Source organism: Rhynchophorus ferrugineus, unplaced genomic scaffold, assembly GCF_030347505.1.
Source record: "Rhynchophorus ferrugineus isolate W39M unplaced genomic scaffold, kcgeb_rfMv2 rfM2, whole genome shotgun sequence".
Lineage (NCBI taxonomy): Eukaryota > Metazoa > Arthropoda > Insecta > Coleoptera > Curculionidae > Rhynchophorus > Rhynchophorus ferrugineus.
Window position 1 is genome coordinate 62939030 of NW_027472581.1, and position 71183 is coordinate 63010212.

Sequence of the window (71183 nt, forward strand, 5' to 3'; positions counted from 1 at the left end):
AAGTGATCGCTATCATGCAGATCAGCGATGGTAGACCATATTGCGAACCCCACCAGTGATGGAGAGCATAATCCCAGATCCAGACATGATAAAGTGCCTGAAGAGGCCGACACAAATGTGGGTGACCCATCATTCATTATGTGTAAATTATTTTTGTCAATTTCCTCCATCAGCCATCGGCCTCTTTGATTGTAAAATAACGATCCCCACTCAGGTGAATGTGCATTGAGGTCTCCCATTATGATTTTGGGGCTTGGTAATTGAGTTATAATATCATCAAAATTCGTTATGTCGACATTCGCTGATGGAGACAGATATAGGTTGCATAGTGTTATGTTTCTTCCTACTAGATGTGTTCTGATTGCCATCGCTTCAAGCTGCGTTACTATGTTTAGTTCTTCTACATATATGTTGTTATGGATTAAGATGACAACACCTCCAGAAGGACGTGCACAATTGTTTCTGTCTCTTCTTATCATTTTATAGCCAGGCACCTGAATGGGATCAGTAGAGGATAAGTTGGTCTCTTGGAGAAAGACTATCGATGGCTTGTATAGGCCCAAGATTAGTCGAAGCTTTTCCTGCTTCATTTTTAATCCGTTAATGTTCCACTGAATAATGATGGACATTATGGACGTTGTTATTATGTTTCTATGTCCATATCGCTCCAAGATGTATGTGCTTTGTGTTTTGTGCTTAATTTTGAGTAATCTTTTTTGTTGTATGTGTTCTTCTTGCCTGGTGGAGCGCGAGGATCCAGGCATGGGGTTCTGACTGTTTTCGGAGGCAGTCTGTGTTTCTTTACCCTTGTCTGGCTGCTTAGAATGGGTGTCCTCTATCCGTAGGGATGAAAATCGGGACGAATGGGAGTGGGGGATGGTAGTAGGATGGGAAAGAGATCGATCCCCCTATCCGAGATAACCCGGGCCGGGGAAGATCTTCGGTGTGATGGAGGAGGGGCTCCTTGATGTGCCAGTGTGCTTTCACTAGGGGTTGTATCCTTAGTTGTGAGAGCCCCACGAGTAGAGGTGGATGATTTCAATGTAGGTGTTACCTTAAGTTCTTTTTTGTCCATATCACATTGGGTGGCTATGGTAACATAAGTCTTTTTGACAGCATTGGCAAAGTTCATTTGTGTTTTTCCTTGTTGCTGCTTAGCTAAATTTCTGACCATAAAATATGAAATTTTTTCCTGTACCTTAATTTTTTGTATCAAAAATTCTCTTTTATAAACAGGGCATCCCCTATATCTTGGAGAGTGCTCCTATCCACAATTTACACAATGAGGTGGTGGGGAACATTCATTTTCACCATGCGCATTTTTCCCACATGAGGGACAAGTAGGTGCGTACGTGCAGTTAATAGACACATGTCCAAATCTCTGAAACTGATAACATCCCGCTTTGATCAAAATTTCTTCATCGGTACACACAGACAAGTCCCTTCTTGGTATCACGCCTTTACAGAAATTCAGTGTGGTATGTGGGGCAACAGTTACTTCTATATTAACCAGCTTTTTAAGTTTTAAAACTTTCTTTGATTGCCTAGAATTAGCTACCATTACTAGTATAGTTCCATTTCTTAACTTTTTCACAGACTTCAATTCGCCCACTGCAGATAATAATTCTCTATGTATAATAAACGGAGATAGACCTTTCAATAGATCACTCTCTGAAATGATACAAAGTATCTATCATAGTCTTCCCACGTATATCTGTCTAAAAATTCTATCTCTCTCCTGGGTCTTTTTAGACCTATATTCTGGGTGCCAGTAGTAGTTACCTGCATTCCGGCCTGGTCACCTACCGGAACTGCTGCGCAATCGACGGCTAACAGTTGAGCGGGACCTGCGTGACCACCCACGGTCTCGACCGGTACTGGGGTTCCGAATTCCTGCACCGTAATTTTATTTTCTATTTTATGTACTTCCATAATTGATAGAAAAGAACATAGAACATGCAGGGGACGTCACAAAAACACCACACAACTGGGGCCCCGGGGTCGTCACGCCCGTACTATGGCTGCTGTACATCAACCTTGGTCAATATCCCGCAACCACAGCCCCCTGAGGAGCCACTCTAATTTGAATGTCCATATGAAGAGAATTCATCCAGGTAAATATTTGCAAAAATTTTAATTTTTGACTTTCCTGCTGGATCTTACGATAATTTTATTTTTTAGAAAAAACGTCCGCATCAGATCTGAAGAGGACATTCATTTTTAAAAGTGTTACTTGTAAAAACGAGTATAACAGCAAACAAATACTGATGCAGAATGGATCCAAAACAAATCATCCTGCTATTAATGAAGATACCGATATAACAAAAACACTGTACACATGTGAGTTATGCCAACATACTACAACGAAAGCAAATCTAATGAATCATATACAGTCATATAATATAAATGTTGGGAAGGAGTTATTAAAATTTAACACCTTTAAAGAATTTGAAATAATGGAATTTGGAAAAATGATGTGGATCAAGCCACAACAGATTCATGTATCAAGAGAAGAAGCTATATTTCTTTAAATTGTGCGACAATATTTCAGTGTAATCGATCCGGTTTTTGTCTGTAAATCAACAACAAATATCATAAAAGGCATATGGAGGTTCAAGGAAGTAACAAGGTATACATACACATTGCCCAGCTACTATTAAATTAAAATAAAGAGGTGAAGAATCTGAAGTAGAATTCACCAAAACATATTTTGGACATGAAAATACCTTAAAACCCTACATCTCTTGAAAACAAACACAGAATCTAAAATACAATTTAATGTGATATCGGATGATTGATATAAGAGGCAATGTAGATATTACTAATGTAAGTAGGATAGATTTAGTGACTCGAAGATTTACAAAACATACAAGCAGTATAATAGCAGTCAGGTAATATTATAATCTTAAATCCACAGCTATTAGAGATGAAAATTATGCCATAAGTGTTGAAGCATGGATAAATGAGATAAAAGATACAGGATGTATACTGTTATATAAGCCACGAGATGAATATTTGAAAGAAAGAAACCCCAATTTGAAAGAAGATGGTACATTTGCAGTTATTGACCAATGTTACCACAATCTTGATGATGTCCATATAACTTAGACCCTTAAGGAATAGCCCAGAGAAAATCGATAAAAAGGATGTAACCATAAAACAGAGTAAGTACAAAAACTGAATATAATCATGACTATGAAACCAACAATGTGTTGTCTGATTCATTTACAGTTATTGACCATTGTTACTCAAGTAAATGCCCATACTGGTGGATTAGACCTACAAAGGGGATACCACGTTAAGAAAATGCGCCTAGAACTCTACCTCATAGGTATTCATAATAACATAACATTCTACTATTGTCCTTTTATTGAAATAAATTATGTTTATTGTAATATTGTTGTGTTGTATTTTCCTTAATTTCATAAGTAAATAGTAGAAATTTTGAAAACGATATGTATTAGTATTAGTGTATTTAAAAATTATAATTGTTATTTTATTAAAATAATATTCAGTCATCGCAGAAATGTCAATTTCATTTATGAAGTCCAATTAATAAAAATCCCAAATGTATTTTAAGGTGGTTGTTGAAATAATACTAGATAAGGGTACGTTTTTGGCCATAATAATCAATTTATTTTATCAGTGCCATTTTAATACGAAATTGACCTTACAATATTTACATTATAAATATTTTAGATATTAAATATTTCTTATACTTTTGAAATGGATAGATAGGAAACTTAGAGGTAAAGATCATTTCATTGTAACATCAGCATTACTGATTGTATCCCACCCGAACGTATTCTTTCCGTGGCGGTGATGATCGAAGCATCAAAAGAAGGTTATAAATTAAACTTATATATAGGTGCTGATGGTGCAGACTTCCCTTAAACTGTCCCACAAACAAGAAACCATTCAGAGCGTAATCTTGAAAGGGACATGCGGCTCCGTCAGACAGACGGATCAGGTGTCGTTCCCTACATATATAGGAATAATTAATCACCGGCAGGCCTTTTGTCGGATCTGATATATTGATTGTTTTGACTAAATCGTTGTTCTGACGAAGAAACGTCTGCAGGTCTTGGGCAAAAGGTAGATTGTCAGTTGAAAATAAATGTGTATTTAAATAAACTATTAAAACAAAATTAGACAACTATCTATCAAACTATTGTCATACCGAAGAACTATTCATCAAACTGTCGATACAAAGGTGTAAACTTAACTAACTAAAATTTACTCCGCCTAGCACCCTATCCCGTACCAGAGCCTCTTGAAAAATGTTCATACTTGGCTAATATAAGCAGATCTCATATCTAGGATGAAATATGACCGCCCGCCGCGGGAAACGCAACATATCCCTACTACGAATTTAATTTTAAGTTAACAAAACACTTTTTTTGTAGAGCACCTTAAAATTGGCCACGAAATTTCGCTGCACAATATGAGTACACCAAGCAACGTTATTTTAAAGTAACTATTATGATTTTCAATTTTGGCCAAGAAATGGTTGAGTTATTTCGCACTCCAGAGACCAATAAGAGTAATGGACTTGATGGTGAAAACAATCAGGTCGTCTCCTCCTTACAATAACTAAAAACAAAAGTCAAGAAAGCTCTCGTACCCTAAATTTGTGGCTAAGTAATAACAAATGTGAAAAGTCACCACATATTTAATCATTTATTATTAATGTTTATTCTTGGTAAATCTTACTCGATCTTAATTAGAATTTGATTCGATATTATCGTTAATACATATTTACATCATATTTTAAAAATAAATAAAATAAGACATTTAAGATAGAACAGTAAAGTTTCTTTCTAATGGAATTGTGACGAAAAAGGTAGTATCGTTTTCACCACTGTCAATCCTAGTCTATTTCCAATTTTTAAAAAAATTGTTTTGTTGAAGTAATGCTGTGTTTTTATCTTTACGTAAACCAAAACAGATGACATCGGTAGAATTCTGAAGAGATCACGAGGCTATTTTCCTTTGAATTTAGTTAATTTATAAGAATCGAACAATTATTGAGAACAGATGATGGATAAAAATTGGAATGTCAGCTCTTCCGAGATTGCTTAAAGTGCCGCTAACTTGCTCATAATTGGAATTTGGAAAATATAGGAAATTTGAAACTAACGAAACTTTGGAAAACATCTCTAGATTATACACCATCAGAATTTGGGCAAAAGCATAGCAGTTCAAAAGCTCTACAGATAGTAGAGTCGGACTGACAAATGAAGCTGTGATCAATCCCCACAAAGAGAGAGTTTTTTGGTAAGTTAAATTCCATATGCAACTCAACTTTAGTTTTAGACCTTTTATATTATCTTGATTCATTTATCAAATTCTATTCTATATAAATTAAATTAGTAAAATAATATGAAATATTATTTAATTAAATCAATACAAACTGGCCATACTTTATATTTTGATAAATCATTTAGTGTATTTAACATTTTTATTCCTTAAAACAAATATTCTTAAATATAGAACCTACAATACTATTAGACATAAATCCGAAAATTGTCATCCGAACATTTAAAATTCAAGTTGGTTTCAACGATTCTTTAAATGAAGAAAATGAAGAAATAAAATCGAGGAAATTGCAATAGTCAACTTTCTATATTGAATTCTTCTTCTATATTGAATTGAATTATTTTATTATTGTAAACTAAAAAAATTTTTAATATATTTGGAATTAACACAACTTATATTACATCTTTCGTAGCATAAATCTTAATATGTTTTTACAAATCCTTTTTTGATGGTATTTTGGGTTTACATTTTAGTTTTCTTAGAGTAATGAATGTGTTTTAGATTTTGAATTCGCATCGCTTATGAACGGAGAAAGCTATGAACTATTTTCAATCAAAAACAATCCTCATCCAAATATTCCTCCATTCATTATTAAAGACGCAAAGAAATCGTCATGGAATTCTCCAATTTGGATAGTGCTGAAAATACTTGACCAACTAACAAAATGAAATCCATGGGAGATTTCGTATGCCAAGAAATGAAAATGAATTAAAATAAAATGATTTATAGGTCTTTTTGAATATTATAGATTTTATTAAAAATTCGATGAAATTGTGAAACCTCTTATAGTAAAATACTAACTTTGTATCCTAACTTTGATAAATAATTCATATTAACAACAGATGTTTCAAATTTTGTAATTTGTGTAGTTCTTTCCGACTTGAGGGATAATGATAAAATTAATTGACCGAAAGCTTCTCAAATATTAACAAACACGGAAATAAAATACTCAATAACCGAAAAAGGATCATTGTTAATTGTTTGGAACACTAAATCATTTTAGACCTTAAATAGTATAAAATTAAAATGTTAATTAGCCACCGATCACAGAACCAGAAATAATCAAAATCTTGAAATACAAGGGCATGTTAATAAACTATTTTTAAAATTATTATTTTAGTTCAATTTATTAATTTATGTTCTATTTGCGGTTGGTTGCACCAAACAGATTTTTTTAGACTTAAATATAATAAATATTCCAAATAAAACCGAAGCGCCCTAAAAATCTAAATGTTGGAATGCGGAAAAATGGAGAAAACGGGACTCAAACATTTCATACAAATCTTACTACTATGCAAAACTATATTTTATTTAATATTGGGATATTTTAGTATTTGCGAAAACTAATTAAGAAAAAAAATTATTTAGTATGATTGTGAATTAGGTTAACGGATTGCAGACCTCGGATGAATGGCAAAATCTCGATATGCAGCTGGCAGCAAATGTGTAAATCCCCCACTATATCAACGCTTATATATATTTTCCCTATATGTAAATACTGATTTAACATATCGGCAATGTTGCAGTCCGTCTGACGTCATTTTGTCCTCGAATGACAGAGGTTCAATGGTGTTTCCATCCGCTAGTTTAAATTTGTATGTTTAAATTTTAACCATTGTAAACATAAGATTAATATTATTGAAATGTTGTTTTACGGAGAGTTGTCAGAAGTAAAAGTGGTCTATAATGTTTTGAAATCGATTTCAATAAAAGAGGTATTGCTTCCTTATATTTTTTCATATAAATAAATATAATTTGCATTTCTAAGTTTGCAGTTCTAAGACCTATGGAAGAAGGTCTTAAAATTACTGTAGATGAAATGAGATGTATTGAAGTATCTGCTTATCTACCATGTAATATATTTACAAAGTATCATGTTGATACTAAGGCAGATATAATATTTAAAATAAATCTTAAAGTATTGACTGATATATTAAACATATTTGGAGATGATGGAAATTCTAGTTTAAGCCTCTCCTATAAATCTAATGGAGCACCATTATATTTAATGTAAGCTAATCATAGAAATTTGCTTAATATTTTTATAATTATTATTTGGTTATTAGCATGAATCATGGTGATGAAAATATTACTGTTGATTGTGAAATTCGTACATTAACTACTAATGAATTTGAGAATCCCAGTTTAGCAGAGGAATGCCGCTTAAACAAAATAGTAATCAATGCTAGTATATTTGCAGAACTTTTACATAGGCTAGATAATTCTGCAGAAGAAGTAAAAATTGTATTCAGCCCTGAGTCCCCTTATTTTACCTTAAAGACTACAGGGTTTTCAGTAAGTTTATTTAAACATTTTCAGCTTTATTTAATTATTTGTACTGTAATTATTTTTTTAGAGTGAGTCAGAAGTGAATATAAATAAGAATTCTGAATCAGTAACAATATATCAATGTGAAGAGAGGTCTGAATCAATATATTCATTTTCAAATATTAGACACATAATAAAGGTTTTGCATTATGCTGATAAAGTTGCAATATCTACAGGGGAATCTGGACTTTTAGGATTGCAACTAGTTATTAATTCAGAGGATAATCAAATGTATGTAGAATATTATGTTACATCTCAATATATAACAGACTAAGAAAGAATAAGGTATCTTTTAATAAGTTCATATATATTAAAGTAGTGATAAAATATTGAAATGTTACTACACAAATGAAAATATACACCAATCATCTATGATGCAATTCTATGTGAGTATGCCCACAAACATAGGTCGATATAAAATAAATCTTGTTCCTTAAAATTAAGTATTTTCATTGCAAGATTATATAATATGACAATCTTTAATGTAATTAAGTGGATATTTAATTCTCGAAACTTAATAATATTAAGTTATATTTTTAAAATGCATTTAGACAAAAAATGAATTGATTTCTCAATATAAATATGTATAACATTTTTGTTATGAGAAAATTGAAACCATTTATGTATATACAAAATATATTTTAAAATATTTGATGTATAACTGACACATTTACTTAACATTTATTCCAACTGCTTCAGAAATACTATGAAACCCATCTTTTTCTAGTAATTCCATTAATTCTTTTTTAATTTTTGTTACAATTAGAGGGCCTTCATATACCATGCTGGAATAAATTTGTATTAAACTAGCACCAGCTTTAATTTTTTCATACGCATCTTTTCCAGATGAAACTCCTCCAACTCCTGAAATATTTTTCAAATAAAAATGTTTATCACTTAATGTGCATTTTATATAACTACCAATTATTGGTATACCATCAGTAAGTTTACTCATTTCTAATATCATTTTGGTAGATATATCTTTTAGTGGTTCACCACTTAACCCTCCTGTTTCATTTTTATTGTGACTTTTCAATGATGGTCTTTCAATTGTTGTATTACAAACTATTAATCCATCAACCTATCAAAACCATTATATTAACATAGTGTTATGTTTGATCATAAGTACATACTTTGCATTCTGGTAATTTTAGAACTTCTGCAATATCCTGCCTTTCTTGATAGGTCAAATCAGGAGCCAATTTTAAAAGTAACGGTATATTAGATTTTCCACATAAATTATTCCTTACACTCACTAATGCTTTTAATAGCTTTTTAAGATTTTCTTTATTCTGCAAAGATCTTAAATTTGGTGTATTTGGACTGAAATTTTAATACTTAATGAGATATTTCTCCAGATATAACAAAAAACACACACCTACTAATATTAATAACTAGGTAATCTGAGATATTAGCAAACATTTTAATTCCCTGTACATAATCTGCAATGGGGTCATCTGTTGTTTTATTTTTTCCTAAATTTATACCCAGAATTAATGAACCAATATTTGGTTTAGCTTCATTAACTCTTTGTGCAACACGTGCATACCCTTCACTATTAAAACCATATCTGCAATGAAGTCATCAAATAATTGATAGAACTTTGGTATGTCTATAAACCTATTGATTATGGCTTTGTCATTTGATAATCTAAATACTCTTGGTTTATCATTCCCAACTTGTGCCAGCGGTGTAACTGAACCAATTTCCACAAATCCAAAGCCAATATCTTTTAATCCCATAATTGCTTTACCATCTTTATCAAACCCTGCAGCAATTCCTATTGGATTTGCAAAACTCTTATCAAACACTTGAATATGCTAAAAACTCTATAGTCATAATCTATAACACTAATTACTGAATATTACCAAAGATTTTGGATCTTTATATGAATTTTTTGGAACAATTCGATATTGACTGGCAAATATAGCACATTTATGAGCCTGCTCTGGGTCTAGCAAATGTAGCAAAGGCATAATAACATTTTTATAGAATTTTTCATCTCCTTTATATGCACACAGACCAGAGAAAATTGCAAGAGCACCAGAGCTTACATATAACATGGACTTAAATTTTTTCTAAAATAATAATATCAGGTATATTTGTTTAAATAACAAAATGTAAATAATTATTACTTGAAAAGTTAATTTCATTTTGGTATACTTTTTAAGTTCTTTGATTCAAAAACGAGCGTTGTGTTTAGGTTATACACCACAAAACACAAAATAACATTGCTTTTAGAATCTAACTTCAGTATACGTTAGTAATTGAAAGTGGAAGTGTAGAAGACTAGGGGTGTTTGCAACTGAAAAAAATTTCGATATATCTTTTTTGATATTTTTTAAAAAATATCGTTATATCGGACAAAAAAAAATCTATATTTTTTTGCAATTAATATAAAAAATATCGATATTTAAAAAAAATATATCCATATTTTTATGAAAAAATAAAAATAGTCAAATATTAAAATTAAGTACCAACATTGACCAACCCCTTAAAATACCAATTTTAAAAGTTTATTAAAAATTATATTTAATTTATTCTGAACAAATATCGAAAAAATCGCCTAAAAATATCAATATATCGGGCATAAATATTTTGTCCCAAAATATCGATATTTTTTCAGAAAATATCGATGTATAGATATTCTTTCTGCATCCCTAGTAGAGGTCATAGTATGGTAGATGCTTTATTGATTTTAAAGTTAAGAAAATTTATGTATTAATCGTTTAAAATATTTATAAGTAAACAAAAGTATGGGTCGCGGAGTAATGAAAGAATGGGAGGCTACAGCCAAAGAGTCTGCTACACAGAAGATAGTAAATATGTTTAATAGACCTGGTCAGCTTGAAAAAATAGATCAAATTAAGCAACGATTTACACGAAAGAAGGGTTCTGTAGAAGCCCTCCTAAAATCAGCTATGCAACAACAACTTGATGGAGTTCGTATTGGTATTAGCCAACTACATAATTGCTTAGGCCAATCAGTGGAAATAAACAATAATGTTAAAAAGATCTTCAACTTGTTTGAAGATGTACCTAAACTATGTAATGCTTTGAGTGAAGCTCGAGAGGAAAATATGAAACATTCTCAATATGTTACTGCTAGAGAAAACTTAAAACATATTTTTACTGTTCCAGAAAGTGTTGAAAAAACTAAACAGTGGATAAATGAGGGGAAACTTTTACATGCACATCAATGTTTAAGGGATTTGGAAAATTCCAGAGATGATTTATTATATGAAGTACATAAGTTGCCAAATCAATCAGTTCATGATAAGTCCCTTCTAAAAGCATATTTTGCAGATGTTGAAACATTGTCAAATTTATTGGAAAAGCAATTGATTTTTGTTCTATCTAGAACTTTAAATACAGTTAGAAAAGATCCTGCTGTAATTGTTACAGCATTAAGAATTATTAGAAGAGAAGAAAAAGCTGATGAATTGGCTTTAAAACAAGAGAAGCAAACTGGATTTTTGGCACCAGGTAGGCCTAAAAAATGGAAGGTTATGGCTTTTAATATTTTGGAAAGATCAGTAGAATCAAGAATAGAAGGAACTCAAGTTGAAGAGCGAGAGGATAATAAGTTATGGTTGATAAGATACTTAGAGTTGATAAGACAGCTTATTTTAGAGGACCTGAGAGTAGTAAAGACTCTATGTGTGCCCTGTTTTCCACGTGAATATAATATTGTTGATCGATACATACTAATGTATCACAAATCTTTATCAACTCATTTACAGGAAATTATTCAAAATGGACTTCAAGGAAATGAGTTTGTTACAATTTTGTCATGGATTTTAAAAACCTATCACTCAAAGGAAATGTTAGGACACAGTGATTTAGTTGAGCATACAAACAAATTGGGTCCACTTCTACCTTCAGCTGTTACTGACTATTTGGAATCAACATATCTTAAGTTCATTGAAAATAATTACACAGAGTGGATGCAAAACACTTTAAAATCTGAAAAGGAGGAATGGAGATCTAGTGCTTCTCCACAAACAGATACTAGAACTACTGCTCCTCTTATAATCTTCCAAATGATCAATCAAAACCTAGAAGTGGCCAAAACTATTGGAGACGGTATGACTCTAAAAGTTCTTATTCTTAGTGTTGAGCAAGTTAACAAATTCAGAGATTCTTTTAGAGATGCCATTATAGAATTTAAGAATAAGTATTTTGAAGACAGAAAACAAGTTCCATTTTTTACTCAGTATATGATTATTATTATTAATCAGTGTATGCAATTTGTTGATATGGGAACTCAGTTAGAGAAACAGTATTCAACAAGTTTTAGTGGACACAATATTAATGATAATTTTAACCGTTTACGAGGTACTTTTATTCAGCTGAGAAATGAATGTAGCAACTTCTTATTAGAAGAACTGTTTATTGATTTGGACCAGCATTTCGAAAAACTTTTTAATAGTCAATGGCTTTCTTCTATGGATACAATAGACACAATACATGCTACACTTGAAGACTACTTTCATGATTACAATCAATTAATTGATAGTAATTACAAATTTATAGCAGATCAAGCAAAGAACATGGTCGCTAAACGTTACTTGATTGCTATGCTATCTAAAAAAGTATCATTTAAAATATCGGAGGATTATACTGCAGCAGCAAACAAAATTGTCAAGGAAAGTAATAGGCTAAACAACCTGTTTGACATTTTAAGCAGAAGTTTAAACAAAGAAGATGAAGATCCTTTTGAAGCCATTTTAATGTTATCTGAGGTAGTTAAAAGTGATGAAGATATGCTGTCATTTGAGCTGCACAGAGTAGTTGAGAAATACCCAGATATTACTGAAGATCATTTATATAGACTTTTAAGTTTGCGTGGTGATTTAAGTAGGTCTGATATCAAAGATAAGGTAGCCCATGTGGATAGACCCAAAGTTTCACATAAAAGCAGTATCTTTAAATCTTTGGTATTTCCAAAATTAGTTAATATTAACTTAAACTTCTAGTATATTCAGTAAATATTTTAACTGTACAATTTACTTGTTATTATTTTCAATGTTAACACTAAAAAAGTATATTTTATTATTTGTTAATTAATTGTTACAATTAAATGTATTCAAATCTTTATTAAGGTAATTTAACACCATTAATTAAATAAATTGCTTCATTAGCACAACCACATATAACTCTGTTTTTGCTCAAGTCCAAACTATTGATAGATTTTCCCAATGTCGGCATCAGAGTAAATACTTCTAGTTTGTTCTTTACATTATCAGGGGCAAGCCAGACATTTACATCATTATTATCCAAACTAGTAATTGACTGAATTTTATTTTTGGTTGACCAGTGCCAAATTTCACCAGTACTAGAACAGCTGAATAGTAGATCAGGATGGTCTGGATGGAAGTGAATTTCATTAATAGATCCTTCATGTGCATTTAAAACATTAACTGGAAATGTATTTTGTCTCAAATCCCAAGTTGTAAGAGCTCCTAATTCATCACCTATCATTAAAAATATAAAATATATTGCATATCCAGATAAATATAGTATATACTACACAATAATGTTGTGTCCAACTTAAAAGTGTGAATAGTTACCTGCTATAATTAAATGTCTCTGTGTAGGGTGAAATACTAAACATGTAGGAGTTACTTGATCACCACTTAGCATAAAAGTGTTTGTTGGTTTATTAAATGGAGATCTTAAATCCCAGATTTTCATTTGTCCTCTTAAATTACTCGTTAATATCTCATTATGCTTCAAAAATAACACACAACCTATTGAACAACTATCAGCATTTTCTACAAATTAATAATTAAGTAACTGTAGTAGTAGATATTAATATTTCCTTTACCTATAGTTCTTATAACATTTTTAGATTGAGATGTTAGAATATTTATCTTTCCATCTTCACCAACTGTGACAAGATCATTTTCATATACAGCTAATGCAGTACATGGGCTGGTGTCATAATTTTGAAAATAATGCAAATTATCCCATGCAACACAGTTATTCAAAATTAAATCCCCATCTGACTTTGTATTAATACTAAATAAATGTGCTGATCCTAATGAAGACGCACAAACAAAATATTCACTGTTTAAAAACTACAATTTAAATAGCATATCTTAAAGTTTTCTAGTAAGATTTATGACTTAGTTGTTACCTGTATATCTAATATATCTCCTTTATAAGGAAAACTAAAAATTGGAAACGGATATATATCATCATCTTCTTCATGCTCACAAAAATCCCATAATTTCACGGTATTTGTGTGATTATCTATACTTCCAGTTACAAAATAATTAGAATTGTGTAGACCATTAGGGCGCCATCGTATTTTATGGATTTTCTCAGAAACAAATGTACCATGAAGATTATGTGACATAATAGAATTATCTGAATACATTTTAATTTACTATAATAATCTTAAGTAACGAAATAATAAATTTGTATTAAAATTTAAAAACATTCAATATGATATTTGAATGTCTGAAATATAGAGTAACATACTCTATGGCTTCAAACAGTCTTAAAATCTTAACCATAACCTAACTAGCGTTGGGAACTATCGACTGAAAACAGTCGATAGTCGCAAAACATTCGATAGTCAAAAAAAAATAGCGACTGAAAATAGTAATTACTATTCATTATAGTCAAATGCACGGTTCGACTGTTTTTTTTTTTATTCATGATGTCAGACGAAGATGTACGAATTCTTATCTGTATAAAATGTGAGATAGGAAAGGACGGAGATAAATGCTTGGAGAAGTTAATTTTAAATGTCTTTATATTCTCTAATGGTAGTATAAGCGAGACAGTAATGTTTATATATTCATTCACCTGATAACTGATGATTTTAAAGGAAGTAGGATTACTTATACACTGAATGTTCTGTGGACGTGAAAAAAGGAATGGAATAATAACTTCACAAATGTTTTATCGTGTTTTAATATATGAATTGCTATTTTTAAATAACATAGCATAGTAAATATAAATAGCACAATACAACTTAAATAAAACCTAAAAACTAAAGATTTTCAATAACCATAACTACTAAATAAAATGTACCTAATCATTGAAAAATCTAAACCATGATGAACCTAAAAATGATCCTATAATAACTAAGAAACCCTTTTTAAATAAGTTTTATTTATTTTTGAACGGAAATATTTTTAAATTACTGTGAATATTGTCATGTTCAACATTTCTCCCCTGAGGCTATTTCTTCGATCGTTAATTATTTGCCCAGATTTTGAAAAAACTTCCCAGGAGACAGATGTTGCGGGTATAGAGGAACATTTTACATGTAACTGATATAATTCAGGTAGTCTCATTTTATGGGTTTGGCAAAATCCAATGGGTTTTCTAACGCCCAATAAATGGAATTTCCAAATACTGCTAAATCTGTAAAATTGCTGCTGTACTTGGAGTAATTAATTCTTTCATTCTAGCCATTTTTTTATCAAAATATCTCCAGATATCAATACATTCTTGATCAGTAGTTTTATCTTGAATTTCGAGCTGTGGAACTATATTTGTATTTTTTGAAGTTAGAATAGAAGACCTATTTTACCTATTTTGTGATAACTTTTTGTATCGCCTCAGCATTATTTGCAATACCAAATCCTGCTTTTTTATATCTAGGATCTAAAAATGTGGATTTCCCGCATATCGTATTTATTTCTAAAATTGCCAGTTTTTTATTGATGATATTGATTTTATATTTTTTCCTCATTTACTTGTTAAAATCATGGATTTGATGGAATGTTGCAGTCCTCTTATTAACCGTATAATTAAAGACATTGTTGGGATATCTTTCACCAGATAATTCGGTGGTCATTATTTCAATGGGCTTTAAAAGTTGAACACATTCTATTGAAATAGTCCATTCGTTAACAAATAAAAACTGTGGTGCTCTTCTTAATAGACAACAAAATAAATTGTTGAATATTAAAGTAGAGTTTTCCTATCAGAAAAAATATTTATTACAAATATTTAATATACTATATTTACCTCTTTACAGCTAATATTTTTAAAAGAAATTTAACAACTGCTACTGTAAAAAATTCTTCAAATCTTTTGGAACTATGCAATTTCTTAAACCTTTGGAACCTAATTTTAGTTTTCAAGATTTTAGGAGAAAAGTTTCGACAAACAAGACGCTTGGACAAAAATCGTGAAAGTTTATCAAAAAAGTATTACCTATTATACCAGTCCAAAGTATTATCTATTATGCCAATCAAAATATATCTTACTATTTATCGTTTACAATTTAATTTTTTTGCCCTCGAAAACTAGCCTTCCAAAATGCTGCTATATTAATTTACAATATAGTTATTCACAAGCAAGCTACAAAAAAAAAACATAAAACCACATATATTACATATAAATCTATATAAGCATAAATTGGGCGCATTACTTTCATGCATTTGAAAATAATAACTAAAAGTAAACGACTATTCGAAATAAACGAAGAACGACGACGAAACATCCGATAATAAATAGTAATAAAATCAGTCGGGCCGAAAATAACAACTGAAAACAGTTTCTAGTAAAAACAATCGAACCAAAAATAGCGACTGAAATAGTCGACAGTAAAAAGTAGTCAATTACTGAACAGTCTATAGTCGATTTCAGTCGATTATTCCCAACACTAAACCTAACCTTCTCACTAGGGATGCCAAACAAATATGGATATATAAACATTTTTTCCAAAAATATCGTTATTTTAGTTGATACATAGATATTTTTTACCGATATTAAAAAATTATATATTAAAGATCTTATTAGTAAACCTTTAACATAGTTTGTGCACCTGCACGTATTTTGAACTTTTTTCAAAGATTATTACAAATATCGGTACTATAAAATGTGCAAAAAATATCAATCGATCATACATCAAAATATCAAAAAAATATTTATTTTCCGATATTATTTGAAATATATATCGATATTTTTATGAGGATTTCGATATTTTCTAGGTATTTCTACTTTTCATTATTAAATGACGTTTAGTTTTCTTTTCAAATATAACTAGTCTGTAATAGGCTTTTGTCATATTATTTTTACTACAGAATACAATAGACTCTGGCATAAAACATATCACATTAGGGATATCGGTATTAAGCTCTATCGATATTTTAAAAACTATTGAAACACCGTTTACAATATTTTAAAAGAATATATAGATATATTGGAGGCTATATATTGATATTTTTAATAACTCCTTACAATTGAATACCAATCCTTTAAAATTAAGTACCAATATTAAAAGATTATTAAAAATGATTAAATTATTTTTTATGATTTTTAAGAAATATATGAATTTTTTTTAAAACATCGAAAAATATTAATATATCGGCTGAAAAAAATATCAATTTAACGGTCAAAAAATATCGATATAAATATATCCCGAAAATTTTTCGGCATCCCTAATTCCCATGTCACATGTCACCGTTTTTGTTTTCTTGTTTTGTGATATTGGTTGTCAGAATAATAACTTGTATTTTTATCTCTTATTTAAGAAATATTTGATATTATTTTCATAAAGGTTTAGATATCGTTTTGTTTTTAATATAGATTATATAGAAATTATCTTTTAAAAGTTATTTTTAATGATAGTGTTAATTAGTATATAGAGAAATAGTCTTAATATAATTAGAATGGAAGAAGCTGCATCTTTAAATCATCATGCTCCTCCAATTAATATATTACCTCCAACGCCCGCCGGGCTAGAATCTTTATATAATTTGTGCCGTAAAATTTATCCAGATCAAGTCAACCCGTTGCAAGTTACTGCATTATTAAAATATTGGTAAGTTTAAAGTAAATGATCTATTGTCATTTGACACTGTTTAAGAAATATATTTTTAATGCATTTTATTGCAATATATTTGTTATTTTTGGAAGTGAAAGGTTTGTTACCCTCTTATTTGTGTTTCCCCTAATGTCATTAGGAATTTCCTGTTAAAAGTTATTTTTAGACTTTGAATTAAGTTTATTTCCTTTAGTCTTATGAAACATATTTTTGTAGGCTGGGTGGGCCAGACCCATTGGATTATATTTCCATGTATGCAAATCCTGGTATTCCCAGTGAAAATATTCCACCACATTGGCATTATATAAGTTTTGGATTATCAGATTTACATGGTGACGGAAGAGTTCATGATTTGTCAGGGCCTGAAGGGCCTGCTGGATTTGGATTTGAATTAACATTTAGATTAAAAAGAGAGCCTGGAGAAACAACCCCTCCAACATGGCCAGCTACATTAATGCAGTCTCTTGCTAAATATGTTTTTCATTCTGGTACTTCCTTAATAATTTTTTATGTAACTTTTGCTTATATCATGATTTATAGGAAATTCTCTTTGTTCTGGTGATCATGTATCATGGCATTGTGCTTTAGACAACAGTGAATCTAGAATTCAACATATGTTGATGACAACAGATCTTCAGTTAAATTCCACACAAACACCATTTGGATCAGTTGATTTTATTCAGATTGTTGGTATATGTACTGAAGAATTAAAGGCTACTCAGCAATGGAATGGTGCTGGTTTATTAGATATTCTTAGAAGATTACCTGCGTAAGTTTTATATAAAACATTTCAACTTTTTGTTTTATATTTATTACTACTATTTATTTATTATTACTATTATATGATAGTGCTGGTGGGCCTTGGCATATTACTGACATGAGAAGAGAAGAAAGTATATTTGAGTTGGATCCTTATGCACAAGAAGAAGTTGAAAGAGGATTTGAATCAGAAGGCTCAAATCTTAGTGGAGTTTCAGGTAGATGTTCTTGGTCAGAACAAGATGGTTTAAGTTCTAAGGAATGTAAAGATTCAAATATAAGACTGGATACACCTTATCATCAAAATCTATTAAGTAAGTTGTTATTAGACTATTACTTATCATTATTTTTTATATATTGAATAATTTGCAGGTAGCTCTCTAGAATCTCCAGAGTTATTACGGATAAGAAAGTTGGAAGGGGTACATTTAATTTTCAATTTGGAAGCTGGTAGCTTACTTCCCTTAGCAATTAGGTAACATATAGTTAATTTATGTTTATTACTATATTATATATTATATTCATGAATCTAGAAAGGTTATATCTGTCAGCATCTAATTGTGTATATATTTTTAGAGGAAGAGTGAGGCATGGAAGGCATTTTACATTTAAATCTGCATTAGGTGAAACCGCTGTTACTTTAGTAGCTCATTCAGTTACAGGAACATTAGTTAATCTAGATAATCCATATGTTGCCCAGGGTTCATGGTTGCAGGTGCTAATACCTGATGATCTAGAACAAGATATGGCGGTTACATTTCAAGCTCTGGCAAGTCCAGAAGCATTATCTTTACCAAAAACATTTTCATGGCCAGACAGAAAACTTTCAATTACAATTGTTGCAGATAAAATTTGAAAAAAATACAAAGCAATGAAATGACGGAACAGAACATAATTTGGCAATGAGATACTTATTACGGGTACATTAAGTAATTTTTGAGATTTATATTAGACAATTCCATTACCTGAAATTGTGACAGCATATTTTTCTTTCATGGGAATTATTTACGCAATTTACTATTATACATATTGTTTGTACTACTTACATGATTTTAAGTGCCTTATAATAATGTATATTCTAAAAAGTGGTGCTTATAACATGCATATTTAAGAATATGTTACATTTATAGAGGTTGTGATGCTGCAAGACTTAGCAGCATAAAACTATCTCTGATTTTGAACTTTTGTGGGGAATCTCGCAGTATTTAACACTTTTTATGCCAGTTAATATTCTATTTATTTATTTTATAAATTTATCTGTAGTTATTTATTTTAATATAAAATATTTAATCTAATAAAATATGATAGTAATATTGGTGTGCTGTTTTTATTAACTTTTTATCTCTATTTACTTCGTATCAATATAAAATGTTAACATCATTCATGTTTTCTTCTGATTGAGGGATCTTGACTAGTTATTACTTCCGATTAACATTAACAGTAAGGTAAATTTTAACTAAACTGTAGTCATTTTTAAAGTCGACTTAGGAAAGTGGCTAACGTGAAGAACACATCAGTCTTTGCTCAATCTGAGTAAGTTCGAACTTTCGACAGCAAAGACTATATATATCAAAAAACCGCTGGCTTTTATTTACGAGTAATATGGAATAGCAAACTATTATCGTTTGAATATTTTCTTCACTTGTTAGAAGGAATTATACTAATTTTACTTCAACGAAAATCAATATAAGAAATAAAAGTATCTAGAAATTAAATTAATTTTTTACTCAAAAATAATTACATTTTAAATATTTTCAATACAGAGTCAACAGAGTATATTGGGTCGTTCAGCCGCAAAATAATTGTGTTTCAGCTTTATGAAAAGGTTATCCTTTTTGGATCATTTCGTTAAGTCATCCCTTAAGGTTTGATTTCTCTCTACTCATCCTAGGTCTGAAATAACACAATGTAGATTGCATTATATTGTCTCTAAACTTGAAAGATAGACAGTACTCTCCTACCATGAAATAATGATTTACATTTCGTAATTTTCAAGAGGTATGGGACCTGATTAAATTTTCTATGATGGAATAGTCCGAAAGCAGGGGAGACATTTTGGTACTGAACAGTTTTTGTTTTGTTAATTGACAAATTGAAAGCTCGTTTCTCTCACAATATTATTATACAAATTTTGTCCCGATATGTGTTAGTGACCAATCACGCCCAGAGCCAGGCCAGGTAAAATACCGTGGATGTTTTTTGCATGATGTTTAAAGTTGGCTCATGTAAGCAGTTCATTAAGGGGGTATTCGCCTATAAATTTGAAAAAACATATTTTTTTATATTTTAAAATGCAATAACCGAAGATAATAGTCACACTATGTACGGTGAAAACCCAAAATAAAAGTGATTCTCTGAATTCATTGTTAGGACTTTCACCCTTAAGCATATATGTTACGTCAGGCGACATTTAGAAGGATACATTAAAAATCATCGTCGTCCAGAGATTCGGTTACGGTTTTAAATGTTTATTATATTTTTTAGATATTTTTTAAAAAATTTCGATGTATCGGAGAAAAAAGAAATATGGATATATTTTTTACAACAAGTATAAAAAATATCGATATTTTACAAAAAATATATTGATGATTTAAAAAAAAAGTGAAATATTACCCTAAAAAATATGTATTTTTTTCTAAATATTTCAAAGATTAGTGATATTTTTGATGGACCTTTAAAGTACCGAGTAAAAAAAATAAAATAAAATAAAATTTAGAATTTTTAATTTCAATTAATCGTCCAGTTTATAGGCATTGCAGAAGTGCAGGAAAAGAACATAGAAGCAGACCTAAGAAGAAATGAAAGAAAATACTTGAAAGGTATATATATATATATATACCAAAAAAACACAAAATATTAATATCATTGAATTTTTAGGTACTTAAATCAAAATCAAATTACTAAATCAATAGTAAAATATTAGCCTAAAAATATTTATATATATTTTTTAAATATTTTAAAAAGTAAAGATATTTTTGATTTTAAAACTAAGTAAGTAGTAGGATTCACTAAACCTTTAAAATTTGTTTATTAAAAATTATATTATATTTTGAATTACCGATGGTAATGGAAGCGAGCAGCAAAAGCGACAATGAAGGCGAATTTCAACCAGTCCGCCGGAAAAAAGCGACATAAAAGGTTTAAATCAACGTCGGTTGACGATTTCCCAGTAATCACGAGCAGACAAGCCAAGAAACCAGCACCGATACAAGGTAGGGGTGAATAAACTTTAAATACTTTGTGTAGTGATAATATCGATGCAGCTTCCGTCTCTCAATTGCAAAGCTACGCCGGTCTGTGTCAAGTGGGCAGGTAAACACGTCTCACGTCAATGTCCTAAAAACAGAAAATCCCCGCCAACTGCGGCGAACCTCATACTGCCAACTACTCGAGATGCAGATGCCGTTCGATCCCGAAAGCATCCAAACCAAAAACATCGATCCCTCCTCCCACCGACATGTGGGGAACTCAGGATAACAGTCGACTGGCTGCTCCCCCCGCAGCATCATAAACCCGATCTCCGCTGGCGAAATACTCTCCTGAACATCTTCAGATGATCAAGGGAACCATATTCAACGTCATCAGTACCCAGCTCCTGAAAGAACTACTATCGGTCCTGGTGCCACCGGCCATGGTTGGTGGTCCTCCCCGGTCCTTAACAATAATGCCCTGAAATTAATTTTCCGTGCGTGGTAAGAAGGATGAACTTATTACTGCACTGTCGAAGCATAATGTCAACATTTTGCTTCTCCAGGAAACCTGTCGAAAACCCTCCATCCGATTCAAGATCCCAAATTATTTGGTTTATCGAAAATACATAACAGGCCATGGTGGAGACACAGCCATCACCGTCAAAAATAACATCAAGCACATCCAACTGCAATCGCAGTCACTATCAAGTTTTGTCCATAGCAATCGAGTCAAATAGCAAGTGAATTCAATCCACATCAATCTATCGAAAAAGCGATCGATTCATAGAAGATGAATTTAAGTCATTATTAGAAAGAAACACACCCAAATTCATCGGGGGTGATTTCAATGCACACCATCCACTTTGGAGCACCAGCAGACCAAACACTGCTGGAGCTGGCATAGTTGGGGTAATAGACGAGATGACACTTGGACTAATAGCTCCAAGCGAACCAAATAACTATTCCCCAGACTCCACCAAACGACCAACAATTATTGACTTCTTCATTTCTCAAAATGCTAATCAAACTTCTGACTTGCAAGTACTCCAAGACTTCGATTCCGATCACATGCTAATCCTCTTACTATCAGTGACTTTCTCCTGAGTTCCGTCTCTCTCAAACCCAAAAAAAAACACCGACTGGAAACTGTTTCAACACGAGCTTCAACGAACAGGACCTGTCCCAAGTATAAATTCTCCAGACGATCTAGATGAAGCAGTCTCAAAGCTTACTCTAGATATCTAAACAACCTCAGACCGAGCTACTAAAACATGCAGCTCTGAACTTTTTCAAATTAACCTCCCTAAATAAATAAAAGAACTAATCAGGTACAAGAACCGATTAGCAAGAAGAGCTCGTGTCACTCTGGATCCTGAAAATAAACGCGTGGTACAGTGCGCAATCAGAGAAGTCAGGGGCAGGGTTAAAGCCTGGAACGAGAGGAAATGGGAATCATTTCTTCAAAATCTAAGCAACCCCATTACCCCTTATGACCTATGGCGCGCCGCCAAAGGCGTAATGGGAAAAATTCGAACGTTAATTCCCCCTCTAAAGGCCGATTCCTCCACGGGTTTCGCCTTAACAAACCTGGAAAAAGCCGAGCTTATCGCTAATTCATTCGGGAACTAAATGAAATGCAATCGATCTCTTGGCCCATCTATCTAATATTGAAAGCGAAACAGCTTGGTCTATCGAATGACCTAATCTCCCTAATAGATTCATACTTGACGGTGGGTACAAGTTAAGATTGGTGACACATTCTCCTCTCGAAAACAGATATCCCCAGGAGTCCCGCAAGGTGCTCCACTAGCCCCTGCCCTGTTCAGCCTTTACATGGCTGATTTCCCACTCCACAAATATTCCCACACATCATTTTATGCAAATGATATAGCTCTCTTTACAACCGGTTACAGTCACGACGCTATTCGCGACAGACTTCAAGTCCATCTGAACCAGGCGATTGCGTGGTACAAATTCTGGCGGCTACAGATAAATCCGAGCAAAATTCATACTATTCTGTTTCACCGTAAGGAGTTCCGCGCCTATCGTCTCCAAATCGATAAAGTTATAGATAAAGCTATAGCAAAGGCAATATCGTGTATAGTCTACTCTTCCCACTCCTCTGCAGAAAAAGTATTCCCAATCCCCCAGAAAACGATTCTATATAAAATGCTAGTCCGTCCAGTTTGCCTCAACAGAGCACAGTTGTGGTACAGGTATGTCTCTGAAAGACAACTTGAACTACTAAAAGTGTTCCAATCCAAAAAAGACCGATCCCGTTTATGAAGAATTTCATGAACATGTTCAGTGTAAGGTTCTCCATAGGCGCCTTAGAACACGACAACACCTTGATTAAATCCCTACTCATCCACAAACCTCGGTAGTAAACCAACTAGGACAATCCCAGTCGTAACCCAGGGTCTCTGTCGCCTGCAAAACACTTCACTATCCCGAACCTGAAGCGACATCAGCAAAAGACCATTTGGTTCTAGCTGGTCATTCTGAAACAAGAAAAAAGTTTCTCTTTTGTTCCAAAGCCATAAGTGGTGTTATTAATTCCGTCCCGTCCCGAATCATAAGTGATTCGTAACATAAAAGGAGATATTGTTTCTTTAATTGGACGGGCAGGGCGTTCTTTGCGAAAATACTTTCGACTAAATAATTTCGTCTATTAAAGTATAACATATGCTTTTTATGTATAATCATTTATTTTTGTATTACACTAAATATTAACATTATTAATAATAAGTGATTTGTGGTTCTAATCTCGTTATATCTTTAATTTCTGAAAATCTTAAGTATTTGACGAAATAATTTTTGTAAATAATGTAATTTAACCCGGTTTCTTATGTAAGTTTTTTAATTTTCAGGGTCATTGGAACCCTACAACCGATTTTCTTACATATTTCTATGCTAAATAATATTAATAATATATTTCGCTGATAAATTCTAGAAAAAAAAAACAAAGACCCAAAACTTTACCGGAAATAGGAAATCTGTCTTGGTCGCATTTCAGTAGTTGTGATTCTGCCATTAGGATTTCTAATATTATTTATCATTATTCAAATAAAAGTGATTTCATGCTCTGTTGTACTTGCGTTAGGATAGAAACATTTGATTAAAAGTCTCGATTGCAAGGGAAAATTGTTAGATCAATGGTGATGCAAGTGATAATGCAAATTATGTTACAACGATTACGCTAGTATTAAACTCAGAATTTATTGAATCACCAATGATGTGGTAGTTGCATGACATTATATATTAATTAGTTTCTGAAGCCATTATTTTGTGTGCAAAATCCGAAAGAAAATCTCTTAGCCCAATAATTAATTGAATTATTATAGGAATAGGTACACCATTTATATTTTTAGTAGCGGTATGTTTTAGCTTAAGAATGCAATATTTGTACAGGTAACAACAAACGCTTATGTAAGTAAATATATCAGAAAAAATAAATATCAGAAATTTCTTAGGAACAATCGAATATGTTTCCTTGACAAAAGATCGTTTGGATGAATCTATACTACTGGGAGAAGCGTTTTTGCTAGTATTGCTACTGGATTATCATAAAATCCCCAAGCTATTGCGGAATGTGATAACCTTATAATAAACGTTTCAAAACACAGAGTTTCTGTAATAGCGATAGAAAAACAAACGAACAAAATAGTTGGAGTCGCATTAAATAAAATTCAGGTAATTTTAATAATCTAAGCTGTAAACAATACTAAAAATATACTTTATTTCTGCGTATGTCTACGTCTTCTAATGAATTTTACGAAGACTCCATTAACCCTGCTAAATATCCAGAAACAGCAGGAATATTAGATTCTTTGATAGAAAAGGAAAATAGTTTTGATTCATTTCAGCCGATTGTTTACTAGAGTTGTTTTTGGGCGTACATCCTAATTATGGCAAACATGGCATTGGATTAAAAATGGCCGAAATTTTAGTAGAACTGGCTGGGGCTACTCTTAAAGGGTCATTTGATAATATTATGCTTTATTGTATTAAAGTGAATTTTGTAGAGTGACAATGTGAAAACTCCTATCGAAGATAAACAACTATCGCTAGAACCAAGACCGCAAATAGTTACTTCTGTTTTAACATCGTTTAAAACCAAAGAATATGTCGACGTCATTAGTTTGACATCATTAAAATTATAATTTTTTCTACAACGGGAAATCATATGTCAGCCTCATCGGTGATGCTGATTTAAAATTTACTTTAGAATGTAAGAAATTAAATTAAAAGTATAGCTGGCTTGGTGGCGCAGTGGTAAAGGCGATAGGACGGCCCTCCTACTGTTGAGATAGCCGCGGATTCGAATCCTGCATGGTCGTAAATTTATGTTTCAATTACAAACACAGTTTAAAATGTGTGATTGTACTAGGCAAGAGTGTAAAATCCGACAAGGAAAATGATCCCAATTACGCCAGTAATTAGGCTGGTTAAGACCGGATGTCTTCTGGAATGATTTCTAAAGTTGGTCACTCGCCAGTCGGTAGGCTTAATGCTGAGAACCGTGATTCGGAGCCCACGTTAAACTGTAGATTCAGTCCAGATAACCCATAGTTAGTAAAAGGAGACTTTACAATATATTTTTTTTTAAATTAAAACTATTATTTATAATCATCTGACGACTATTCTAAAACATTTTCTTCGAGTTTAGTACACTATCTCATTTAGAAAAAAACTGTACCTAAAGTAAACTGTAGTACTTATAGATTGGCTAATGATGCCCAATAACTTTTTTATTGTATTTTTTTATTTAATGTTTTTTTTTTGAAAAACCTATTAAATTTTATTTAAAAAATCAATCACTTATTTGTTGCCCTGAAAAGTTAAAACAAATGTTTTCAAAATCAAGAGATATATAGATTAAATTCAATTATTGAAGTATTGACATAGTAATCAAACGATTAGACGCCATATTAATTGACTAAATGACTTTTCTCAATTCGATTGTTTATAACACAACTATACAATATATTAGAGTAATTTAATTTCAATTACACTATATTATATGTTACGAAAACAGTCTTTACCGGCGTTTATTTGATTTTACATTAACTTTACTGCCTGGTCAAAATAAAATATATCGTCGTAGAAGACATATATTCATATACATATAAACATAAAAAATACATATATTCTTTGACAGGATTCAAACTAAGCAGCAGTTGGACAACTGCAAGCTAATCAATTTTGTTACAATCCTAAATCTGTATGCATTAAAATTCCAATTAAATATATTATGTCAGCGCTCTACAATTTTAGCACATATTTTATTATTCATGTTGCTATATATTGTAAATATATCTAAAATAAAAGAAAAAGAAACCCGAATTAAAAAAGTACAAAAATATATTGGCAAACAACATAATAATAATAATAATAAACTATAGACATTTGAAATATATAAAAATGATACATAGATAAAACTATTTAAAAAACAACAAGCATTAAAAGGTTTCAGTTAGAACAAATGGCAGTGATTCCACTAAGACATCAGGGTAATTTAGATCAAAAATAGTATCTTCTGAGCACAATACAGACGAGCGAAAACTTAAGAGCTTGTATTGTGCAACACATTTTATAAACCATTCTATATCCACAGTTACTGTCTTATAGGCTTTCAACCATTCTGTAATGTTAATACAAATCAGATAGTATATAATTAATAGAGACAAAATTACCATCAAACTTATCAAGATCCCCTGCTGTTAATCTGTCAGTTAGTATTATTTTGAACTTCTTAGATAATAACAATAAATCTAATTCATCAGCGATTTCCCCATCTAACATCTTAACAGTGTTCTAACAGTTGAAAAATAAGTAAATTGTATATAATTCAGTGTAAAACATATTTACCTTAATATCATTTATAGATATTGTTGAAAACGTTGGAGCACAGAAAAATATATATTCTTGGAAAAGTGGATTTTTTATCTTAGTTAATCTAGACATTCGTGGCCCAGGTACACCACTGATATCTAAAACTTCATAGGGTTCCTAAAATTAAAACAATAACAATGATATATATTTAGTTGACTTAATTATATAGTTACTTCTGAGGCAATTGCATTCATTTTTAAACAATTTACGACCCATTCCCATCGTACCACCCAAATACCAGCTGCTACTGCTAACAGGAACTTCGCCGTATGTGATTTTAATTTTCCATTTTTATCAACCTCCACAATAAGGTGAGTCACTTCAGCTGTGAAGTGCTCACTAGTTGTAATCAAACGTTTTAACTCTAATTGTCGGAAAACATTTATTATGTCCTCGTTGGATATACGAGACCACATGATACAAGGCTTTGATTTATTTAACTTGTTCTTATTTTGTGAAAAATTTACACAATTTAAAATACTTTTTTGATTTGGTGTCGGTGATAATATGTTAGGTTTTCGAATGTTTGGGCTAAAAATTAATATGAGACTTAATATAATGTTTCGCCTATATATAATATATACCGAATGACACTACCTTGAGTCGTTTACCAATGGAGGGTAACTTAACTTAAATAAGTTCTGACTTGATGTGGCAATTGGTGAAAACATTTCATTGTACAAATCATCTACAATATCCTTATTTTCGTTAGATCTGTGTATATCCTGGTTCGGAATATTTTCACTTTGGTCATCTTTCCCGGGTTCTATTAATTCTGCCAATCTGAATGATATACATAGGTATTAACACAAAATGAATAAATAATAGACATATGAATTCATAATTCATTAAATGTTTTTTTTTATGATTACAATAATAATGGTTTTAAAAATTTATATTTAGTGATGAGTTTTTACAGATACTAGTACTGACACGTTTTTATAGGCTAATTAATATATCAATAAAACATACCTCTTTGGTTGAAGTGAAGTATCCTCTATATCTTTGCCAAATTCTGGTGGTGGTGATAAGAAAATATCGAAATTGCATTGTTCTAAATTTACCACCAAAGTTCTGAAACCATTTATAGATAAAGGAAAACACTGGAAGCTATGAATTTTCTATATTCATTATTTTAATAGTATTTACAATTGACTTTTTGATTACTAATACTGGTGAGGATTGGGTGAGCATAGTTTACACAGTTATTGTAAGTTTATTATTTTGGGGAATTTTATTGCACTATTTAATGAAGTAAAAAAATATCTGTTCTGAAATATATTATTTTTGAGATATAATATCTTATCGAATTAGCGTTATATCAAAGATTCAATGTTTCTGAGCTTTATTTGAATCGGGTATCGATAAATATGATCGTTCTATAACTAAAGATACGGCAAAGTAAATTTATAACAGGACATTTATTCATTAGGGTTAAATCTGATTCTTGTAGTGTACTGAAGTTTGACCGTCCAGCTCTGGAAATTTAGAAAACATCAGCAGTGTGAACAAAGCTTACGTGGATATATGAATTTGGGACAAGTATGTACATGAGAAGTAACATATAGTATTTTTAAACATTAGGAGCACCAAGCAAACTGTCATTTATTAGACTACCAAATAATATGTTAATGCAGGTATTAATTGTGAAGGAGACAATTAAAATACAACCTATAATACATATAATGTACTGCACATTTCAGAACCTTCCCTAAGTTATGACAGATACTAAGTTTGCTTAAAATTCTTCAAAATATATGTGAATTTCCTGACAGTAAAAGAATAATAAATATTGTGTGGACATGAAGAATAATTTAAGTGCAGCGCAATCCCAAGTTAAATATATGTCAAATATAAATGGAGAGTTAGAAATAGAAATTTGTTGAAGTTTAAGTACGATCGTTCAAGACATTAAATTAAAGTCTATTAAGCAAATATCTGATATGCTTATGATATTTTGGCTCCTCACGAGTTTTTATAGAGTGAATTAGAATAAATATTATTTTTTATTTTTATTAATTTGTTTAAGGAATTTATATTAATTTTATTGACATATATTTAACTTGGAACTGCGTAAATATATAGTAGAATTTATCAGTGTCAGACCTAAATACTGCGTGTAAATTAAATATATTTAGTGTCAAAATGTCTGAAAGTTATTTATATTATTTAGGTTCTAAATCTCTAAAGTCTTAAATATTTCCTTGAATATTAAATTGAAAATATCTACTCAGATCGAATTGCCTTCAACCAACCTATTAAATGACAGTTTTTTTTTCTTTCGTCGTGTGGTTTCTACCACTTCTGTCTCACTATCATCACTGATGACTATCACATTAGTGATATCTTTATCCCTATCTATCCTAAATTCTGGAATTTTAACGTTTTGCGATTTCAAGATCTTGGAATTATCTTTCTCTTTCAATTTATTCATTTCAGCTGTAAAATTTATACTTTCCAACTCCCTTTCTATTTCTTTATCATCAGCATTATCAATTCCAATCTCCTTCAAAAACTAAAATAGATGACAATTAAAATTTATATATGTATAATAAAATACTTAAGATGATTTTTACTTCGTCGATACTATGTGTTAATCTTTTTTGGCTTGTTTCCATCTCTTCATTTCTTTTTGTCTGTAATTCTTCAAATCCTTCACTTAAAACATGCTTCTCATTATTTATTATATTAGGAGCATCTTCAGTAGATGTATCATGATGGAGAAACATACTAAATAGTTGGTCAGGCACAATTTTATCATTTGATGCTGAATCTTTGTTTAAAACTTGTTTGTCTAATTCATTCAAACTAGTTTTATCATTCTTAGATTTGGAATCTAAAAACCTATAAAAAACTACTATATGAGAAACTCTTCTAACTCACTTTTATATTATAATTATACTTAGATTTTTTTGCAGGTTGTACTGTTGGCATATTTTTAATTACACTACACTCTGTATTAACTGCTATACTCAAATTTCTAGATTTTTGGTATTTCCCAGACCTACTAAATAAGCCATTTCCATCATTTTGTTGATCTTTTTCCCGATCTGAGTTTCCTGTGGTTTCAGTATGAGGAATATCTTTGTTATCTGTACATTTGTATATCTGTTTTTGAGGTGTTTCGTACTTTTCCATGTCGTCTAATAAATAATTCTAAGAGATTTTAAAGTTAAATAAATATCATAAATAATAGATTATCATACATAATAATCCATATCTTCATTTGTATCACTTTCACCTAAATTAATTCGACTCATATCACTTTCACTTATATATTCCGAATCTTCAAGTTCAACTGTTAGATCATCTCTAATTATTTTTGTTCTTTTAGCAGGTCCATGTTTGTCATAGTTATCATTTGAGAGCTGATGAATCCTCTTAGTTTCTCTGTGATAAAATCATGAATTAACTTTATAGATAAAATAATGAAATGTATGTCAAATTTAAACAATACTAAACATCTATTACCTCACATTATCGTCATCAAACAATCGTCTAACCTTTTTTTTAGGCACTCTTATCTCACTTGATTTTAGAGAATGCAAAAGCACCGAACTCTGAGTTTTTTGAGATGCTTTCATATCTATTGCTGAATTCATATCTAAAATAATTGTAATATTTAAAATTTAAATCATAAATAATTTCAATTTATTCTTACTACTTGGATGAAAACTTTTAAAAACATCTTTAATAATAGCTGACTCTTTATCCCTTTTAGAACTATTAGTCTTTGTCAGAATCGTGCAATTTTGGCTATTATTAGGAGTTTCAAAAACTATTTCGTTAAATGATGTTTGTGAAGTTTGCACCTGTTTATCATTTTTAATATGTTTGGTCTGAGTAGATATATTAATTTTTACTTTTGGAATTAGGTGAACTTCTTGATTTTGTTCTAAGTTCAACTGATGTAACCGTTTGATATAAGTTTTTAAATTGGTAAAACAAGTGACAAAATTCAATGAAACTTCATCATTAAAATTTGTTGTTTCTTCTAGAAGGTTATTAACATTTTCTGAGAAAATGTTAATTAAACTATCAATGTCATTAATATTTTCAGAAACTGGAGGAAAATGGTAGGATCTTTGTTCTACACTTTCTGCTGTTTTCTGAGTTGCAATGTGAAAAGCATTATCATCACTGACATTCTTATTATTAATATTCTCGAGAGAATCACTTATTTCTATAACGTCAATAACGTTATTAGAAATACTTTCTAGTACCTCTTGGTTTCCTTTCATAATTGTCTAAGTAATAATTTATTGTAAATATAAAAATATGGGAATTAAAATATCACTTACTTTTATAGGATTTTCCTTGTTTTGTATTGATGTACCTAAAAGATGTTTTAGCAAAATAAATGAAAATATAAAAATATGTTTCACTTACATGATTTAAATACATTTTTCTGGCATTTCACTTTTCGGGACTTTATTGTAGTATCTTTAACAGAGTCATTAGCATTGTGCCTTTTTTTTACAATTATTAATTTTTTTTGCTCTTTTGGCTTCAGAATTCTTAATGGTTTCTTTACATTACCCAACCTACTTGGTCCAGGATTCTCAAAGTTTGAAGTTAAGTTTATATTATCAAAACTGTGGGCACTATTTCTCTTAGACCTTTTATACTGATTTTGATTGATTTGACTGATTTCCATCTAAAACATTGATAATTACTTATTTAGAATTAAATTATTGTTATCTACTTATTAAGCCTACTTGCTTAACAATATCTTCAGACTGAACTTCAACGATGGCACAATTATCACTATCACTTATTAACTCATTATTGCTCCTTTTAGGTCCTTGAACCACTTTGTCAATTCCATCTTTTGTCATTCCTTTTGATTTTATTAATCCCACTTTTAAATTTGATGAGAAGTCATGAATATTCCGTGGAGCAGACTCAATTATTATTGCTATATCTTTATTACTACAATATTGTAACACCTCAACTGCAATATAATCATATTACTGAATTAACTGGAAGGTAGATGCAATATTTACCATCTTCAATATATTCTTCTTTAATAGCTCGACATGTCTTATCAACAAATTTACTAAGCAAATTCAAAAATTCATCTCTAAAAACTGAGTCGTTATTACTAAAAACACACTGACAAATAGGACAAAAGTTTTGATTTTTTATACATTTATCACAAAATGTGTGTCCACATTTTATTTGGGCTGCATTTTTTATATAATCTTGACTGAAACATAGGATAATTATATAAATATATAAGTTAAATTGCAAAAATATCTTACCAAATGAAACACTTTACACTTTCTTTTAGATTTGTGATTAGCTTTGACAGTCTTATCAACTTTTCCGGGTTCATTATTACTGATTCTTTATTTACTTATAATACACTCACCTGCCAAATCTCACTTATATATACTATATACCCATAAAGTAATAGAGAGAAAGCACACAAAGCACAATAGGTACCCGTCGCGAAAAGTTTTGTTATTGCCAACATCCATTCAAGTAACTTGATTGGCCAATTTAAATCTGCATTATAGGCACCTGTAAAAAAACATTTCACTATGAAGACACTTGGTTGGTTCTTTTACAAAATTTGCCAGGCAGGTGCAGTACACGACAGCTCAGACGTCACGTCTAATTGACCAATAAAATTTAAATGAAAAAAAATACTCTCAAATAAATTTATTGAATAAAATTCAATGTATGAAATAAATATAATCTGTAAAAATAAATATATCTATAAAATATAAATATTATAAACAAAGAACTTTGGAACAAATCAAAATTACTTTTTCTGTTTTTTGCCTTTTCCATATTTGTCTAGTGGCATCAATTTAATATATTAGACATTTATCAGAGTTCTGTGTTTCTGTTTTCTTATATTAAAAGCAAACTTTGAGTCTTTGCCTATTAAAATTATGTTTACACAAAAGTATATAACGCACCTTATTATTTGTAATATTCTATTTGGAAAATCATTATGTACTGTGTAATTAAAGGTTACAAAGGTTTTAAATTTACATTAAAGATATTTGATAAAAATATTTTTAGATCGCTTCAGTAAGTGATTCTAGTTTATTTTAAAGTCTATCCTAACTTATTCTAAAGACTATTCTAACTTATTCTAGAGATTATTAAATCTCACTCTACGTGTTTATTAATCAGTTTGTATGGTAGTTTACGTTTGAGCCTATGAACTACACTGTCGTCGCGTACATTTAACTGTTTGGCGAATGCTTTGGGTGCAATAGTACTTCGCACTAACACTTTGAGGGACATGTTCTTCTACAAAGGGTGAATGTCATATGGGTAAATTTTGTCTCATTTGTATTGATACGCTACGTTTTCAACCACAATTCGATTTTGTTAAGATGATGGTTTCTTGTGGCTGATATTGGAACCTCGTGTGATCATCTGCTGTATCGTCAGCATATGTTGTAACAGAGAGTTGTTTTTGCTATGGTTGTAAGTAACAGTTATCTTTGCAACAGTAGTTCCAGTCCACAGTATATGTTAAAAATCATCGTGGTTCGGAGATTCGGATACTTTAGGAACTGATATTCGTCGGCGCAATCTACTCGCCGTAAGTCCAAATGCTAAAAGTCAATGTTGCCAAATTTACAGCTAGGCTATTTGCTTTATGGATGTATTTTATTTTAGAAAAATAATATATTTAACAAGAAATTTCTGACATTAATTTTTATATTTTGTTTTGAAAAAAAGAGTAGATACGTTTTTTTAGTATTTAATACAATATATAGTCTTGCCCTTAAATTTGTCAACGCTGCATGCGATTATGCAAGCAAGTATTGCAAGCCAAGTGTTTCCGAAAGGAAATGGCGATCATAGTAGAACTCACAATGTGATGGTGATGTGCCATATTGCTTTGATTAAACGTTGGGCGTTTGTTTAACTGTATTAAAGCGTTTGATATGGCATTTTTAGTTATATTGTGATGTTCCTTTTTACTTAAAATGAAGACCCTTTAGTTTAACATTTCAGCGTTTTAACAGGATAAATTAATTAAATGACTTAAATTTTGCAGAGAAAGTAAATTAATATGTCAAATTTGTAATATGACATACTTAGTAGCAAGAGAAAGAAAAATTTCAACATGAGCTTGCTGTACAACTAAAGCTGATAACAAGAAGGATCATCTGCCTTCCCTGTATCTTCAATTTAATGATTTTAGTATCCTTTAGTATACATACTGACTTTTGGCAGCATTTTTATCGGATCCATATAGATGTTAAACAATCTAATCTATATTTTAAGAATTTGTAAGGCTTTCAAAGTTGGAAGCCACAGGATTATAAGAACAACAATATTGCTTAAAGAATTTCTTTGAAAACAAGAACTCAAGAAGCTTATATACCACTGTATAAGGAGTTATCATCAAGGTAGTATTTTGTATAAAACTATCGATATGATTATTATCTTACAAATTAATTTTAGGTAGGGTACGATAAGTCAAGAAGGGTTACAGGCAAAAAATTAATTTGAATCTGTCTATATAAGTTTTTTGTTGTTAAGAATGTTATAAGACTCAATATTGAAGCAAATACAAGTAGCCAATATAAATCCCAGATTAATATTCAACAATTGAATTTTGACAAGGTAATAGGGAATTATATATTTATGTAATTTCAATTAATCCTCCAGTTTATAGGCTTTGCAAAAGTGCAGGAAAATTTTGCATATCCTTAATCCTGAAAAGGTAGCAATTTAGAAAATGAGTGTACTTGCTACAGCTGTATGATTTGTTGATAAGGAAAAGTAATCTGCCAATGAAATATATTAACCTTTACCCTTTACTGAAATTTTCTATTGCAATATTGTTAAGGTTCATTGTTTTATATCCTCTAATTTATAATTTAAAATTAATATTAAATTTTAAAATAAATAAATGCATATAATATAAAAATTTAGTATTATGCTGTATTTTTCTTTTTATCTCTAAAATGTTTCATAAATTAACAAAATTCGTGTTCTTACTGGTTTCTTTTTAAGTCATTTTTACTATATATAGATATGTATGGCATATATAGCTTAATATAAAACTTGTGAACATTACCCTTTATTTTAATAATTAATACAGAGTATATTTTACGCCTCGAAGACTAACACTATGCCGATATCAGAAGTTTGGTTATAGATAAGACACAACCCTACTCATAACACCCCAGGCAATACTGAGAAAATTTAAATATTTCTAACACTGGGGAGACGCACGCCTGCGCAGTATGGTCAATCTACCGGACCACGATGATTTTTAATGTATCCTCCGGTCCACATAAATCCTGGTTGGTAAAAAGGAAACTCTATAATTAGGACGTATCTATCTATTCATATATACATGATATCTAAATGTCTATACACTTAAAAATATATCTAAATCTATTGTAATTCAATTCTGCAAGTTATTAGAGTTGCCTATACTGTGGTAAATGTTTATACAATGACTTATGGTTTTGTTATCTGTTCTTTAACATAAGCGATTTTTATTTTTGGATTTTATAATTATGTAGCCATTATATATAACAAATTATATTTTAGAAACTTTAATTGTTTTATTTAAATTATTTTTTATCGGACGTTTCTGATTATCGATCATATTGTCTTTGTTCTGTCAATATCTTTTTCAACGGTATTGTTTTGTCAACAGGGGGTATCTTAAGGAGATTTTTAATTTTGTTGTGCTTAATTATTGCAGCATATTTTTGTTACATGTAATTGAAAATTCATGAACTAAATTTTTGGTGTATATTCAGTTAATTAAATGATGGATTCATCGCCAGAAGATGAAGATTTTCCAGGCCGCTTATTACACCAGGTATATAATTTGGTTTTTAAATTGGAAATGTTTATTAAGTTTGTTGTAACCGTAATTTAGCTACTATATGTACTTTTAGGCTGCTTTGTGGGACAATAGCGAATTATTACAAGATTTATTAGCAGGAGGACAAGAAACTTTTATTAATTCTCAAGATAGTTGGGGACGAACTCCCTTGCATGCTGCGGTTATTACTGAGAATTCTAAGTGTTTACAAATGTTACTACATGCAGGTGCAGATCCAAATTTACAGTGTGGGCCTAGGGGTGAAAATAAGGTAAAGCAGTGTTATTCTTTTTCTGCAATATGTAAAATACTTTCATTTTTAGACTCCACTTCATTTATGTGCTGAATATGGACATTCTAATAATATAGAAGTACTATTGCAGCATAATGCTGATGCTCAAATGAAAGATGTAAATAATTTAACATCCCTTGATATTGCAGATAAGTGTGGTCATTTAAAAATTGTTGAATTATTAAAGTTGGCTGCAGGTATGTACAAATTACAAATTTATATTATTTAAAACATTAAAAATATTTTCAAGATAAACATGAAGAAGATATATGAGAACAAAATCTTTTATAGTATTAGGTGGAATAATAAAAGTAATTTCAGTATTTTAAATACATAAATATTAAACATCATAACTTTAAACAAAAGTATTTGCTATTTCATAATAAGATTTTTAATCCTTACAAGCAATCTTTATTTTGACTTATTAAAATTTTAACTAGAAGTTATAATAAGCGAGGTAAAACCTTAGATTCTAAGCTTTTAATTATTTAACGTGTTAAAAGTGTCATATGGTGTCATTATTATAATATGACAAAACACTTTTTCATTTATAATGATTTGGTGTAAAAATTGAATACGAATATATTATGTACAGTCCACAGAACTGTTTCTTTTTAGGCATTGTCACAGTTTCTGTTTTTCATCGTTACACGTAACAATTCTACTGATAGACAAATGAAAAATTGTTTTATTTTCTTTGGATAATTGTTGTACTTATTTGTCTTCTTCCTTAATAAAGTTCCTTGCATTCAAAAAAAAAAAAATATATATATATATATATATATATATATATATATATATATATATATATATATATATATATATATATATATAGTATAAGAAAGGCCCAATTCATAAACATTAAATGAGGATTAAAGATTTTTTTTTAATCATTAGAAATAGTGCGCCTTTTGTGGCCCATCTTTTTTTTTATCTCTCATATGATATAAATTTTAACCTAGAGAACAAAATTTAGCTATCGGAAGTCGCCGTAGTTGTACCACAGACGTTAACAACTTCACGTGCGGCTTATTAAAATTTAAAAAATATATTAAAATTGACTAAATAATGATACTTCTGTGTATTCTTTTCAAAGTGGAAAAATGCATTCTTAAGACTTATGATTTTTTAAAATATGTGTAACAAAATGCAATTAAAAAACGTTGATTACTTTTTAAACACCTATTAATTTTTGATTCATATTGATACATTGGAAATAGAGACTAATAAACTACAAACTCCTATTGAACATTTAAAATAAATATAAACTATTTTTAAAAGAAATTTTTTCAGAAACTATTTTTTGTACTAAATTCACTAATAATATAATTATTTTTGATTATAATTCTTCCAGGTGACTCATGTACAAACAATATTAAACGTATTGTTGTAACCAATCAAATATAATTAATTTTATATATTTTCTTTAATTAGTTGGTTTCTTAATATTCTTTCCCTAATATATTTTCACGTTAGTGCACAAATATATTTGTATATATTTGTTTACTCCATGCTTTTTACTATTTAGTTAAGGCTTCTATTTCTTTTCTCCATTTAGTTATTAAGAATTATTTGTAAAAAATATTTCAACATATTTAAAAAATATATACGACATCAAAGATATAAAAATAATATTTTTTGTGTTGTTTTCAAAACAGATTATTTTGGAAAGACTACATACACTATTTGAGCTTTAACGGAGTTTATAATACATCTTGTTTAAAATGTTTCATATGACCTCGTATATTTCTTGATCTTTACTATTTTGAGGAAAACAAATTCCAAAGAAAGGTCATGGTAATCTGGAGTCGACCATTGTTATTGATAAACTTTGCTCTATGGCAGTATGCTTAAGCTCATTTCTTTGATAATAGGGTTTTTCAACTAGCGTCGTCTCACTCCCTTGCTCGTCTTGCTTGTCGACGTGTCGCTATCAAATAGTGTACGTGTTTTTATCAGCGTAATTTAGATGATTCCGACTGAGTCCTTTTTCACGTGTGTGGGAATATGAGCACTACATACAAAACATTGGCCCGATGTTGCTTTACGACACTACTGCTCATCATTCTAACCTATTTAATATTTTTACTGTTAAAGAGGAAGTTCAATTTCGACAGTTGGTTCGAGGTGGGAAATTAAAGATGCACCAAACGAACAGCGTAAGTGCTAGTGTAGGATTACGTGTTTTTTTCTAAATAAACCGCAGTTTACAGTCGAACGCATATTATGCGAAATTATTCTGTTCATAGTTTCCTTGGCTATTTGTCTTATTGATTTTTTCCATGGTATAGGGTTGAGGGAACAGCTGTCAGGGCGGTCTGACACTACGCGACTTTCCGGGGTGAAATATGCGTCCTTATTTTAGTATAGTGTAAATATACATAAAGTAACACGATTGAGCACATATTTTTATATGTTATTTTTTTGAAGTGTCGGTATTTTTTAAAATATTTTATTAATATGGCTAATATAAAGAAGCAAAGGCGTCGTGCAGCTACTGATTTAGCTTTTGAAGCTTCCGAATATTTTTGTGATGATTTTATCGATTTTAACATTAACGATGGCAAGTATTTATATTTATATCAACATTGTCTATAATATTTTAAATTTATTTATTCTAATATAATAAAACTTCAATTTATTTATTATATTAGATAGATGACGTTTGTACTAATTCTGATATATTTTTATTATTTTGATAGTGCAGTGAAAATATTTCGAGGTCAAAAGTGTATTTTTACTAAATATGTATTTGTGGATGGTGACAAAAATCATCAAGAAAATGTGCTAGTACGGTCTTATTTATATAAGAGTCAGTTTTTTTTAATAATTTCTCAAAAGTCAAATGTTTATAGATTATAAACTTAGTTTCTCTGTGACTGTTTTATCTCTTGAAAATATATAAACTATTCAATACCAGAATGTTCCAACTTTTTTCGGCTGATTTCTTTCCGGCTTTTAGCTTGAATAGTATAAAGTGTAAATCAAAATTACGTACCAGAAGAGCGTAGCAATTTTTTTAGATTGGTTGGTTTAGGTTCTGAGACAAAATAGTGCAAATCAGACTGCCTGTGTTAAGTGGAATTAAATGTTATTATTCGAATACTAGGGTTGTCGAAGGAAAATTCACAACTTCTGGGATCCAGCGTACAACCGTACCATGAAGTCACTTATAAAAGATAACGTTTTTATAAAGCTGAGAAATGATTACTTTTAGGTTCAATGACCTGATACTCTTTCTCATATTCAGAATATGTAGAATGTAATTATTTTAAATGAGAAAATAACATTAATTCATCAAATCAAAAATACATTCAAAAATATATTTTATTATTCCGCGCTATATAGTTATATATAATAGAAAATAGTTTTTGCTAAAAATAATTACTTTAGTTACATTAGCCCAAAAATAAGTGTAAATATTGATTTTTTATTCTGCCAGTTTTACGGTATACATAGTGTATACCGTAAAATATTGTTGTAGTTTTGTAGGGATTTAATGAATTTTTACAGTCAATAATTATTGCATAGTGTTTCAAAAAACATTTTTAATTACATATAAATTGCATTCGTTAATAACCTTTTAGAAATGAAGCGTGAATTTTATTGAAGGTTGTTACTAATTGTTTTTTTCTTGGCTAAAAGTTCCATTGTTGTTTGTATTTTTAAAATAAACGGATTTATTATGTTATGGCGTGTTAGAAACTCGCTTTATATCTTTCTTCGTTGGTGTTTATTTAATGTTGATGACCCTAATGCTTTCAAGATATTGGAGTTTGTTTCTTCATGACTATTTTCTTTCAGATGAAAAGGAAAAAGCCAGATTGGACGTACATTCCCTTATTGGGTTGGAGTGTTCCCAAGGAGATGCTGCTTCAGTCCAGCAGTTACTCTCATCCCTGCAGAAGGATGCCGAGCTTATCGTCAATATGGCACCTAGCGGAGCTAACACTTTATTATTTTCGTAAGTATTACTTAGCAAAATCTAGCAAACGTATTTATACGTTTATTGTTTGATACTAATTCAATATTTGTGATTTAATTTTAATTTAAGTTCCCATGTAACCTACATTTTCTCTATAGTGCCTGTGAAGCTGGTAACCGCGAAATAGTAAAAGTTCTTTTGGACTTTGGTGCCGATGGTCGATGCCACTCTGTCACAAAGTACTCACCGTTGTATATAGCATGTTATCAAGGACACAAGGAAATCGTTGAAATGTTACTAAATAAATTTCCTGAACTTATACAGGTAAATTGTTGCGATACTGCTGCTGTAGTCTTATATAAAAAAGCTTTTTCTAGCAACATACTGTTGAGAGATGGCTTCCAATCCATGCTGCTTGTATAAACGGACACGTACAAGTTTTAGAATTGTTGTTTAATTTTCCGTATCCTTCACACTTGCTAAAGAAATATAGGTGCGTGTGTAATTATTATAATTATATATAAGATCTACTAATAATTATATAATTTTTAATATTTAGAGACGCAACTGAACAGTGGGAATACTTCATGCCATTTGACGTGAACGAACGGGACGCAACGGGACAAAATATTTTATATGTTGCTTCACTTCTGGGTAATAAAAAACTAGTTGAAGCTATACTGAAGTTTAAAGTAAAAGCCACTAGAATAATTGAGTCAGTTAGTTCGGTAAGTTGGCCGAATTCGCGGATCAATTTAATACTAAATCTTATGTTGCTGTAGGAAGATGATCTGACTCCATTGTCTGAGACGGTTTTGAGTCCAAGTAAGCGTCGAATTTCCGATGGCATCATGAACATAATGTCTAAGCTCCATCTTTCAAAAGATACTTCTTTTGATGCTGAGGTATGTTTTAATTAGCGTTAGGAATTGTCGACTTGGATTAGTAATTGACTATTTTTTTACTATCGACTGTTTCAGTCATAACTAGTTAATTCGGCTGGTTTTTAACGTTCCGGTTTTGCTGCTCTAACTGTGACATTGAAAATAATGTACCGATTTTATGCTTATATAACATGGGCTGAGAAGTCCTGGGCCTATCATATAGATGGTGCTAGTTTAATTGCATTTACCGCTTTTTCAGTTAGTACTAAGCTTCAAAAGAAAGCTGTTCAAATTTCATGATATTCTACTCATAAGTTTGTAAATTATTGTGCTAAGAGTGACACTACTTTTCGACACTACACGACTCACTTTACATTCCTTTTTGATGGGAAAAATGTAATAATCTCTAGGTTCAAGCGAAGCAATGACTTGAAAAGTGTTATAAGGACTCGGCTCCATCAGAAACAACAATAAAACGTTAGTTTACTGACTTCAAGCGTGGTAGTACCGAGACACCAGTAATGCTAGGTGGACGAAAACACCAATAAAATCCACAAAATCGTTTCGAATGATGGAAAAGTGAAGTTGCGTGAGTTAGCTAATATCGTGAAGATATCAAAAGAATGTATTGCTTTTATATTGCATGAGCATTTGACTATGAGAAAGCTCTATTCAAAGTGGGTGCCGTGTTTGCTCAATGTTCACCAAAAATAAGAACGTGTTGATGATTCTGAGGAGTGTTTGGTTTGGTAAACGTAACAAACCTGAATTTACGTTGATATGTGACAATGGATGAAATATGGATCCATCACTTCACTCCGGAATCAAAGCGATCGTCATCTGAGTGGATAGTAACTGATGAACCTCGTTCAAAGTGCGCGAAAACACAACCGTAATGTGTGTAAATGTGCGTGGTGTAATATTCATCGACTATCTTGAGAAGGGAAATTCCATCAATAGTGAATATTATATAGCGGTATTGGAGCAAAACAAAAATTGTTTCATCAAGAAAACGCATCGTGTCACAGGTCAACCAAAAGAATGGCAAAACAATATGAATTGAACTTCGAATTGCTCCCACGACCACCTTATTCGCCAGATCTGGCTTCCAGCGACTAATGGCTGTTCACATATATATATATATATATATATATATATATATATATATATATATATATATAACTTTAATATAGCAGCATGTAGGAACTCTATTTTTCAATATTATATCTTAGTGTAAGGGAAAAATATCAACGTTTTCATTAATAAATAGTAAAATAATTTTGACTGCATTTATGTTATCTTGGCAACTTCTATCTAAACTTTTTCGATTTTCTCTCGCCTCGAAGTCTGTCGATGTTTGTGAATTCTCGATTTTTGTCGAAGTTTCATGAATGTTACCTCTTTCATTGAAGTTTCAACGAATCGTTATTTTAAAATATTCATGATTAACGATAAATCTAATCATTTTATTTAAAAAGGGTGCCATAGTTAAGTAGTTGATAAAGATTTATTGAGAAAATACAATAGACATATTTAGGGGTCATTTTACTCCATTCCTCTCTACTATCAAATCAAATATATGAAATATAAAAGTAGATTTACATCATTCAAAATGATACTGTTCTTTTGAAATAATAGGAATACAATTCCAAATTTGAAATCAAATAATGGAAAAAGCAATTGCCATAGTTAAATAGTTGATAAAGATTGATTGAGAAAATATGATAGAAATATTTAGGGGTCATTAATCCATTTCTCTCTACAATCAAATCAAATATATGAAATATAAAAGTTGATTTACATCATTCAAAATTAAACTATTCTTTTGAAATAATAGGAATGCAATTCCAAATTTAAACTCAAATAATGAAAAAAAAGAAATAGTAAACATTGTAAAAACTATCGAAGTATATGTCCTATCAATTATCGAAAAAAATATTTATCAAAATCATATAAATAAGACTTCAAAGAGTTCACGAAGAGAAGAGCAGATATTTTCGCACTTCGCCAGTTTATGGAGAAACAAATTAGATGTGGGAAGCCTGAGATTGTCGTTTTAATTGATTTTCACTCTGCTTTCAAGTGTATACACTGGCCCTCTGAATATTTATTCCTAAAAAAATTATTAATGGGAGCTTACATGGGAGCTTTTGTCTCTTGAACTCCGGTTATACTATAAGGCTTATCTCTTTTAAAATCATTAAGTTAACCAGAATCAACATACTTATCAGGAAAAGAAGAGCTATTGATGTTGGATTGCCAATCTTTTTGCAGTTACTGAAAACATTTGTTAACATAATTTTCTGGGGTTCGGATAAGAGCATCACACTTCAGGCTGTAAGATTACCAAAGATGATTTGAAGTTGCTTAAAGTATCCTAACAAACTATTGGAATAGCTTTGAAACGCGTCATTGCAACCGCAAAACTTTGGAAATCATTCCATATACCCTGGAAATTTGGGTAAAAATAGTGGAGTTCAGAAAGCCATCAAAGGCAGACTGACGAGACCAACAAATAAAAAGTCTTTGTCTGCCACTGTGTTGTAACGAGCGATGTATTTACTATAGAAGGGTTTTGTTTACATTAGAATTAGTTTGGATTGACATTATGGTTTGTACCGACAGGTAGCCTTTTTTTCCTTAAAATAGGGTGGTTTTTAAGGCGAATTAAAAGTTTTTTTTTACATTTATCTTTGTTTTTATTTTTTATATTATATGGTTTTTTATTTATGAAACTCTATTTATCTTCATGACATATTACTTTGTGGAATTCTCTTTCTTGAAGTTGACGGCGACGGATCTATTGTCCAGATGTGTTTTCGTCCACTATATTGATGCATGGTGTGGGCTTTGTTCTAAGTGATTTACTCTAAATGTCGCCCAGTTTGAATTTCAAAGTCCCAAATTTGTATCTAACTGTTCTCAACTTTGTGTCTTGATTAATGATGCATTAACAAAATCTATTCTCTATATATTTTTATGTTATTTTTGTAATTGTGAAAATAGGTATTTAATCATATCTTCGATTTTTTTATATGGTTTACAAATTTGTTTCATCTATTTAACTATGGAAACGGTTTTACAGTGCTTGTGTTTGTACTACAAGTATGAGGTCTTTCTATCGTAAAATTTTAAAAATTAGTATTTTTTCACAAATTACTGTATTTTAAAATTTTGCTGTTACCACTTTGATAAACTGGTAAATGTTTTTCCAATAACAAGCTCCAACATAATTATTATTAACCATCAACGATTAAACATCAATATAATAATTATTGTTCTGTTCTTAGTATATTAACTAATTATTATGACAAATTTTAATGTAATTGTAAAATTTTACTAATTATTGTCATCATAGGTTGAATTGATATAACATTTTATGAAACATTACAAATCAATACAATTAATAATTATTAGTAAATTTTTAATCATAATCAATCATTTTCAATCATTTTATGTTCATCCTAATTTTGTATTTTATTTTATTTAAGATAAAGCTTTTAATTTAATTGGTTTTTAAATAATTATTTTATTAAATTCAGTTAATTCAATAATTTTTTTACTGACTCATGTACCTTATTTAACATATATTTATGTATTGTTTTAGTTCGATGGAAATACAAAAGCTATATGTCCGCTAAGAATTGACATGTATTGTAATAATAACACGGAAACTGCTCTACACGCGGCTATAAAAGGCAGACATTATGATATAACACTTGCTCTTCTTAATGCCGGAGCTGGTCCTAATGCTGCTATTAAAAGATATCACGATATAAGCGACGAAGTTTGTTGTTCTTCTACAGAAGAAGACACAAGCTACTCTTCATCAGGTTTGGTGGAGGCATGCAAAAACCGTGATGTTCCGATAGTCGACTTGTTATTAAGACGTGGCGCTCGAGATGATGAATGTAAGGCTCTGTTTGTTGCAGTTGCTAATAAGGATGAAACTCTCATTGCTAAACTCCTATCCACAAAGGTAATTTTGGACATGACTTACTTGGTAATTATAAAGGGAAGACTTTTTTAGGCTCATCCAGATCCAGAATTCAAAATAAATAAGAAATCTATGACTGATAATATTAACTCGCATTTAACTATATTTTCCTCCGTGTCGAGCTTGACGTATTCAAACCTATTTCCAAACACACCCACTATGATAAATTGGCATAATCAGAGATGCCAATTGTCTGAAATTAAGAAACACTGGTTGGTCGATGCCGCTTTAAATTTGAACCCTAAGCTGAAACAAAACCCAAAGAGCTATGATATCGCTTTGTTTTCTATTACGAGGCTCGATATTTCGAGTAATAGTTTAACATCACTTCCATTGGCGGTTTTTTATTTACAAAGCTTGAAATATCTGAACGTATCGCAAAACAAAATTGAAAAACTACCTCTTCCGGAACCTTCACCTTCAAAGAAAAACTTTAAAAAAAGAATGTCTCATTTAGAAAATTTGAATTATTCTTGTGTTGTATTGGAGGAACTGTATTTACAGGATAATCGATTGGATCAAATACCAGAGGCCATATTCCGATTACCGAATTTAGTCACGTTAGTAGTTTCAAATAATAAGTTGCAACAGTTACCCTACGAAATGTGGCTTGCCCCTAAACTAAAAGAACTAAATGCCTCCTTTAATTTACTAAAGGAATTGCCATGTTCTCCCAGGGAGGTAAGATTGTTCCTGGTTCATATCTTAACTAGAGTCTTATTCTCATAATTTTAGTTGAAAGATGATTTAGATAAAATGAGTATTAGTTCAAGCGATAGCCATTTATCCAGTTTTGCCGAGAATGACTCTGAAAATGAATTTACAGAATTTGACAAAATTATTGGAAACGATGATTCAGTTCATGCCGTAAGATACAGGAAAAAGGAAAGGTCGTATTTGTAAGTACCATTTAACTTATTTTATTAGCATATTCAAATTAATTAATATTTTTAAGAACTTAAAAAATTGAATGAAATATATTGAAACTTTTATAATAAAATTATATTTAACTATTTAGCTGTATATCTTATATGAATAACAATAGTTAATCAAATAACTATATAAATTTTTTTATATACTATACATTTTATTTATATCATCATATACTTATTATTCATTTGCATTTAAAGCCTTTTAAGAGCATTGTATTATTAATTTCACATTATTGATTACATTCAAAATGTAAATACTTTTTTGTCTTCTATTCGTCTATTATATTAAATTGATTGTTTGGTAGTTATTTTATTCTCATATTATTTTAGACAGTTGGACTTGAATCGACATCATATTTGGAGTAAGAATGTTGAAGTGACTGAACAAATCTTGCATAGTGATGAATCCGCGTTGGAAAAGTGTTCACAGCTATCAGCACTCAATCTTGCTCATAATTTGTTCACTAGTATTCCCGTGGTTTTACCATGTTTGGCTGTTAATTTAACAAGATTAAATATGGCTTTTAATACTTTGAGGTCGATGTCACATATAACAAGTTATCCTAGCTCTCTGAAACAATTAGACTTGAGTCATAATCAAATTACAGTTTGGCCTAGTTTGCCTCAAGTGGAAGCACAGGATAACATGGAATTGGCTAATTTGGCTTGTTACATGGATAACACTGCTTTTAGAGGAAAATTAGCTGAAGTTGGAGGTATTTATGATTAAAACATGAATTGCATTAAATTTTTAATTCTGTAGGATTTTTCATTATGAATTATTTATTAGTTAATTAGATTAATCATCTATTTCTAAAATTGCGATGACTGACAGAATGAACAATAAACTGATGAGATAGAGAGTGACATAATAAAGTTATGTAAAAATGTTACCTTTCATATTTAGTAAATTAAATCTATATAAATAAAAATGAATCACCGAACATGCGCCGGCATAACTTCAGAATCACCGCACCAAATTGGATAATTGTTTTTTTTTGTGATATTCGTTATTGTCAGGATAAGGTTTCTATAAACAAAAAAAAATTAAGAAGTTCAGAGTGACACAGAAAACAGATGACAAAACATTAACCGGTTAACTTGCATTCGCAATGGCAATTATTAAAACAAAAAGTCAATTGTATGTTGCGTGTTCGGGAGTCGATAAACCATTTTTGCTATTTATTTCTTCAGATGGAAAAGCTATAAGGCCTTAAAATAGATTGAGCACCTACATGTGATCAAATTTTTGTATGTTGTCTTTAACATTTCATTACACTATAAATACATACATATATAACACTATAAACAGAATAATTTTTATCATTCTTTTCACTACATCAGGGAAACCAGAATATATAGAAAAAAGTTTGTTTTTTGACATATTTTACATCGCCATCTCTGGAATGCATATGACATGATAGAAACTAAAGTACATTTTTCTTATTTTTATTTAATATAATTATAGTAATAGCAAATATTTTATAGTGAGGCGACACTCCTCTAGATCAGTTAGACATACAGTACTACATTCAGTTTGTGTTCATAGGCGACATTTAAGACTGGATAATTTGCGGACATTAATTTTAGCGGATAATCGGCTAAGTCGAATTCAGCTTAGTACTGATGATGATGGTGATATGAGTAGCACAGAAGATGATGAATCAGAACGGGTAAGCTTTTTACAAAATATGATTCTTCAGAAACGTCATTACATACATATTTATTGCCTTCCTTTCAGAATCCCCAAACGGGTAAAGCTAGGTTAATATTTCCAAATTTGTCCATGCTGGATATTAGTAATAATAACATTAAGGAAATCCCTAGTAATATTTACGAACTTACGAATTTATCCGTCCTTAATATAAGTGGAAATTTAGGTGAGTAAATATAAATCATAACATTATAGTGTTAAATAGTTTAAATAAAATTGCCTTTTGTTTTTTAATTACAGTTAACACTTTAAATAATTACTCATCTTTAAAAATCTGTCAAAAAATATTTGTGGAAATATGTTGTGTATCAAACATTTACAATTTCTATGATAATATTGATAATTATTGTAATATAGTTATATAAAGTCGATAATTTATAAACCAACGAAACTTTATAATTAGTTTATTTCGGCGGATTATTTGAGATCCGCGAGCGCTTTCTAATATTAAACGTGCTTTCAAGATTCGCGCCACCGAATGATCTGCTTTTCTATTTATAGATATCAACGAGCTCCCACCACAAATGGGATTGTTATCGCGCCTGTGGAATTTAAATACACGAGGTTGCTCGCTACAAGATCCGCTAAAGTTTATGATCGAGAGTAAAAAATATAAAACGATGGATATAATTGGGTATCTTAAATCCGTACTGGAAGATGCAAAACCTTATGCTAGGATGAAATTGATGATTGTCGGTATACAGGGTATAGGAAAAACAAGTTTGTTGGAGCAGCTACGTCAAGAAGGCAGACAAACAATAAAAAAGCGTCATGAAGTAAGTAAGTGAGGTTAGGTCGGATTATGTTTTGTTTTGCGTATTATTTGTTTGGTTCGTCTACGAAAGGATGTGCATACATTAGCGGTTTAATATTATAAACAATGTGATATGAAGGTTATATAATATTGAATGAGTTAATATTTAAAATTATTAAATTAGTTTAACGCATTAAAGTGGTGTTAAATTAATGTAACGTTTTTATACTTAGAAATTATTCTAAATATTAAATTAAATATATTTATTATATATTATATATTTTTTTGAACTACAGAAAGTAATTGGATTTTTATAATTATACCACTACTTTTTCTTAAATTTAGATTACTGGCCTTTTTAAATTAATGTTCAGTTTTTTAAGTTCATTAACATTAATAAAGTTCTCTTATGAATAGAGGAGGCCCAACTTAAAAGGCCTTCAGTAGAATTATTTTGTTGGTCTAATGGAATTTTGATTTATGGGATACAATTTTTTTAACAGTTTTCCATAATTTAATTCTAGTATTTATTTAAATACGCTATGGACTACCATCTGTATAGATACAGGTTATTTAATAAATATTCCCGGTTATGCCGCAATTTACTACTGTTGTGATAATCGCACGATTGAATTTTGCGTGAGCATAAATTACACTTTTTTTTATGTTAGTTTATAATTGTGATGGTCCATAAGTAAGACTTAAAATCTGATAAGAAACAACAATTCCAGTTAACACAAGTAACCATACTTGGTAAAACTGCATTTCTTATGGAATATCAAAGTTTCGCAATTGGCAAAATGGAATATAACAAAACAATTTTTTAATACATTAATACCATTTGTAAAAAGTTTTTCCCAAGAAATCTTGAAAGAAGATTGATACAATTACATAACTTGGTATTATTTTTAGCATTGGGCTAAAAGAATGGGAAATAAAAATATTAATGTAAAAACATCCCGAGGTACTAATATGTCCACAGTAGGTGTAGATATTGGCGACTGGGTGTATGAGAAAAAAATTAGAAATCAATCCACACATGGACCTGTTGTATTTAGAACGTGGGATTTTGGAGGACAAAAAGAGTAAGTTTTTCTTATTTTGTTGTTAATTTTTGCTTTTACAAAATGTCTAAAATAAATGAGGTTTTTAATTTTGAACACAAAAGGTAGTATAATTGGTTTTCTCTGATATTGTAAATTATTTTTGAAGGGTTAAAAATAAATTATGTAATGATCATGACGATAGAATAAAACACCATCAAGAATAATTGTTTTTAATTTAAAACAGTTTTGAGTTTGTTTACGGTTTATTTACTTCCAACTTTTTTTGTTAACTTAAATTATCGAGTGTTTTTGGAGAATATGCTGCATCAATAAAAACATATAATACAGGTTGTGACGTTTTATTAATGTTGATTTTGAAACATTTATGCTTTAGTTATTGATTAAAATTGAATGAGATAATTTGAATCAACCATTGAGAAAAGGTGTATAACGATTGAAGTAGCAAAGCGATAAGCGTTTGTGACTAGTACTTTTTCAATATAACAACGTTGGACTTCATGTCGCATGGTCTGTATGGTGTAGTTCTATTTTTATAAAAACAATCAAAAATGTGTATTCATTCATGCATCTCTTTGACATGGAATTCAAAATTTGTGATTTTTTTTTAATAGAGACAAAGAAGAATAACAGAAAAGTATGTATACAATTGAAGTCGTTGAATTTACAAAACCATCATGCAAAACAATTAACAGTAGTTATAGTGATACAGAATATATTTATACTTATATATGCGTTTTTACAGGTATTATGCTACACACCAATATTTTTTGTCGAAGAGGAGTCTCTATTTGGTAGTCTGGCGAATAACTGATGGACATCGTGGAATAAATGAAATATTACAGTGGTTGGTCAATATACAAGCACGAGCACCAAATTCGCCTGTAATAATAGTGGGTACGCATTATGATGTAGTTCAAGAGTTCAATCCCAACATATCTGAAGAGTACCAGCAAATTATCAGGGATAGATTTATAAACGTAGTAGATGCAGAAAAGTGTGGTTTGCCAAGAGTGTTAGATACTATTGAAATTAGTTGTAAAACCAAGCATAACATTAAATTATTGTGCAATTTAATTTACGACACAGTATTCAGTTTGAAGCCTCCAGGTAAGAGGTAATTTATATATTGTTTTTTTGCGTTGTTTTTATCACTTTTTAAATTAAAAACATGGAGAATAATATATTATATATTTGATTTCAGGAAGCAAAGAATTATTATTAGAACAAAAGGTACCTGCTACTTATTTAGCTTTAGAAGATGTTGTTAATTATATAGCTACAGAAAGAAGATTAAATGGGTTAGATCCAGTATTAACTTCTGAACAATATAAATCGTTAGTCATATCAGAAATGCAACAGAGATATAATAAAACTTTCAGAGATTGGGCTGAGTTACATCAAGCTACTTTGTTTCTACATGATAATGGTAAATTATTTTTCAGCACTGTGAATTATTTTTTTTTATTTTTAATACTTAATATTAATAATTTTAAAAATGATTTAGGTGTATTACTTCATTATGATGATGCCACTTTAAAAGATTTATATTTCCTTGATCCTCAGTGGCTATGTGACATGTTAGCTCATGTTGTTACCATAAGAGAAATAAATCCTTTCGCTCGAACGGGGGTGATGAAGTTGGATGATCTTAAGCATGTTTTTAAAGCTAGTAATATAGGCCCAATCGACACAAGAGGTTATGTGGTTAATCTCTTGAATAAGTTCGAAGTTGCACTGACATGGGATTCACGGACATTATTGATACCCTCCTTATTACCTTCAGAAGAAGATATGATTATAGCACAAATGTATCCTGGACAAGCGGTACAGCCACTGGTTAAAGTTAAGGTAATTATTATTGACTATTAAAAATAAATGTTTCCTAATAATTATAGATAGTTTATCTATTTAATATTTGGAGAAAATATAAGAATTGTTAATTCATTTAGAGGATCTTGAATATATTTATTAGGATTTTATTGTGTACATTATTAATGTATTTGTCATCTTTTTGGTGGCATTTGAAAACTACTTCGTAAAACAACATGTCTTTTGAAGTTGTCAAAAATATTCTAAAGCTTGATTTTTGGGTATTTTAGTAAAAGTGGTACTGCTCTTCTGGACCTGAGATCATTTGAGATCAATTGGAGTAGGTGTGTGTTTCCATATAGGTCATTAGTTCATAAATTGATTTCATTTCATTGATTTTTTAACACAATTGAACACATTTCATTTTTTATGTCCACATATGAAAAGTCCATGTTTGCCATTATGGGTGAACTATAACATAACATCGTCCGAACGACTGTTACGGCTTCTAATGGTAACCTGGACCAAATTGTTATAAGTTTGCCTCATGCGTGAGATTGCACGATCTTGGTAGCTAATTCCTGCTACCCCTGCGAGAGATAACCATATAATCGTTTATACAAAATTGTGGGATCTACTATGTGATACGTATTGCCGTTTTGTTAAAGTCGCATGTCGCGTCGAATGGTGATAGTCTTATTAATTCGGGTTAAAAAAATATAATCGTTTTATAGCGCATCTAATTGACGGGAGGAAAAAGGACGATTCAATGTTGTTGGATAAAAATCCGCATCTAACAGTAACTTTTTGTAGATACCTGTCATAATATTTGCCTGCTCAATCATGTAACTTGCCATGATAATTTGACATCAGTGTATTGACGATAAAAGGTTGCGAACATGTATTCGTCCGTATTAAGTTGGTTTAGATCCTTGGTTTATGGGGCATTCATTTTTATTGATAGCGTTCTTCCATGATCATTTGTTCCGTTTCAGCTTGTCAACCCTCTTGCTTTAGGTTAGCTGTATTAATTTTAAATTAATTTTTTATATTAATTTTTTTATAATTTTATAATTATAATAATACTTCTCACAGCCAAAATCTTGTGTCTTTAAAGTTGAGAAAAATATGTTATAAATATTTAATTTACTATTGTAATATTACAAAATCAAATGTATAGCCTAATGATAGAATTTTATTATGAATATATTTAATGTGAATACAGTACATACATATTTGGTAAGCACTATTATTAATACCTCAAAACTAATTGACACTACTAGTATTTGTATGTGCTAGTATGTAAGGATTTTTATAAAACATTTTATTTTTTAACATAGGTACCACTGAGGTCCAGAGGTTGGGCCGTAAGAAGCAAAAAATTAACGGTTTCTCCAAAATCTATTCTATATAAAGAAGGTGGTGCTCAGGGATTTCAAATGTCGATGCCAAGTAGTTCAAGTCAAAATATTGGTAATTAGTATCATACTAAATATTTACTTTATTTGTTACTATCTTTATTGTAGTTGCACCAATTGAAGAAATATATTATGAAGTAATGTCTCGGTATACTGATAAATCCATGACAAGGCTATTGCTGATGTCGTATTTTCCGTCTGGGTTTTGGTCAAGACTTATTTCACGGATTTTGGCGGATGATACAATTGTAGATATTATTAGGTCATTCTTTGTATTACCCAAAGATGTAGCTCAGGATATTAATTTAGCCAAATGTTTAGATTTAAAGGCAGAATGGATATTGTGGCAAACTGGATTGCAACTTAAATATGGCGATATAACTTTGTTTAGAATGAAGGAGGTTTTACATAACAGTGCAGCACATTATAGGCAGTTAAAGTGAGTTGATAGTTTATATATCTGTTTATTGTTATTCAGAGTGGTACAGATTTAGAATCGGACCCGATCAACATCACTAATTGATTGTTATTGTGATCATCTTATAGTATTTGTTTTATTGTCAATATAAATTAGTAAACTTAAACAAAAAGGTATTGTTCGGGCAGGGAAACGTATGTTGGGTTCACTAGTAATTATATGAAATAGTCCAATGGTAAATTGATAAAAAGGCAGTATAAACATTTTTTAGTATGTTCCTATCGCGCTTTGTTTATCGCGGAAACTTTGACAAAACCTTTTGTACTAAAATGATCATTGTCTTATAGTAGATGTTTGACACTCACATATCTCAATATGTTGTCTATATATAGAAGCTTCACTTGATTTTGACCATACGTATAATAAACACTTATTTGTATTATAAATAAATTTGCTTTTTGGGTATATGAATTTAACATTCATTATTTATTTTAGGTTTAAAATTAAGCAAGATGGAATATGGTGTGATGTTGATCTACAAAATTCATCTATTTTGGAAATTTATTTTCCCGTCGATTCTCTGGTAGTTAAGCCGCAACTTTCAGAAGCTGCTGATATTAGCCAGTTTAAAATAAAGGATGAACTTGTTATTGAATGCACTCAAGAGTCTACAGCTCAGTTATTAGCTTTGGCTGTAGACCATATTGATATCCTTTTAGAGGATTGGTATCCTACCTTAGGCACACGATTTGTTCACACTTCTGAAGGAAAGTTCTTAGTAACACGTTTAATTCCATGCCCGCAATGTCTTGGGCAAAGTCATCAGGATAATCCTGATACTGCTACCCAAAGTCAGGATCTTGTTCATAGGGACCAAGAATCTAATTATCAGAATCAAGATTTTTATAAAATTAGAAAATCACAGGAGTCATATACATCGGAGTGTGACAGTGGAGTGGATCCAGACTCAAGCGTATCTAGTCGTAATGTCTCGATGGAAGGTAATCCTACCATACAAGCTGAAGATCAGGCATTGAAGAATTCATTATATTATTCATGGATGGTAGAGGAATGCATTCTGGCTTCTTACAATGATAAGTTTGTAACATGTCCTCTACATGGTGATATTAAGTTATCTAGGATTGCACCGGATACTGTAACATATGATTACAATTAATATTTTCATTTGTGTTAAATATTGTTTTATTGCAGATGTTTCTAGATTTGGGTGATCGCTATATAATTAGGCCTGAGAATATTAAAAAAGGACGTCTCTTGGGCCGAGGTGCATTTGGGTTCGTTTTCAGAGGAACTTGCAAAGTTCGAGGATCTAATAATATGATTGATGTTGCAATGAAGATGCTGCAACCAGTTCAGCCTGGTTCAAATGCTCGACAGTCCGCAGTTATGGCATATAAAGCGGCGCAGGGGAAGTGGGATCGCGACCCTCTGCAGTATGCATGTAAAGCATACTGTACTGCTCGACAGGAGCTGAATATATTACTAAGTTTGCGACATCCGAATATAGTTCCATTTGTGGGTGTATGTACATCGCCTTTAGCTTTGGTTTTAGATTTGGCTCCGCAAGGAGCACTAGATTTAGTGTTGCGTCATTATAGACGATCTGGTGCTAAGGTTGGACCCTACACAATGCAAGCTGTAATATTACAGGTAATTTAATATTATTTTAAAATACATTCTAGATAAAATATTGAATTTTTTCAGGTAGCTAAAGCTGTTGAATATTTGCATAGGCAACACATAATTTACAGAGATTTAAAATCTGAGAATGTTCTTGTTTGGGAAATGCCACCTCCATTTGTTGACCACCCGAATCATGGCGTGCACATCAAAGTCGCAGATTATGGTAATTTTTTAAAAATCGATAATTTTTTAATAATGTATATGTCAAAATTATAGGAATAAGTCGTTTGACTTTGCCATCGGGTACGAAAGGCTTCGGAGGTACGGAAGGTTTTATGGCACCAGAAATAATGAGATACAATGGAGAGGAAGAATACACGGAAAAGGTTGATTGTTTCTCGTTTGGCATGTTCATCTATGAACTCCTAACTTTACATCAACCATTTGAAGGACATGAGTCAGTGAAGGAGTGTATATTGGAAGGCGGTAGGCCTCCTTTGACTTATAGGGTAAGAGCATATATTATAAAAAAGTGGAGAAGATGAAAATATTATAATATAATTACTTATTTTAGGAAACTTTATACCCAAGCTACTTTCTTGATTTAATGGTACTTTGCTGGTCGCAACAGCCAAAAGATCGGCCTTCAGCTAGTCAAATAGTATCAATTGCTAGTGCTCCCGAATTTACTCATTTGTGCGATGTAGTTTCCTTAAAACATCCAGCATCAGTTGTTGCAGCTTCAAGTGCCGCATTAACTTATATTACGGGTATTTATAATTTAATTATTGTCCTTTTCTGTTTTTACTATCCTATTTTTGTAGATGATGGTTTATCAGGATCGGAGATGTGGCTAATGTGTGAAAATTCGCGTGTTGATTTATTGTTGGCTGCGGATCGCGGATGGCTACAATACCACACTATGACATTACCTATAAGACCATCAGCCACATGTACAGTTGGTGAGACTGTATGGATTGGGGATTGTTCTGGTACAATTCATGCCTATTCGTAAGTCTTCAAATAAAAGCATGTTATGATTAAAAAAACACTCCGTACTTTTATTACCTTGGTTCTTTATATGTAAGTTTTTATATTGACATTTGGTACTGAACGGGGATATATTTTTAGATCAAGCGATGGTCGAAAATTATTTTTCTATTCGCTAGAAACAGAACCGAACACGTCTGTTCAAGCTCTACTCTATCTTGCGCCGCTGAAACGAGTAGCTTGTGCGTTGTCGAATGGTAGATTATTCTTAGTGAATTCTGAACAACGACCCGTAACACCGACTGCCGCTGAGGGAACATTTGTAATGACTGAGTTAGGACTAAATTCCGGGATTAATTGCATGTGCGCTATTTTTAAAGATCAAGAGAGGTAAGAATTTAATTACTTAAAGCTCTATTGTAAAGTGACATTAATTATTTTATAGAATTTGTGAGTTATGGTGTGGAGGCAGCAATGGCCAAATCACGATTTATACCATAAAAGACCAAGTTGTTGCTGGTCATGATGTGTTAAATCATTATCAACCTGTTATTGATATTGTTGATGTGATGAATTTAGTTTCAGTTGATGATAATGTATGGTCATATGTTAGACCAGGTTGTGTGGTGTATCAATGGGATGTAAAGTCAAGAAGCATAGTTAACAAATTAGATTGCTCCAAGTTGGTACCTTGTTCTGAAAGTCTAAAGTCGATCGCTATAGAAGAACATTTAAGCCCCACAAATTGTCAGGTAATATATTAGTTACTTAAGAGGACATTCTGGTTTAGAGACCTACATTGTTAGGCGGTTTTATAAGTAAATATAGGATAAAATAAATTAAAAACAAAATATATGAAAATTTATTATTAAAATTTTTTATTAGTTTCAAAAATATATGAAAATTTACCTCATTCAAACTAGAAGAGAGTAAGGCTAGTGAAGTGGGTTAAAAAAGTGGGTTCATTCTGCTTAACGTCTTTCTAACTCATGTGCTATTCTGAAATAAAATAAAGAAAAATAATTTGTTACTAAAGACATCGTTACTGTATGGGTTTTGGAAAATTCTCCAAAATCCGTGCTTCCATATTTAAAAGGTACAGAAAATTCTTCGTAAATTTCAAGTAAACCTTTAAGTATAATTTAAGATATTACCTTGATTAAAATGAAATAAATAGCTGAAGAAAAATCTACATTTTTGAAATTCTTTCAGCTAAACGAGCCGTTCTATCTTCTTTAGAAGCAGCAGAGGCTTGCAGTTCTGAACAGTCAATTCGAGTTTTGTTGCATCTGGCAGCAAATGCCATGGTTCACTACTAATGGTGATACCTGTGGTTGTTCATAATCTTAAAACTTAGTAAAAACGAATAACTGAATAATTAGCTATTTCAATTACTTGTATCCCAGGGTATATATGCTTTGGAGCAAAAGCCTTTGAGTTTTTAAGTAAGTTCTGAAACGTGAAGGGTTTAAAACAAAAACTTTTATTTTACTTGAAAATCATTTTATTTTACATCAGACCGTTTTTTTAGTATTCGATCGTATTAATTAATTGTACAATATTAATATAACAAATATGTATAGAGTTAATTGCATGAGTTAAATATATCCCATTATCGCTGGCCTGGTAGGTGTTAGATAGTGGTAGTGTTGTTATAAAAGTCGTATTTTGAAGTTTTATGTACTGTTGAAAGCTTATTCTTATAACTTTCTGAACTTTAAAAATGTTTTTTCCAAATTTCTAGACCAGAATGTTTGCTTTCTCTTAAATTTGCTCATTTTGCATTAAATGTAAATAACAAAAGTTTACCATATACCATAGGAATATATTTTTAATTTCAGTATTTTATATCTTACAGGTGTCAAGCTTAGTGGTATTAAATGATGAAATTTACATCGGCACTACTTGGGGCTGTGTAATTATCGCAGAGAAAAATACTTTGAGGCCTGCAACGATATTTCGTCCATACGAGGAAGAGGTTAAACTGATTATTCCTCTCGCGTTATCCAAAAGTAATAATGGCAGCCACGACAATACACCTCTTATCGCAACTATTGGAAGAGGATACAGAAATTTATTGTCAAGATATACCGATGTAACCTTACCCATTATAACTCCATTACAAAGTCCGGTATCGAATAATTATACCACATATGTTAACAAACCTAATATGTTTATTTTATTGTGGAGGGCTGAACATTGGAATGCAGTTTGAGGAAGTTCTTGCTGATTGTATTGGTTGTGTTTTTATTTGAGCAATGATTATTGTTCGCATTAGGAAGGTTATGTTAGGTTGACATTTATGAGATAAGAATTGTATTATGCTGCTTTCTTGATTTGAGAAGTCACTGATAACGATAGCCAAGAATAGAAGATTTGATCTGGTTGTAAGTTATTTTCAATTCTTCTAAATTCATAATTACAGTATTTTTTATGCAAAATTTATATGATCTTAGATTATTTTTCTTAATATTGACTGATGAGTTATTGATTGATTGATACTGATTTTTATTGAATTATCTTACTAACGTGTCGTTAAATGGTTCTTGTTAGTTGAAGGCTGTGTATGTTGAAGTACTAATTTCTGAAAAAATTTTCAAAAATTCATTTTTATGAGATATTTTATTAATACTTTAATTACAATAATTTTTATAATAAATTACAGACATTTAATACATTTATAAAGTTTAACAGTTTTATCTATAAGAATTTCACCATGTGATAATGGTATTTTATCATTCCACTCAACTCAACATTCTTATAAGTTGTTGAAATTTGGTTGTGAAACTTAATTGGCATGGGTAGAATGCATTTCCTTTTTAGATTTTATTGAATTATTGCGACGATAAATACCAAAAATGTAGAACGACATTGACGTTTCAAACATTTTTGGTGTAGTGTTACACCTTTTTTAGACTGTCTCTTTATTTGGACTGTGATTTTTTTTCTGTTGTAGAAAAATAATAAATGAGTTTTTATTTTTAAATGATTTTTATTTAACCTTATATCCATTATTTTGACACAATGAAAGAAATTTTTGAGAACCTAAAAAAGACAATGGTGGTATGTTTTCAATTAGCTCTAGATTCTTAATTAGATGTTTCAAATATCAGACGTTGTCATGCCTTTGAAACCAATGACGCGAAATCATGCCTTTGGTTATAATATATAATATTATATAAAATATAAATTGCAAAATACAACATAAGAGAGATATTAAAAGTTAATTTTGCTAATATGTATTTGTTTTAAATAATTTTTTTATCAATTAAAGTCGGTTTTTTTCATTTTCAAACCTATATATATATATATATATATATATATATATATTAATTGTGAGTCTGGTATACCTGGACATGAATATAGATAAAAGTTTGAAAACGATATTGAAAAGCTCTGATTTTGTGTTTTTTTCTTAAAGCTTGAAATGTATTTATACCTTTTTCATATCATGCACATCAAGAATGATTCAATTTAGAGGTACCGATGAAGAATAACGATATTCGTACTATTTCGTAGTAGCAGTACGCCATGTTTTAAATGGATTTGATAATTGATTTTTGCAGTTATACTATGATATCTAATAATAACTTCCAATTAATCCACTAATAAGTCCAATTTGACTTAGTTCAGGCTAAGTTGTGATTTTTTTTTTCATTAAGAGTATTTGACACGCGTGTGCATGTATTTTTATGCAAATTGAATATCACGTTAATGGATAAATAATAAAAAACACATTTAAATATAAATTTCTACTGAGGGGTTTGAGGATATTTGAAGCTTTATTTAGAAGAATTAAAATATTGTGTCTTTTTCTGTGTTCGTCCGGGTTAAATGTTAGAGAGCAGAAATTTGATATGAAAGAAGCAATATTTGCTGATTACGGCGGACGGAGTAAGGTCTTCCATTTAAGTATCCATGTAGATGTTCACGGGTTTTACATTATGTGATCCAACGTTATAAAATAACTCGACTGAATTGTTAAATTTATAACGAAATTTTGTATTAATTATAGCTTATAGCGATTTCGAATAATGATTTAATTCTGTTTGAGCTTATAGTTACGCGTCTTCTTACACTATCGGCCTATTACTTTGTAACACACTGATAAGTTCATTGTTAACTTATTTCAGTTAAGTCAGCATTTCCATGTGCATATCACGTTAGACAAAAAAACAGAGCAAATCAGACCCAAAGTCAAAGAACTGTATTGGTTAGTATCACTCGAACTCCCAATTTGACGTAAAATTAAAGAGATTAGTCTATTAACAAACGAAGAGCTACGTGATGATCTCGAAGTCCAATGGATTTACTTGATTTACTTAAAACTTGCGATAAGATTACAAATTAAATCAAAGCAACATGGAAATAGTACAGTTATTGGATAACACGCAGGAAATCAGAATCAATCAAACTGCATGAACTTGTGTAGTGTAAAGTGTTACTTTGAACTTTAGCTTAAGCAGTTTCATTTTATTTTAAATTAGGGTATACATACTGACTGATTTATACCGCATTCGCCTTGCTTGTATATTGATGTAAGTACAACAGAACAGTAGTAATAAATTAATTTTAGGATTGTACAAAGTACATATAATGTTAGATGTAAATGAAAAAATGCAAACGTGTTTCTAAAACAATTAATGTGCAGATTTCTTCAAATTAAATGAGTAAAATAATACTAAGTAAGAAATACGATGTGGAAGCAAAATCGCTAATACGTGAAGGTTCTTTGGTTGATATATATTCAATTTTATGATGCAATTTTTTTTCCAACAATTTGGCTTTGGTGGTGGTGCTTTCCTTTGTTGAACCATATTTTTTACTCAAACACCTAACACATGAAACTTTACACATCAGGAAACACAGAAATGGATTTCTTATAAGGCCGGATGGATATTTAGTAGTGACCGTAATAATAAATACTTGTGACACTGTAGGGCTTAGGGTGACCAAAACCGCATCTATATATTAATACAAATATAATTTAATATCTTTTATCGAATGACAAAACACACTAAATTATTAATTCTTATGTAATACATATAATAATTAACCATGATAATGTAAAAAGATGTATTATTTTTCTCTCTGTTTATGTCTTTCTAAGCTCTAATTATTTTTGTAATTAGAAACAATCGTCCCTTTTTAACGAACTTGTCGGATAATTGAGGATTTAATTATTACATTATAAAATCAATTATCCCGAACCATAGTTAAGGGATGTAAATGAGCTCATTTTCGAAAGGGGGAGAATATCGATTTTACAATGGATAATTTACCGTCAATTTATGAGCAATTACTTTTACACTTTTCTCTTTGTAATGAAATATAATTTTAGTTTTCTTGTGCCTAAATAAATTAAACTGGATTTAATCACGATATAAATTTCGAGGTAAAATAAAAAATTAAATTATAAATATAAAATATAAAATAAATTATTATTAAAATATTAAATAAATTAATATTCATAAACTATTATAAAAGATAACACAGGAATTAAATTTTATTAGATGTATGGTCTAATTTTTCTGATTTTTAGCAGATTTATTCAATAAAAAATTGATAACAACGATGTTTATCTCGCTAATATTTGCCATTGTTTTCTGTAACTTCATCACCCTTCAACATATGAATACTTTGTGAAAGGACAATCTGAATTTACATATTAATATATTGTTATTGTTCTATTATACTTGAACCAATTTAGAAGTATGACAAGTGCAGCAGGACAAATACATCAATATATATTTCTCAAATTGAGATTAAATTAACTTGAGGTAAAGTTACGAGTATCACAGTATTAGTAAGGTCTTCATATTTTACAGTGAATTTTTGAATAACTTCGTAGATCCATTTGATTTCGAAGTTATCGTGCAATTCTTCGTTAGTTACGTATGGACAACATATTAAAACATTTTAAGTGTTGTTAGGTTTTGTTCTTTTGGGATTCTTGAATGTGTAAATGACTTTATTTTTTTAATAGGATGACACGTTTCTTGACAGTTAGGCAACCTAAAACTTGAAATGCTTTTAGCATTCTTTTGACAATTTGTTTATAATTGGGTCTTTATGATTGTCCTAAATATTTTTCTACGATGGCCTCCTTAAAAGCTTTTTTTTTTGGGAGATCCGTCATGGCTGTGATTAATTGTGGTCAGTCATAAGCTGTCTAATGTCTCGTTTGACGAAAACACTTTTCGTCACCTTTACTTTTGAAAGGTCTGGACACTATATATTTGAAGGAATCTTCTATCATTGGGAAATTATTTTACAAATTGCTTTATAAATCCAAGTTTAGGTGCAGCGAGGATGAAAAAACTTTATGTAGGGATACTAATATTTCTTAGAAGACGTTCTTTTTGCCAAATTTAAACTGCCTCTGGGATCAACACCTTTCGGCCCAGTGATTTGTTCGGTCTCTTTAGATATAGACACAAAAAAACAAGAATGTGGTAAATCCAGCTCGTCCGAGAAACATGCACAATATTTTCAAATCGCCGCACACCTGCCAACCACGGTCTTTATATTTTAATTTGCGAATGACCAACTCCAAGTTCTTGTAGGTTTCTTTGAAGCCTACAGAACGCCCTACAGCAAGGGAAGCATAAAAATCGTCGTTGTGAAGCAGAACTGCTTTAAGCCTTCTCTTTGATGAATCTACGAGAAGACGCCATTGTGCTGTATCGCATTGGATCTTAAGTACATCAGAGCTTCAATATTTGTCCAACTCTTTCTTGCTTTCTCATAATATTTAAACCAGGTGGATGACAGTCCTGGCAGAAGTAAGTTATACTCAGCAGCATTTTTGGGAATATGGAAGTTTCCTGCCATATATAGCTCTGAATGAGGAAATAATTTTCGACTTTTATTTTGCTTTTTGTTGCAGATTTGTATAATTAATAGAAGAGCTTTGTTTTGGTAGTGATAGCTTTCATGTTTTAGCGCAACTCTATATTTGAAAGCCATAAGTCAAAAGAACATTTATTATTGACAAATCAAATCAATTGGGCCTCTCTCAAATGATATTAATTTTTTTCCCTCCGCATTGCAAAATTGACACGTAGTTGAATTGAAATTTAGAGCTAATAAGCTACATTTTCAGTTTGTTTTTGGAATTTATTGGCTTTTACGTGGCAACATGACTTTTGCTATAATGTTTGTGTCGCCTACAAATGTTCCAAGGACTGTTTCTTTTGTTATTGGATTATCAATAATATAAATACAGTGGTGGTCCTGGTGTGGTCCCAATACATTAACCTGTGGAATGAATTTTTATGTGAAACTTTAAACTTTATTCTCGAACTCGAAAAGATACGAAGATTTGCAGGCTTGGATGAGATAAAGAATCATTAATTCGGAGACGCAGATTACAATAATTGGATATGTCTGTCGAACGAAAGGTGAATTAATTCTTCGCAGACTTCTGCGGTGAAATATTAAGTAAAGACGCAGCCAGCGATCCCGGAAAAAACATGGATCAAGATCATAGAAAGATATCTAAAGAATAGGGTATTAACTGTGTCCGAGCTCAAAACAACTGCGGTCTATTTCCAACTGCGGCGAGCTTTAGTGAAGAATGTTCGAAGTCCTACGACATCAACAGCAGCTATATATGGATTGATGAGAAAAGTTAGGAACCATTTTATCAACATTATTCAGTTCTTTGAACTGCTTGTCGAGTATAGCTCTATTACTATTCAATTATGCATGAAACGTAGAAATGTTACCCAACAAAAAATGGTAAGCTTAGTCAAAGGTTGGCGTTATTTTGCTTATTAATGATGATTAATGGGGTATGGTCGCAAATTTATGCTTGTAATTATTTATAATTTTGATTTGTCTTAAGACAAGAGTAAAAATTGGGTAAATGGATCCCGATAAGGAAAATCGTCCCAGTGACGCCAGTAACCAAAGGTAAGATCGGATGTCTTCTGGGATGATCTCCAAGTTGGTCGTCCGCCAATGGGTAGAATTAATGCCCAGGATCGTGGTTTGGGGCCCACGTTATGCAATAGGTCTAGTCCAGATAAATCCTAGTTGGTAAATAGGAGATTCCAAAATATAAAGAATTATTTAAACAATTGTTTGTCTTATGTGAAAAATCAACCCAGAATTATATGCTATTATTACGTTTTTTTAATAAAAACAATTTGCGATTAATTTCTTTTTTAAATTGTAACGAATAATTGTCAACTTCAAAAATATTTTATTTTTATTAAAAAAATATACCGTTATAGCATCTCTGCGATGCGTATACAATTTCAATATAAACGACGTAATAATATACAAAATAATGGACGAGGAATGCAATAATAATTGCTAAAAATTCATATCGCTAGCATTTTCAAGCCACTTGTCTGTCGGAACTACGCTTTTGTATCCGTTCACGGTTAAATAAAATCATACGGATAATTGAATTAGGGGTGGCTTTTACAGTTGTTATTCATTGCCATGCGAAATATAAACGTGATGCTCTCCACTCTTTGTTGAATGTGCTTTCGAAAAGGGGGTATTAGACATAGGCGTACTAAATAAATATATCTTTTATTTTTTATGAATTTGGGTTTTTAGTTAAATGAATGAACTTTTTAATTGGTAGTTTACGTAATTATTTAAACTAAAAGTTTTAATTTTTATTCTGTTGTTTCTAAAAACAAAAACGTCGTTTGGTGTTGATGAACACGATATACCTGGTATACCGGAAAGTATTTATCGGTTCTTCCAATAGATGTCGCGAGGCTTAAATATGAAATGTTATGATTTGACACATGGTCATTTGATTGTACGGACATCAAGCTTCAAAGCTATACGTGTTATATTCACAGAGAAACTCTATGGTTATATTTTGCGAAAGTAACACCATCATAGGTTTATGCCCCTTTGTGTATTTGCGCCAAGCTTTTCATTTCTTATTTAATCAAAAGAAAATAAGCCACCGATAGCCATTGTTTGCTGGTAGAAACTTAGAATGAGTATTCACTAAGCTTAAAAACATGTAAGGTGTGGTTTCGAAATTTTAAAAGCGGTGATTTCGATGTGCAGGATAAAGAATGTTCTGGTAGACCGAAAATGTTTGAAGATGCCAAAAACTGCAATAGTTATTTGATGAAGATCAAATATAACTGACAGAAGCGTTAAATGTGCTCCAAGAAACGATTAGCGATCGAATACGAGCAATGGGGAAAACCCAACAGATGGTAAGATGGTTACCATATTAACTGAATGACAATCAAATGGAAAATGGTGTGTGAAATGCTGCTTCAAAAGTATTACAAGGATTGGAAGTTATGTCTGCAGCGACTAGTAACGTGTGATAAAAGTGGATTTATTTTGAAAACCCTAAGCGCAAAAAATCATGGTTATAACCTGGCAAAGCCGGTCGATCGATACCAAGGCCAAATCGTTTTGGTCGTAATCGTTTGTGTTTCGTGGGACGAAAGTGGCGTGGTGTATTATGAACTGCAGTTGTTGAAACCTGTGGAAACTGTTAATACTAATCGCTATCGATATCAATGATCAATGTATGTATTGAACGTCTAAATGGACGAAAACGTCCAGAATTGATCCCAAGACACGGTACAGCACAATAACGGTTTTACAGCACAATAACGCACCGTCTCATAAAGTAAAATCGGTCAAGAAAGTATTGAAAGCACTTGAATGGGACATATTAGCGCACCCGCCGTACTCTCCTGCCTTGCCCCGTCCGACTATCAACTTTTAGCATCAGTGGGACACGCGCTTGCGGATCAGTACTTCGCCAATTTCGAGGAATTTAGAAAATAGCTCGTTGGTTATTGCTCAAAGGACACAACAGTTTTTTTTGCAATGGCATCCACAAATTGCCTGAAAGATGGGTAAGATGTATGTAATCAAATGGCCAATACTTCGAATAAATACATTTTTTCATTTTTTTTTTAATTATGTAGTTTTTTTTTTCGAAAAAATAATTATACTGACTGAATAGAGATTGTTCTGTTCGAACATTTATTCGAACATATATTGTAATATTTTAAATCTCATGAACTTTTGTAATAATTCTCTGTAATTTTTAGTCAAATATTAATGTGATGGATGAGTGTGTGGATAGTTTGACGGATAGGGAATAATCAATACACTATATATAATAATAGAAAAGGAACGATTAATTTTACACGGTTTGAATTAGGTCAGGTTATGAACGCTGGTCAATGTGTTAAGTGGAAACTAAAAGGCTCGTCGCGGAAAGGTACCGTTCGAGGAACGAGACATTTCTTCGGAACTTAATTATAGGGCCAATATAAGTGTGCGTGTATGAATGCCGTTGTGTTAGGTTTTGTGCACTCGGCCCATGGAGGAATTAACGATTGTCGGACGAAAGTGCCACAGATATTTTCGATGTCCGGAACCGGAAACTATCGATAAAATAAAGTAAGTTTTATTTCAGTTAATTTAGTTTAGTATTATTTTAGACCTGTGCAACCAAAAGCTGTTTATAAGGTAAATTGGTTGGTTGAATCAAAATCGGCAGCCAGCAGCAGTTTTTTTAAAATGGTTCTAATTTTTGAAATATTTAATAAATTCATATTTGTAATATTTTGATCATTAACGGTCATTTATTGAATTAAAAAGTATAAATTAAAAATGAATGTTTGACGAATTAGGGTCCAACAATTATCGCTCATCATGCGTTCGTCCCAAAATCCTTGGCCTCTCGATTTTTACTATATGTGCCGCTCTCCTTACTCGTCGTTGGAATGGCCCAAGTTTTATGAGAAAAAACCAAGTTGTTATTACAGAAAATGTGTTTTGAGGGACATCTTGGTTCCAATTTTGTGGTAATTTTGCCTCAAATTGCCGATTGCTGGTTTGCAATCTGGTGATTTGTCATTACCGGAAAAGTTGTGAAAAATTACAATTGTTGCCAAATATTCCTGATTTTTGATTTTTGCATATGACAGTTTTGGAAACAACTTGTTTAAGTGCTGGAGAGCTGGTCTTTGAGTGCGTTGACAAAGATCCTACTAATAAGGCCAAGTCTAATGTGAAGAGTTGGCAATAAAACCTTCTATGGGTTTACAAGTCGTACAGATGATACGTTTTGTTACCCTGACTCATAATGAATACAACTCCGTTACACCTTTCTTACATAATGATGATCACCTTTTTCATAGTTACAAAAAGCAGCAAAATTTCGTGAATCTAGATTACAACCCAACCAATAGACCAATACTCAATCAATCAATCTTTAGATAATAAGACATTTTCCATTGATGCTCATTGTATTTGATTTTGCCCAAAATTGTGTCGTAGCATTCCTTAGTTTATATGTTAACTGTCGTTAAACTGTACTTAGAACCATTTATGAACAAACGCCATTCATGTCGGTCATATGGTGTATTCATCACATCAAATAAAACTTTGTTACCATTACAGAAACTCATTTTATTTTCTTTTTTGAAGAAAGATAAAATTGTGTGGTTTCTAGTTCTGTATATAGTAGTGACTTCTGTTTTATGGTCAAAATGTTTCCGTTACTGTAATCGTGATACAAACAACTTTGATTTTCGGTTCTATACATTCAAATCGTGAATCAAATAACTCAGTTCATTTGCCAAATTAAATCCTGTTCCTCCATAATGAAATCGCTTTTATTACCTATCGGTGATAAAGACGAAATTTTAAGGCATATTTTGCACGTACACCTAGACAAATTGGAAATGGGTCACTGTGTGTACGTGAAGCTGGCTTCGACACTGATGATACGTCAGGATATCTATATTGTGCTATTTTTTTGAATTTATACTGATGAAATTCATAGCGCAAAAGTAGCAACCATCAACATTTTTCTTTGTTTTAACCACTTGTACAGCTTTATTTTGCACGCGTTGCAAAACAATTTTGGTATCTATGGTTTGTACGTGTCTACTACAACAAAGCCAAAGTGCTGCAAATATGCATCTTCAAGTACATTTAATTTTTCCACGTTTATCAAGTAGCGTAACAAAACACCTTTAGTCGACTTTGCAATGTTGTCTCTGCATTTTTATATGCTCCGAGCACAATAACAGTACAAAAACAACTTCTAGATAATGTTTAAAGCAACGTCGTCAGCTGACAGCCGCTGTAAGAGCCCAGTGCTGCCACCATGCGCCTATTCGAAAACTGGAACCAATCCAAGCTAGAACACATGGATTGAATATCTGAGTTCAGGGCATCAAACAACGTTAAGAATCAGAAATCAGAATAAGAATAAGAAAGTTGACCCGAATTTGTAAACTTGTGTCATTAGTACGTGTGCCGCTTTCAATTTATCGGTTGGAATCGGGATTGTGGTAGAGAATCTAAAGGATGGGTCAATGGCCTTTTTTAATTTCTGTACAATATTACCCGAGAATTGTATGAAGACCTCTCTTAATTACAAAATCGGTATACAGCTGCAAATTTAGCACAGTCGGAATGAATTATTTTTAATTCATCTCTAACAATCTGCCCGTGGCCAATACGTTTTTTTTTATTTTCGGTTTTAATTTCTATGTATCTATTAATTAGTTCGAATGGTAGTATGCGTTTGAGCCTATATACTTCACTCGTCGTCATCGCGCATATTTAATCATTTAGTGAGTGAGATCACACTCGTTATGGGTTCCAAAGGGATATAGCTCTGAATTTGTTTGTTGGAGATATAATATCGACTGAACGATCGAGGGCATCGACTGAATATCGATCTCTGAAAGATAGCTATGTTAGATTTCCTAGTAGTAAATCATATTTCAATGGTATAGCTCTAAATGGGCCTAAGTATTTACTTGTATAACAAAACTTTGTTATCTAGCGATAATATAGATTTACGCCTTATCAGCCAATACATTTAGTTTTTACAGGTCAACTGAAAAGTCCCCGGCCTACCATAGTAAAACACATTTCTTTGGCAAAATTATTTTTTTTATTCAACATAATTCCCTTCAAGTATGACACACTGATTATAGCGACCCTTCAACTTTTCGATACCATTTTTGTAGTACGACTTGTCCTTTGCTTCAAAATAGGCCTCAGTTTCGGCGATCACCTCTTCATTCGACTAAAATTTCTTCCCAGCGAGTATTCTTTTGAGATCTGAAAACAGGAAATAGTCGCTGGGGGGCAGATCTGGAGAATACGGTAGATTAGGAAGCAATTTGTCCAAGTAGTCAATGAAAACTATTCCATGCACATCCGAAAATACAGACGCTATAATCTTGCCAGCAGACTGTTGCGATTTCCCGCGCTTTGGAGCGGGTTCATCGTGTGCAGTCTACTCGGATGACTGTTGATTGGACTTCGGAGTGAAATGATGAAGCCATGTTTCATCCATTGTCACATATCGATGCAAAAACTCGGGTTTATTACGCTTGATCATCTTCAAGCACGGCTTCGAATCATCAACTTGTCGTTGTTATTGGTTAAAAGTGAGCTCGCGCGGCACCCACTTTGCACGATCTGCCGAGAAAAGAGCACATTGACTTCCGGTCATGCCAACCGAACCGCCGGTCAAAGTGAAGACCTAGGAACGTGACGTTATCCATCCATAAATTATTGCGGTGTCGATCTTAAGTTGCGAGACGCGCAGTGCGTAACGCTCCTTATGGAAAATGATGGAATGGGTTTTCAGGGGGTTGATTTGCAACCTCCAGAATTTGAACCACTTGACCGCATGATCGAGTTGCTTCTATAGACGTTCTTGAATTGTAACTTCGAACTTGGCGGCCGTGAAGAAAGCGTCAATGTGTTTTTTATCGGCAGATCTGGAATAAAGATGTTAAATAAGGCTGGGGCCAGCGGGGAATCTTGAGGTACGCCAGCATCGATTTGTTTACGACAGGAAAGTGATTCCCTGATCTTGACCTGGAAAGATCTGTCCGAGAGATGGGACTTGATGAGAGCGGTTAGGTCTTCTGGGAGGCCTAACTGCACGCACTTTGCGATCAAACCGTCGTGCCAGACCTTGTCGAAGGCTTTGGTTAGGTCCAGAAGGACTGCTCCAAGCTTTTTACGTTGGTCAAGAGCGTGATGGATGTGTGCGGCCAGACGGGTAGCGTGATGGACGGATGAGTGGTGAGCGCAAAAGCCGAATTGTTCATCAGGAATGATGTTGTTTTCCTTTGTGAAAGAGTTGAGAGCGTAGAGTATTGCCCTCTCGAAATGGCGTTGAGAAAGCTGATAGGCCTGTAGTCAGATGGAGATGATTTTCCTCTTACTTCGGGATAACCGCTATATGTGCGTGTTTCCAAGACGCTGGGAAATGTTGCAGCCTCATGATGGAGTTAATGATGTTTGCCAGTTTTGCGAACTGCTTTTACGGGAGCTTTTTTAACTGGGTAATCGATATTCCGTCGAAACCTGGAGATTTTTTGGTTTGAAGTTTGCCGATCATAGTTTGTAAAGACTTTGGGGGAATGATTGAGAAGAAAGGCTGGGGTTACTGATCTTTTGATGGAGTTGGATTCGTTGATGACAGTGTCATTGACTTTAGCTTTAGTATTCTTTGCGGGTGGGAGGTATTTCATATGAGCTTCGTAGGTCTCTGCAAGGAGCTCGAATTTTTCTTGGTCAGTGACTGCGAAATTTTCTGTAACCGCTGACTTCAGGGGGGGATGACATTGTGCGTCATCCTCACGAGGCATTTGGAGACACGCCAGAAGAAAGGGGGGCCATCCAGTCTTTGGTCCGCGAGAAATGAGTTCCATTTCATTGCTCGCCAAGTCGTGACGGCCACCCTTACCCCCTTGCATGCTCTGTTCGCCTCCCTTTTGTCTGCAGCATTAGGGGTGAATCGAGCTAATCTGCATAAACCGTTTTTGATGCGAATTTCACGTTTAAGAGAATCGGGAAGGTTGTTTTTCCACGGTTGGGGTTGTGATGGAATTTCGAGTCTGGCAGATTCGTGAGCAGACTGAATATCACGAGTTAGCTTGAGTACGGCTTCCTCAAGCTGTTCTGGTGTGTTAATTTTCGGAATTAGATCGGATTTCTGGAGAAGAGATTGGTAATTTTTCCAGTCGGTCTTTTTCCTCCATCTTGGGAGTGGGACTTGAGTGGTGGCGCAGTTTCCGAGTTTGAGAAGGACCGGATAATGATCAGAGTCTAATTCGTCAAGGACTCGAACTTTGGAAGGGTGATTTACGTCTAAGAATAAAGAAATCAAAGACTCTTGCTGCGCCTTAGGAAACTGTACTGGGGTGATGGGTGGGTTCATCTGGCAGGGC

The 71183-nt window shown here is 31.5% G+C and overlaps 8 protein-coding genes and 2 long non-coding RNA genes across 16 annotated transcripts; 6 read left to right on the forward strand and 4 right to left on the reverse strand.

Moving 5' to 3' along the window:
- Window positions 1-1891: 1891 nt before the first annotated feature.
- On the forward strand, window positions 1892-2611 carry LOC143190179 (uncharacterized). The gene is made up of 2 exons (XM_076394329.1): window positions 1892-2114; window positions 2182-2611. Exons 1-2 carry the CDS (start codon window positions 2018-2020, stop codon window positions 2529-2531), a joined length of 447 nt encoding a protein of 148 aa, XP_076250444.1. The 5' UTR covers window positions 1892-2017; the 3' UTR covers window positions 2532-2611.
- Window positions 2612-6881: 4270 nt separating this feature from the next.
- Rad1 (Radiation insensitive 1) lies at window positions 6882-8086 on the forward strand. 2 transcript variants are annotated; one of them, XM_076394327.1, is made up of 4 exons: window positions 6882-7034; window positions 7088-7329; window positions 7386-7614; window positions 7676-8086. In XM_076394327.1, exons 1-4 carry the CDS (start codon window positions 6963-6965, stop codon window positions 7919-7921), a joined length of 789 nt encoding a protein of 262 aa, XP_076250442.1. In that variant the 5' UTR covers window positions 6882-6962; the 3' UTR covers window positions 7922-8086. The 2 variants fall into 2 exon arrangements, with proteins under 2 accessions (XP_076250442.1, XP_076250443.1); XM_076394328.1 differs by having other exon boundaries at window positions 6900-7034; window positions 7095-7329.
- A 179-nt stretch (window positions 8087-8265) lies between these two features.
- Dhod (dihydroorotate dehydrogenase 2) lies at window positions 8266-9911 on the reverse strand. The gene is made up of 7 exons (XM_076394325.1): window positions 9783-9911; window positions 9516-9725; window positions 9268-9467; window positions 9026-9217; window positions 8781-8970; window positions 8569-8728; window positions 8266-8511 (listed from the first exon to the last, which is right to left on the reverse strand). Exons 1-7 carry the CDS (start codon window positions 9798-9800, stop codon window positions 8318-8320), a joined length of 1164 nt encoding a protein of 387 aa, XP_076250440.1. The 5' UTR covers window positions 9801-9911; the 3' UTR covers window positions 8266-8317.
- Window positions 9912-10403: 492 nt separating this feature from the next.
- Sec6 (Exocyst complex component Sec6) lies at window positions 10404-12801 on the forward strand. Its single transcript, XM_076394321.1, has one exon. It carries the CDS (start codon window positions 10404-10406, stop codon window positions 12624-12626), a length of 2223 nt encoding a protein of 740 aa, XP_076250436.1. The 3' UTR covers window positions 12627-12801.
- Nup43 (nucleoporin 43) lies at window positions 12732-14168 on the reverse strand. The gene is made up of 4 exons (XM_076394326.1): window positions 13790-14168; window positions 13478-13730; window positions 13221-13424; window positions 12732-13124 (listed from the first exon to the last, which is right to left on the reverse strand). Exons 1-4 carry the CDS (start codon window positions 14030-14032, stop codon window positions 12748-12750), a joined length of 1077 nt encoding a protein of 358 aa, XP_076250441.1. The 5' UTR covers window positions 14033-14168; the 3' UTR covers window positions 12732-12747.
- An 839-nt stretch (window positions 14169-15007) lies between these two features.
- LOC143190183 (uncharacterized) lies at window positions 15008-15503 on the reverse strand. Its single transcript, XR_013004187.1, has 3 exons — window positions 15366-15503; window positions 15200-15309; window positions 15008-15147 (listed from the first exon to the last, which is right to left on the reverse strand). It is a non-coding gene; the product is annotated as an uncharacterized LOC143190183 (long non-coding RNA).
- Window positions 15504-17082: 1579 nt separating this feature from the next.
- Window positions 17083-19513, forward strand: Su(fu) (Suppressor of fused). Its single transcript, XM_076394323.1, has 6 exons — window positions 17083-17440; window positions 17660-17931; window positions 17984-18212; window positions 18293-18516; window positions 18575-18677; window positions 18779-19513. The coding sequence occupies exons 1-6, from the start codon at window positions 17289-17291 to the stop codon at window positions 19056-19058; spliced, it is 1260 nt and encodes a 419-aa protein (XP_076250438.1). The 5' UTR covers window positions 17083-17288; the 3' UTR covers window positions 19059-19513.
- Window positions 19514-23624: 4111 nt separating this feature from the next.
- LOC143190172 (uncharacterized) lies at window positions 23625-32761 on the reverse strand. 4 transcript variants are annotated; one of them, XM_076394317.1, is made up of 17 exons: window positions 32553-32761; window positions 32295-32497; window positions 32007-32242; window positions 31678-31945; window positions 31590-31624; window positions 30950-31535; window positions 30760-30892; window positions 30495-30678; window positions 30191-30444; window positions 29865-30132; window positions 29544-29803; window positions 28261-28362; window positions 27886-28071; window positions 27462-27819; window positions 27265-27405; window positions 27090-27210; window positions 26735-27037 (listed from the first exon to the last, which is right to left on the reverse strand). In XM_076394317.1, exons 1-17 carry the CDS (start codon window positions 32624-32626, stop codon window positions 26856-26858), a joined length of 3591 nt encoding a protein of 1196 aa, XP_076250432.1. In that variant the 5' UTR covers window positions 32627-32761; the 3' UTR covers window positions 26735-26855. The 4 variants fall into 4 exon arrangements, with proteins under 4 accessions (XP_076250433.1, XP_076250432.1, XP_076250434.1 ...); XM_076394318.1 differs by lacking the exons at window positions 26735-27037; window positions 27090-27210 and adding an exon at window positions 23625-23894; XM_076394319.1 differs by lacking the exon at window positions 32553-32761 and having other exon boundaries at window positions 32007-32220; window positions 32295-32415.
- Window positions 32762-34077: 1316 nt separating this feature from the next.
- LOC143190182 (uncharacterized) lies at window positions 34078-35207 on the forward strand. The gene is made up of 3 exons (XR_013004186.1): window positions 34078-34673; window positions 34729-34890; window positions 34943-35207. It is a non-coding gene; the product is annotated as an uncharacterized LOC143190182 (long non-coding RNA).
- A 689-nt stretch (window positions 35208-35896) lies between these two features.
- On the forward strand, window positions 35897-58942 carry Lrrk (Leucine-rich repeat kinase). Of its 3 annotated transcripts, none has more exons than XM_076394314.1 (30): window positions 35897-36106; window positions 36186-36383; window positions 36436-36601; window positions 40209-40368; window positions 40488-40653; window positions 40707-40822; window positions 40889-41057; window positions 41112-41234; window positions 44821-45192; window positions 45244-45891; window positions 45946-46109; window positions 46473-46858; window positions 47631-47815; window positions 47884-48022; window positions 48358-48632; window positions 49523-49695; window positions 50420-50784; window positions 50879-51103; window positions 51182-51525; window positions 52827-52959; window positions 53013-53343; window positions 53818-54478; window positions 54535-54993; window positions 55048-55189; window positions 55243-55475; window positions 55541-55736; window positions 55791-55977; window positions 56098-56346; window positions 56402-56708; window positions 57815-58942. In XM_076394314.1, exons 1-30 carry the CDS (start codon window positions 36053-36055, stop codon window positions 58169-58171), a joined length of 7683 nt encoding a protein of 2560 aa, XP_076250429.1. In that variant the 5' UTR covers window positions 35897-36052; the 3' UTR covers window positions 58172-58942. The 3 variants fall into 3 exon arrangements, with proteins under 3 accessions (XP_076250429.1, XP_076250430.1, XP_076250431.1); XM_076394315.1 differs by having other exon boundaries at window positions 35923-36106; window positions 36167-36383; XM_076394316.1 differs by lacking the exons at window positions 35897-36106; window positions 36186-36383; window positions 36436-36601 and adding an exon at window positions 38302-38563.
- The last annotated feature ends 12241 nt before the right edge of the window (window positions 58943-71183 follow it).

Coding starts and splice junctions, on each gene's coding strand:
- Sec6 (XM_076394321.1), top strand. CDS start 10,404: ATGGGTCGCGGAGTAATGAAAGAATGGGAGGCTACAGCCAAAGAGTCT.
- LOC143190179 (XM_076394329.1), top strand. CDS start 2,018: ATGGCTGCTGTACATCAACCTTGGTCAATATCCCGCAACCACAGCCCC. Junction 2,115..2,181: donor TATGAAGAGAATTCATCCAG/GTAAATATTTGC, acceptor TTTATTTTTTAG/AAAAAACGTCCGCATCAGAT.
- Lrrk (XM_076394314.1), top strand. CDS start 36,053: ATGATGGATTCATCGCCAGAAGATGAAGATTTTCCAGGCCGCTTATTA. Junction 40,823..40,888: donor CACTTGCTAAAGAAATATAG/GTGCGTGTGTAA, acceptor TTTAATATTTAG/AGACGCAACTGAACAGTGGG. Junction 56,709..57,814: donor TAAGCCCCACAAATTGTCAG/GTAATATATTAG, acceptor TATATCTTACAG/GTGTCAAGCTTAGTGGTATT.
- Rad1 (XM_076394327.1), top strand. CDS start 6,963: ATGTTGTTTTACGGAGAGTTGTCAGAAGTAAAAGTGGTCTATAATGTT. Junction 7,035..7,087: donor AATCGATTTCAATAAAAGAG/GTATTGCTTCCT, acceptor TGCATTTCTAAG/TTTGCAGTTCTAAGACCTAT. Junction 7,615..7,675: donor TAAAGACTACAGGGTTTTCA/GTAAGTTTATTT, acceptor TTATTTTTTTAG/AGTGAGTCAGAAGTGAATAT.
- Nup43 (XM_076394326.1), bottom strand. CDS start 14,032: ATGTATTCAGATAATTCTATTATGTCACATAATCTTCATGGTACATTT. Junction 13,731..13,789: donor GAGATATATTAGATATACAG/GTAACAACTAAG, acceptor TTTAAATTGTAG/TTTTTAAACAGTGAATATTT. Junction 13,425..13,477: donor AAATGTTATAAGAACTATAG/GTAAAGGAAATA, acceptor ATTAATTTGTAG/AAAATGCTGATAGTTGTTCA.
- LOC143190172 (XM_076394317.1), bottom strand. CDS start 32,626: ATGAACCCGGAAAAGTTGATAAGACTGTCAAAGCTAATCACAAATCTA. Junction 32,243..32,294: donor AGAAGAATATATTGAAGATG/GTAAATATTGCA, acceptor ATTATATTGCAG/TTGAGGTGTTACAATATTGT. Junction 31,946..32,006: donor CTGAAGATATTGTTAAGCAA/GTAGGCTTAATA, acceptor TCAATGTTTTAG/ATGGAAATCAGTCAAATCAA.
- Dhod (XM_076394325.1), bottom strand. Junction 9,468..9,515: donor ATAAAGATCCAAAATCTTTG/GTAATATTCAGT, acceptor TAGAGTTTTTAG/CATATTCAAGTGTTTGATAA. Junction 8,512..8,568: donor TGATGGTATACCAATAATTG/GTAGTTATATAA, acceptor AAAATATTTCAG/GAGTTGGAGGAGTTTCATCT.